Consider the following 60,948-nt stretch of genomic DNA (forward strand, 5'->3'; position numbering starts at 1 on the left):
GGTTGTACTTGGAAATTTTTTCGTGGGGTTGATTTTTGACATTTTTTTTACATGCCTGAGGCTGTTGCAAAAAAAATAAATAAAAAAGTTTTCTCTCCTGTGTGACGTTGAGTTGAGTAGTACCAATAAATGAGCCTTTGGCGACCTTTAGTGGACGGAAGAGGAAGTGCACCCACTGAATTTAAATGACCGCTAGATGTCGCTCTATGTGCCTAAAACAAGTCATACTGTCTAAAACAGTACAACACACACACTGACTATTTGGCTGTTATTGCTTGATTCCAAAATGGAATCCCGAATAAATCTCCACACAACATCTCATAATGACAAAAATAAAATTATTTTGAGTTGAGGATTTTTTTTGCAATTTTGTAAAAAAAGAAGAAGAAATCATATGCAGTAAGTAAATCATCGCAGAATAAAATCTGAATGAGAAATGGAATAATCTAGTGATTGTCCAATCCATTTATCCGATTAAACAGTTGTGTTCTTCTTGATTTAATATAATGGTAAAAAAATATATACAAGTAAAATTACTATCTTCGTATACTGTATGTATGCATTTAACATGGTTGTGTTTTATTAAATAATTGATTAATTAATACTAATTGGGTTAAGTATGTAAAAATTAGAATTAATTATTACAAAATAATATTTTACATAATTTAAATACAATTTAACGTCACAAATGGCCAATGACCACAAAATTTAACTAAGCCCTGTCCTAAACGTTTTTTTGTTTTTTTTAAACAACCATTGAGTAATCAAAGGTGCATGAGAAAGATCTGCAAGTTACAGAAATCAACCATCAGGCACACGGCTAATTGTGTGTTTTTCCACACCCTTTCTGAAACTTATCCTGATAAAAGAGAAAAAATAAAACAATTTCTTAACCCTCATCTGCCACTCATCTCCGCCAGGATCTTATTTTACGAAGCCCTTTTTGATCCCATCGCTTCTCTCCAAAATGCTAATTTGGTGCAGAAAACTGGAGATATTTTTATCTTAAAAGCATTCCAAATTGACATGCTGTTTCTTTGAAACAGAAAACTGCTGTCAAAATGAAGCGTTATGGCGAAAAAACAAAAAACAAACTCAACCTCACAGTGCCGGTGGAGAAAAACAAAACGAGTGAGAACCGGCACTTCCTGCTGGCCCTGTTTAGGAGGAGACGCTTTGACATAAATGACACGGCATGTTTTGCTGTTGGCGAACTCATTACTACGACAACAACATCATGTCATGTGGCATTAATAAACACAGGTGTGATTAATCGGTTTCGGCCTCCCACCAAAAATTGTGTTCAACAAAAAACACTGTAATATTGTACTTTCTAAAAACATGTTTAAACAGAAAGTAAATTAAACATTTTTTTTGCTACAATTTAATAGACCTTGTGCTGATCCTTATGGGGGCAGTATCACACAAATATACAGGAATGAGATAATTATAATTGCTCAGTAAACTGCAGTAATATTAGTGGAGCTTTACAGAGGATAAAGAATATGTGACTGTGGGTTTTGTTGTCTTATCTATCTACATGTCTCATTAATTTCTGCACTTTTATTAAAAAAATATTGATTTTATCCCACTCTTGCACATTTTATGATCTTAATTTGTTAATTATTTTACAAACCTTTTTTTTTTCCAACAAAAGGGACACTTTAAATATATATATATTTTTTTACTTACTTTCACATTGTCGGTCAAAACTTCTTCTTTTTTTGGGGGGTCTTATTTCTGTGGAAGTTGACGCACGCTAACAGTGGGGAAACATTTTCAAATCTCATTTGGTATCAGAAGAAATAAAGCATGCACAAAAAAACATGCAGATACTGGTAACATGTTTAAAAAAAAAAAAGGGTATTTGCTTTTTCTGTAATTGAAGGCTGAAAAAATTATATCGCCCAGCAAACTTATTTTCTCTTTCGTCTTTTTTTTTTTTTACAGAGCAGCATAAAGTTTTCCTTTATTCCCAAGGGGAAGCATGTCAGCTGCTTCCTTATGCAAATGAGAACAAATCCATCAAAATAGAAAATGAAAAACAGAATTTGATTTAAGGTAATACCGCCCAGCCTTAGTAGAAAGCAGAACTTTGGAAACTACCAACCAACGACAAGAGATTGCACAAGAAAAAAGGAAAAGAAGAAAAAGACAAGCAATGAGGAGAAGACGGTAAGTAGAAAGTTTATTTAAAGTGAAACGCGGAAGCCGAACAGCATTCCGTCATTTTTTCCGTGAGTGAAGGACACAAAGGAGTAACAGGAGTGGAGGAACATGCGAAAGGAAAAACAACACGTGGCAATAACAATCACAAAATGAAAGCTCAGTGTGTCGAGTGCAGACAATAGACGGATTAGTGACTTTATGTCATAAAGTGTGCGCGTTGCATGCTGCTCTGCTTGTCACGTCAATTTTACAACAATTCACAACATTTCTCTATCTTTTCGGTTGCAAATTTTGTCTTTGGAGGTGGCATCCGAGCTGTAAATATACAAATGACATATTCATGTCATTTTCAGCTTATTGTTACAAAATCAATAAAAAAGAAAAAAACTAATATTACTAATTGACTACACTTTTTGGCTAGTGAGTTTGTATGGGAACCCTAATACATCAAAGTTTCAAATGTTGATATTGTGCAATAATTCATAAGGACAATAAAAAAAAGAAAAAAAAAGAAAAATTGAATTACCTCAAACGCAACACTGACATTGCCTCACTGCCCCGCCGCGTCTGTGCTGTCCTTTGTGTTGCGTCTGTGGACGGTTGTCTTCATAAATCCGAAAAGGTCTGACTTGATGGAATCCCAGTCCTTTAGAGCCTTGAAAAAGAATACTGACAGATGCATAAAGGCTTTAAATAAATATAAGAACACATTTTTTCTCTCTCGGTTTGTTTTGCAATCATTACATTATTATCAAGTCATTTATTTTATATGTTTTTAATTATTTTAATCTTATTAAAAAAAAGTGTCCTGTACACCAAATGCAATGTTATTAGTAGGAGATTCAGTCAGGAGTTTGACATTTGAAAAGCCTTCAAGAAATTAGTATGCAATTATTTAAAAAATAATCGACATGCATTTGTGGGTCAAATATGATTCTATTAGAACAACACTTTTTGGGAGCGCCATGCGAGGCGTCAGACAGAGAGAAGTGGCCACAGAGTTCATAGTGTCATTAGCAGAGATACTGGAGGAGTCACTGAAAGGCAAAAAAGTGGTTGTGTAAAGCGTAAAGCACATTTTAGGGTTCATCAGCAAATTTCCCACAAAAGCCCAACTATTTTCAACTGTTGTTGCAACTTTCAGCTTGTCCCACTAGTGAACTCTAGTTGACTAGAGTCATCTGCATGAAAGGAAGTTCAGCAGCATGTCCCACTCACTCCTACAAGTGCCCTATTTTTTTTTTGTCAAAAAAATTGTGACACATTTTAAAAATGCATAGGTCCATCTTTGCACCCAGTTAGTGCAAACAAACTTTGGCTAGCTGCCATTTGGTTTTGAGTCCAGCCAAATATGGAAGTCTCCACACACTCTTATTTATATCCGCCATAGGGTGCAGGTGTCCCTCAGGGCACAAATTCACGCCTCCACTCTCATTCCCTCCCCCTCCCCTCAAAATTCAGCAAAGCAAATCTTTGTCCCCGGGCTACACGGAACTCTCGTCCGGCCTGGGCATCAGCTGAGTGCATTTGCGCTTCTCCAAGATCCTGTTGAGCTCGTCGGTGAAGGTGGAGCAGAGCGGTGCGGCGCTCTCCGCGTCGCTCTGGGTGAGCAGTACGTAGCTGTTGCCGTTCATCCGGCGCAGGACGCTGGGCAGGGTGGCCGAAAACCCGTTGGGGAAGTTGTACTCCGGCGTGGTGGGTAGGGGAGGGGCCGGCGGCGGGTTGGGCGACGTGTAAGCCTCGCCTGGGACGATTTGCAGAGAGCCTCCGTCGCGGATGTCGCTGTTCGGCGGCTTGGCGATGCCGTTGTGGACGCCGTGTCCGTTACTTGAGATGGTCTTCAGCTCCAAGTGGGCGGAGTTTCGCTTCTGCTTCCTGTGGGGTCTCTTGCCGCCCGGGTAGGTGGCGGCCGCTGTTGATAGTGAGTACTTCCCTCGGGTGCCCAACCGCAGGCAGAAGCCCAGGTAGAACAGCACCACTGAGAGAACCACACACAGGCTTCCTAGGATGGTGATGAGGGACAGATACAGGGCTTCCATGTTTTTGGCGGACAGAAACTCTGAGCGCGGCATCTGAGGCGCCGGTGCCGGTGCCCCCTCGGAGGGAGTGGGCGACGGCGAGACAGTGAAGCGGCGGCGAGGGTCTTCCGTGGGCGGAAGGGGCGGCTGGGGAGCAACTGTGACGTTGTAGGTAACCACTGCGACCTGGATGTGGTTCTCCACGGCGTAACAGGTGTAAAGGCCGCTCTGGTCCAGGCGGGCACGGATGATGAGCAGGCCGTCTGTGCCGGTGCGGAAGCCCGAGCTGAGACCGTAGCCGTGCAGCTCCTGGCCATCTAGCGTCCACAGCGGCGTGGCCAGGTTGGAGCTGAGCTCGCACTGCAGGAGCACATCGTCGCTCACTCGTACGGAGCGGCTGCTCGTGGACACGTCTGGAAGAGTGAGAAAAGTCAAATTTGAGACCATGTAGTTTGGTTTTCATTAGTAGTTAGTTTTTATTTAATTTTGACTTCTTTTTGTTACATTTACAGTGTAATTAGTTTTTAGAACAGGTTAAATATTTAGAAAGTGCTTCATTTAAAAAATAAAAAAAAGTTTTAGTATACTAAACTATAATCCCTGAACGACGGTTCAACCTTACCTCTGTACAGCTGTACAGTAATATAAAAATACATTTAAAAAAAACACACAAAGTATGTAAGACCCGAAATATGTATAGTAAAATTTGCATTTTGTACCTCATTAAAAACAAATTGAGCAAAACAGAGAATCAACCGCCGAGAGGGTCCTAAAAAGCTTCACTGGTCTGGAATCTGGACGCATGCATCGCTTCTTATGCAGCTAGCTAGTACCGAGCTTCAGCTAGCTACTAGTGCGGCTAAACACGTAGCGGAGTCGCTCCTAAGCCTGTCATGACTGCGTCCGTGGTGACGAATATGTTACATTTCTGACAAGTATCATTCTCATAAAAGGAATGACAAGGTAAGACACCATGCTAATTGCTAAGCTAACTATAACAAGGAAAGACGCCATGCTAATTGCTAAGCTAACTATGACAAAGAAAGACGCCATGCTAATTGCTATGCTAACCTAAAAATGATATATGTAACAGTTTAACACGGGAATAAAGTGATTGGGTAATTGAGAACACTTTTCACAGACGTCTGGCTGGAACTGTTACAACCGAGAACATTCACACATTGAAGAGCAAAATAGAAGGGAGATTAGTAAGCGTCTGGACTTTGGAGAGAAAATCATACATGCTAACTAGAATCGGAAACTGGAAATGGTGTATGTCAGCCGGCTTAAAAATACATTATAATATAGTTTTAAAAAATTATAATTATAAAATTTTTGGTTGTTTTTACAATAGAATCCTGAGTTAACCAAAACATCCCACTGAGAAATACTAAGCAGTCTCATTTTGATTGATTTATTTATTTCAGTTATTTCGTTAACAATAACAAACACCAAAAATTGTGATTCATACATAGCTTCACAGTTCAATCTGACAAATACATGAGCTCCTGCACTCTTCATGTTCATGTTTTCTTTTTTACCAAGAGGTAGGACAAGATGCCATTTAAAAATATCAGTGTAGACAATGTCCTCTGTGTCCTATTTCATAAAACAGTTCCTTGACATCTAACGCATGTTACATATCAAAGGCTTGTCCAAAGTTTTACATTTGTATTACTTTCAGCCATCTTATCACCTAGCACAGCCCAAAACAAGGAGCTGCCACATTTGATCAGATTGAAACTGCGAGGAAGAAGGCAGCATTCGCCTGCCATGAATATCAAGCAGATCTCTCTCAGAATGGGATTAAAAGAACAGAGGGGCGAGCGTGTGCATAATCAACTTTCAAACGGGGTCTCCACGCCCAACTAGGCATCTTTCTTTTTTGTCTGACTTTTTAATTTCACTTTCATCACTGGTAGAGCAAACCTTTTGGAGAATTTTACGTACCGGCTTGAGTGTTGTCACACCCTCTGCTCCCTTGCTGGATGTCCTGAATTAACGTGGATCTGCGGGGCAAAGGTGAGAAAGCGACACATGAGCGCAAAGCATAAACATGTTTGATGTTCCTCGCTTCAACATTGAACATTCTGTGCGGTTTTGTATTTGGGATACAGTCAAAACGTTTTCATGTGTACAAATAGAAATAAAGATGGTTTGTTTGAGTTAAAATATTGAACTTCGGAATTCAGCTGTTTATATAACATAGGTTCCTGATTGTGTACATGCTGGCAGCTGCATGGAGTTAGTGCTTATTAAATTTTCAACATTCTAAAACTACACTCTAAAAAGAGAATTGTTGAACCAATTTAAGATTACAAATTTAATTGTTGACCAAACTTAAAAAAAATGGCTTCAATTGGTAACACACAAATTAAGTTCATCCAAAGTGAGTATATTACGTTTAATAAATTCATAATTAATTAAATGTATTATATTCACTCTGGATTAACTTAATTCAATCGTACTTAATTTGTGCGTTACCAATTGAAGCAATTTTTTTTTTTTAATTGGTCAACAATTCAATTTGTAATTTTAAATTGGTTCAACAATTCTCTTTTTAAAGTGTACCGAATGCAGAAGATTTAATTTCAAATCGCTACTGCTAGTACCTGTGGCTGAAAAATGAAACTGCATTTTCCCTTCATATAACACAACGCGCACATGACGTCACATCCGCAGACAGAGGGCGGTGTAATTCAAACTCGAATCCTGTCTGAAAACTATTGGCCAGAGGCTTGCAGGACTTCCCATTATGACCAGCTAATGTGTTAATCTACTACAAATGTCATTTCATAAATAAAAAGGCTATTGTGTTTTGGGTAAAGTTGTGCAGCTTTAATAACCAACATTTAAGTGGCAAGAGTTAACCATTTCAAACCATAGTGTGGTGAGCAAAAGTGTACCCACTTGTTGGAAAGGTGGCTTGGAGTACACAGCTGCACACTGTGTTTACTTTCAGCTCATGCTTGTTTCTGCCAACAGAGCGATTGCGTAATACTTCTTGGAAGGGACACTGTGACAGGGCACAGCGTTGTTTGAGGTTCGTCAAAAGGCGGTCGGCAGCTTTTTGATCACCTGATAGCAGGCACACGAAAGCGTACGCGCACATTCGCCTATCCACGTATGTTTACTGTGTTCCTATTCTCATTAAATGCCAGACGGATGCGCCCTCACTTTGGCTAAAATGGAAGGTGGTCCTTTTGTGAAATGCTCCTCGTTCGCTCGCTCGGTGACAGAAAGAAAACGCACTTGTCTGTGTACACCACGACGTCCACGCACTGGTGTCCGCTCCAGGCGCAGTGAGGGTCCCTGGCGAAGATGCAGTCGTAGCAGGAAGCGTACCTACGGCAGTTGAACATGGGCAGCTGCACCACGCCCGACGCAGAGCCCACGTACACGCTCACCTGTGTTGCACGAACGAGAAATAATAAACACTGTGACAAGCATTGGGACGCGTATGTGTGTGTGTACGTGCAGATCAGACACACTACATGTGTAAGCGAGATGAGCACGCGGTCCACAGGCTGCGGTTCCTCAAAGAGCTGCAGCTCCTCGATGATGTGCAGCTGACCCTCCACGTGGACGGCCTTGTGCAACCAGCCCTCATCTGCGCAGAACAGAGTGAGGCTAAATTATGCGCTCAAACTGTGCAACGTACATCCTCTGAAGCTGTCACAATTTATATTTATCAAATATATATATATATATAATATATATTTGATTATCCCATGAAAAAAATATTAGTGAATTGAAGAAGTAAATTTTGCAAGGAGATATTTTGACTACATTTTAAAAGTTTATTAAAATAAATAAATAAATAAGTTCCATGAAATATTAATAAATATTTCTCACTAAGAAATTGTAAATACATTTTGCAAGAAGAGATATTGGCTACATTTTACAAGTTTATAAAAAAAAAAAGTCCCATGAATTTTTTTTTAAAATATTTTTCACAGAGATTTTGACTAATATTTACAAGTTTATTTAAAAATAAAAAATAAAGTCACTCAAGGGTTAAGGAACAAACAAAGCACTTCAGGTTGGGAGACAGCCAATCTACCCTTTGAGCCAAGCCGCTCCTACTGTGTGTTGGTATATTGTTCGTGCCAGCTGGAATCTTTGTACCTCCTTTTGGATAGTACCAAACAGTGGGAGTGGCATAATTCGGGTGGTAGAGGGGCAGTCTCCAAAGCTGAAGGTTGTGAGTTTTTTATTTTTTATTTAAAGGAAACTTGACTCATTGAGCCATTTTCAGCAATAAGAAGATAATATTTTGTCAATAATTAACGTGATAACTTCATTATTTTTATGAACAATTAATTCCTTTAAAAACACATTTTCCCACTTGCTGTCGAGCTGAGGAAATAGGTAACAACCAATCAAAAAACAGGTGAGATGTGATTAGTCGTTACCTATTTACTCAGCACAGGTGAGGTCATCTTCAGTAAACAGCAAGTGGAACAATTTGTTTTTAAAGGTGTTAATTGTACATGTAAAATAATGATGTTAACAAATTCATTCTGGACAAAATATTAACTTTTTACTGCTGAAAATGGCTCAATGAGTCAAGTATTCCTTTAATAAATTAGTAAAATGTACTAAAAAAATTCCTTCTAAAATTTTTTGTACTAGATTTTTGTCATGGGATAGACCAATTCTCTCATACACAGTAAAAATACTTTGAGTAAAAAGTACTAATATTTTAATATTTTACTCACTTCCAAGTGTAAATTTTACTCTGCGTAGAGTGGGGCTGAATAGACTTTGTTTATAGTAATACATACTCTACAAAATTTACATTGTATATAAACCAATCCCATCATACTCACCACAAACACTTATTAATGTACAGCATTGAAATAGCAAACGCAGACAAACTGATAATTTTAGGCTGGGAATTATATACATTTCAGAGGAGGGCATCCATTATTCAAATGTTTCCTCATTTGCATGAACTCCACAAATAACCAGGGTTGACTGTGAATGAGATAACTGTTGTAAAATGAAAAGCTGCTTCCCACTGGTACCCACCTGTTCCCATGTATAATACATGATATTCTTGCCCATCCAAGCCTTGGACCGCGTTCACAGCCATGTGTGTGTAGTCTGTGGTCCTCCTGAACAACAGGGGGCGGCGGTCGAACGCCTGGACCTGCTGGGACATCAGCGGGTGCCTTCGGACAAAGTTGAGCACGTCATCGGGCAGGGAGGTGGACACGTTGATGCCCCTGGCCCTCGTGGCGTCTGTGATACACTGAAGGGCCAAAATGGGGCGAATAAAGTCTTCAGTTAACAGAGAGGTAAAGGTGGCAAAAGTACATATTTTAACTGGTTTCAGTGTGTTTTTGTCATTTAAAAAGGGAAGTCAACCCCCCCCAAAAAAATTCTTGACAGTAATATGTTCTAGGCAGCGCCACTAGTTTAAATCTGGTGTTCTGGTTAATATTGCCGTTTTTATCAATATAAGAAAGCGGCCATTTTGCCACTTGCTGTGGAGTGAAAACAACAAACTGATATGAATATATGACCATACACGCCATGCAAGCCGTTGAAGCGACAGGGCGGCCATCTTGCTCCTCCCATCTCGCGAGCAAACTACTGTATAACTATACGGCATACGTACAAATTAGACATATACAGCTCGTAGGCAGTTAGTATAGGGCCGGGGGCGGGGTTTGTGACGGGGTGGTCACTATTTTTTAACAAGTAAAAAAAAAAAAAAAGTGGACGGTATGTGCTGCTTTGAAGACCCCCTTTTTCTATTATCACTTAGTTCCTTAGACCCTAATATTATATTTGGCAGGCATCATTTGTTTTTACAATTACAGTTATAATTCTTTGATAAAAAATATTTACTAAGCTACTAAATTATTTACTAAAAAAAGTTTCCTCCTGTAAACATCATTAAGCATATAATTTAAACATGTATTTAAGGCAAGTTGTAAAATGTCTGAAGTTCTCTCGTTCATGTTTAACAAATTAAAACATCATAAATCATGCTGTTTCTACTAAGTACTGTCCCAAATGTTCTTCAATTTTGATATTGTAAATGTATATGATTGTATACCGAGAAACGTTTCTTGGGAGGAGCAATATGGCGGCCTCGCAGCTTCAAAAGTCTTGGCCTATCGCCTATCCGGTCATATATATAGATCAGTGAAATGACATCACAGTTACTCTGGTAACAACCAATCATTGCTCAGTTTCAGAAAACAGGTGAGCTGTGATTCGTCGTTGCCTGAGCAACAACGATGTCATCTTCAGTCAACAGCAAGTGGCAAAATGGCCGCCCCCTGAGATAAAAATGGCTGGATTTTGCTGTATAACTCATATTCCACAAATGTAATATTAATCAGAATGTCATGTTTTGACTAGTGAGATCACATATAAGATATTATTGTCAAGAAATGTTTAAGGTTGACGTCCCCTTTATGTAGTGAATCCCAACAGTTGGTTTCATTAAATAGCAATTGTACTTTTCCGCCACTGTAAAAAAAAATAATAATAAAAAAATAAATAAAAAGGATGGTTAGAAGTATGAGGCAGTGTCAAGAGGCTTAAAGAATGTTCAAGCATGCAAAGAAACGTCAACCCCATTTAGCCAGTCAGCTCTAAACACCTGATTGAACATCCAAGGGTCCTTTTCTCAAATGAGTGCGGCTGACTCATGTAAGCGGCTTTCCCGCTCCCTTGACCGTCTGCCGCTCTGCGTTTAATAGCAAAATTAAGTGTTCAAGTGACAGCGCGGCAGATAATGTTAAGGGAGCCCAAGCCCGGGCTATCGCGCTACTAAGACATCGCCGCAGTTAATTGCAGGGGAAATAGGTTTCAGTGGTATAAGCCGGTTGGGATTTGGAGTCTCGTCTTCCTCATTTTACAGACTCGTTATCAGCCTCTATCTGCTAATCTGCCTCCTTTTTGGATCTCTGCTAAGGATCACTTACATTTGATCTCCGTTGAGAGGCAGGAGCTTCATTTAGCTTCTTATGCCTTATGAGGTGAATGCAAGCCACACTGTGACGAGAGTTCGCGGGGGGGGGGGGGGGGGGGGGGAAGGGATGTTAAAATAGCTGCATGGCAAGTTTGGTAAAGGTGGGATAGATAATTCGGTGAGGTGTATAAAAGGGGAAGTCAACATTCAGCATTTCTTGACAATAATAAACAGAAACGTGACATTCTGATTAATTTTACATTTGTGGAATATGATTTATGTGGCAAAATCCAGCCATTTTTCTCTATCTCAGGGGGCGACCATTTTGCCACTTGCTGTTGACTGAAGATGACAACGGCCAATCATGGCTCACCTGTTTTTTGAAGCTGAGCTGTGATTGGTTGCTACCTGAGACTTGAGCAATTGTGATGTCATTTTCACTTGACAGTTAGTGTCAAAATGGCCGCTTTCTGATATTGATAATAACTGCTGGATTTTACTGCTTAACCCCTAGGCGGTGTTGTGACCCGTTTTGGGCTTTTTGATGGTTTTGACCAGGCCATTTCAAATATGTTAACACATATTTTCTTAACAGAATATTAATCAAAATACCATATTTAGACTAGGGGGCTCCATAGAACATATTATTGTAAAAAAAAATTGGGGGGGTGGACTTCCCCTTTAAATGGAAGAGCTCGTAGATTGGTGCATCGAAAGGCAAGGTGCCACTTAACGTGTGTGCGCGCGCGTGTGTGTGTTTACCGTTCCAGGTCGCGGGTCAGGAATTTTTCCACTGTACTCCTTCCAGTTAGAGCCAGAGTCCTGCGTCTCCATGTAAGGCCCTCGGAAGGCCTCTTGGATGTCAGACAGCGAGAAGCGACACAACGCAGACGCCTTTATGTTTTTCCTAAAAAAATAAAATAAATAAATATTAAAAAACAGAAACAAACACGCACACACGCGGTGAGTGAGAGCAGAGTACACAGTGTGAGAGGCAACAGCGATAAACCCGGCGTTACCATGGCGACCGCAGTAGAAGTACAGTAGATCAGTGGCGCACCTAGTTTAAAAAGATGAAAATAACAAGATAAATGGGAAGAGGGAAGAGGAGGGAAGGCACAGGAGGACTTCTGGCAGAGATTTAAGGAGCAGATTAGAGAGTAGGAGGACGGACGTGTAGAAAATGTGAGATGTGAGAAGCAGGAGTTGAGAATGAGGAAACGCAGCACAGTAAAACAGTTCTACACGTTCTCGAAAATTTGTTGTATCATAAGTGATCATTTGAGAAATATAACACACAAACTCCATTTTGAAAAACGCTTTGGCAACCGTGGCAGTTGGCAGATTGTACAAAAAATATCAAAGCGCTTGTTTGAAGCTCCCAGTTGAAGTTTATTTTGTACTATATAGCTAAACACACAACAAAGACTAAGTCTGTTAGCTTAATGCTAACATATGGTATGGACGGGTTAATGAAATTAGTGTCAATTTTACGATAAACAATGTGGTAATTCTGTTTATTTACGTTAATACTGTATGTTTTTATGACGTGCAATACTGTAGAGAACTTATTTTGACATATAAAAATAACTTTGCAAATTTTGACTGTTTTTGGAGACACTGATGCAGATTAATGACATTTCCATTTGTTTTAATAAAATAACTTATTATAAGGGTTTACTCTACAGTAGGAACTCTGATTTCACCCTAGACAGTTCCTCCTTTGAAACATATTCAAATCTGCATTTTTAATCTATTCCCCGCCACATTTTCCTTTCGCTCCCATCTTGGCCGTCTCATCCCACCTTTCATCTCGCTCCGACTGCCTTAAAATATCGATCTCCGACTTTCATCACCCTCTTTCCCCCTCCCCGCTACTCACCAGCCCAGGCCGAAGATGGCATAGAAGAGCGTGTCCCGCGTCGCGTCTCCGGGTACGGTGAAGACACTGCGCAGCTCGCTGAAGTGGAAGTCGTACTCGGGCAGGGAGCACGTGAGCCGGGCCTTGAGGAAGGACGTCCAGCGCTTTTGGAGAGTGAGGAGGCCACCTCGGTCTCCCTGAGGGTTAGATACAAGAAAAAAAAATGATGCTCGGCTCAAGTTGGCACATGGGAGGAAACCCTGAAAGAGAGCAACAGATGGCATGTAAAAGCAAACTGCAAAAACTTGTGACCTGTTACATCCCTGCTTGACACTCAAACATAAATTAATATGTTAAGTATTTTAAGAAAATTGTTCTATATGTTACAGCTTGAAAAAATTTAACATGACTTGTTTTTAGTCTAAAAATATTATTTTCAAGACCGCTGTGGTTGATATGGGCCTAGTATTATTTTTTTATTTGTCAAAATCTTACAGATAAATTTAAGTAAAATTTTCTTGTTCTGTTGGCAGATCATTTTGCCTATTTAAAGTAATAATTTTCTTATTTTACTATATTTTTTTCTCAAATTTTCTACTGTCCTTTTTGCAAATGCTATGGTCACCTGTGGGGTAAGATGACCAACTTAAAGCTTGAAAGGAGTCACACTGAGGTCATTTTAAGGGCCTCGAGACATTTTTAACGCATGAGAAGATTCAAAAATCTGCTACACTAATTGAGAAGTCCACAACTGGACTCTTGAGGAACTTTCACCTTTAAATCCAAAAGGCTGAGTTTAAGCCAGCCCTTCCTGAACACAGTCCACGTTTCATTCAATTTTATTCCCTGTGTAATACTTTCATCCACATAAAAAAGAAAGAAAGAAAAAAAACGCATTAATAAAGTTTCAACGAAGACAGCGATGAATCCATCAGACATTTATCCTCTCCTCTTCTAATCATCCCCAGGGCTTTGCGACAAATGCCTTCCATCACGCATTAGGTTAAAGCCTCCTCGGGTATCATTAGCCAAATCTTGGCTCACCTTGCAAATCCGAGCCACTCGCGCCACCCTGCTGTGGCCGCCCGAGGTGGCGCTGTGCTCCTGGCCGCCCTCGGTGAAGAAGTAGTAGATCTTGTCGTCGTCGCCCGCCATGCTGCTGCTCGAGCTCTCCCTCACCAGCGCTGAGCCCACAAAGTTGGCCTCTGGAAGAAGGATGGACAAATGTAGACTTCAGGACAAAAGCAACCAGTAAAAAAAACCAAATAATTTGTACTCTCAATTATATACAATACTCGTTTTGTTCATTTCAACGGGCAAACGGGCCCCTATTGGAAAACGGCAGTTGTTTGTTGACGTTCAACATTCACAGAAATATTTCAAGCCTAACTTAAAATGTATGTATTTTTTTTACATACCTACAAATAAACCTTATATAATACATATTCATTAGTCTAATAAAGCCCAATTATTTAAAATGCATAATCCTCAGGTTTATGTATTAAAAATTAGTAAAGTATAATTACTCTATATTAATAATAATGAGAGTATTTATTTAAAATACATAAAGTATATTGTTTGAATTACCTAATACCTCTACACGATAAACATACTGCTATGTGAAAAACACTTATGTTAAAATTTTTGGGTTGTTTTTGGGATGAAACTGAATGCAGACATCCCCAAAACATAAAAAAAAAAAAAAGTTATACTTTATTAATGCTAAATGCATAAACCTGAGGAATATGAATTTCTAATAAATAGGCTGTTAGACTAATGAATATATATCATATTAGTTTTATTTGGTAGGTTTGTGTTAAAATTATCACCCAAAAAAAAAAAGTACATGGGAATTTGTTTTGTAAAAAAACAACAACATAAATCTTAAATTAGGCTTGAAATATTTCTGTGAGTGAACCATCATCTGCTCCAGTCAACCCGATTACAATTTCAGCTGTGTTTTATTCTTAGGTACAACTCATTCATCTGTTTTTGTTGCTCTATAAATAAATCTGAGTTGGGTTGAAGGGATGGGACAAGCTTCATTTAAAGGCCATTGCACTGTCTAATATAAAAGTACCTCTTTGCTGCCATCTTGTGGCATTTATAAGTAAGTATACTTTTTGTTTTTGTGGGGCTTCCATTTTTTGCAGATTTTTGCAATGGTCCCTTATACCCTATGCCCTGCAAATAGATGAAAACAATGTACCATCAGAACGACATATTTCCATAGCTTTGCTAACGTTGTACACAAACCAAAAATGCTTAATTAGCTAACGATAACAACTAAAAAAAAAAGAAAAGAAATTCATAGGGTTTGTTTTCCCTCCCCCGGCTCATGTTGGTCCGTTTTACGTCGTGTCATTATCAGCACAGGTTGAAAAAAGTAACAAGGCTCTTTATCAAAGTACGGTGCACGTTTTCAAATGTGAGGCGTAGAAGTAGAAAGTTTCCAGCAAAGTAAATACTCAAGTAAAGTACAGTAACAAAGTAAAGTATCAGTAGTACAGGACAGATTTTTATTCCTCGTTGAGAATGAGACCCAATTATATCTGGAGCTCATGTTTATGCATGTTCTCAGCAAAGTCACTGACGCTAACATGAGAGGCTCGTTCAGATCCCGCTTGTTAGAAAACAAGCATTAAGATGCAGAGCTCGATAACTAGATTTCACTCAGCGGGCTTGGCAAATATCCAATAAAACAGAGACAAGCACTGCAAGCTTTTCAGGCTTTTTTTTACCCCAATTCTCACACAAACACAAAAATCTGATTTATCTTGCCACATGTAGAGACGGTTATCTTAGGGGTGGGCAAGCGTTTGTAGTCAAGGGCCACGTTTGATATGTAAACTGAATAGATGGGTCAGGTCATTTGAAGATGAGTTAAAAAAAAGAAAGAAAAAAGAACAGTGTCTTCTAAGGTACTAAAATGTGGTCCAAGCAGGGTTTGAACCCAGGTACTCCGTGGTGGAAGGAAATTGCTCTAACCACCGAGTATACTTGTTTGAAATCATGGCGTATTAATTTTGAAAAGTGTCATCTGATGCTAAAAGCTAGGCATGCATTTAATCATTTCAGTGAAATTATAATAATTAATTTCTTGATATGGTAGTCAGTTGGTATACTTAGCATAATGGGCATGAATATATTTGCAATGCTTCAGCATTCCCACAATCAAATTATAATTAATTAACCAACCAATTATTTTGTAAAATAAATTAAAATATGGTAAATGTGTATTGAAAAGTATTCATTTTAATGATAACACAGTTACTCATTTTTTTAAAATGTTATTTATTAATTTGGAAAGTTAAAACTGTTGATTTGATGATGGTTATTTTTTTATTTACATTATGTAATTATAAAGAAAATTATTTAATGTGATAAATCAATACAAATATGCATCACTGCACTATACAATTGCTGGTTTAAAAAAAAAAAGAAGAAGAGTTTTAATGTGACTTCTCACCATTCAACCATCGCGTGGGAGCATCCTCCGTCTTCAGAGTGGGAGAATTGCGCCGGATATCCGGGAAACTTCGAAACTCATATTGGGAAGCGGTGAACAGCTCCTGGTCTGAGAGAAAACCAAAGTCATCTCGGGAATTTGCCGTTCTTTTTGGAGGTGGCTGGTATCTGAAGGGAGCCCCTACCAACAATGAGACCGGTGTACCCCGTTGTCGGGTTGTAGGGACATTTGTCTCGGCCCTCTTCGGGCGAAGACATCACAAATTTCTCAGCATCCTGTAAAAAAAAAAACAAAAAAAAAAAAAAAAACAAGACATAGATGGAATTTAAAATACTAGAATACAGTATTTAGATTTATTATTAATTTAATTTACTTAAATGTATTAAAACACACGATATACACATATTTGAAGACACAATAAGCAAATTGGAAGACTTAATCTGTTTAGAAAAAGTGCTGTGGAATGGATTATGTGTTTCCAGCTCACGCATTAATTCTCCCTGAAAGCTTTGTGTTGGCATAACAACCACACACCTGGGCCGGTGGCCTTGTCGGTCTAAAGGCTTGAATACAGCACAGACACGCGTCAATGTAGCCTTGTGAACCTCAAGGTTGGAATATCAGAACGTTCAAATAAATGCAATCAGTAGAATACTAAAGAGAAATCTTGTGACGGTGTTGTAGTGGTTAGCGCGTCTGCCTCACTGCTCCGAGGTTCAGGGTTCAAATCGGAGTACATCTATGGCTTGCGAAACGAAGCAAAATATTTAACCAAGCGAGGGCTCATGACTCGAAAAATTCATAGATGTGTACTACTGTACCCTGATAAGTAAATCAGTGACATTTGTATGTAAATGCAACATGAAAGCAGGCCCGCACTCGGGTTGAACATACTATATATGCACAAAGAGGACTGAAGGCGTTAGTTCCGCACATGTAGAGGTGCGTGGAGTTGAACCTCTGCAGGAAGCGGATGTGATTAAAACACTCCGTCTGGTGGAAGAGGAAGAGGAGATAAAAAAAAAATAAAAATAAAAGATTTAGTAAGGATATAAATACAAAAGGAAAGAGGGAAAAGTTAAACGTCCACCTTGTTGTCTTTTCCCTTGAGAAGACACTGGAGCTTTTGCTCGGGGGAGGCCTCCCAATCAATCTGACGTAACAAAACGCAGACACAAGAGCAGGTTACAAAGCACTGACTATTGTTGTATGATTGATCACATTTTTTTTGTCCTTCAGTTAGGAATTTCCAGAGTACAGTGATTAGCATGCATATTACGAGCTCACAATCAAATAATTATTGCATGATGACCTCAAAGACTGCTTTTCAGTCTCCCGATGCCAACATTTTGGTTATTTTTTAGCACCTATACTATAAGTCTTGTTAGAGAATGAATAGCATGATCAGTAGGATATCGAGTGCATCCGGAAATAAAGTAGAATACTATTTTTTATTATTATTTATTTTACACATTTTATTACAGTCTTAAGTCATTTCTCCCCTCTAAAAGTTATTTATGGTGAAAATACTACAACATTTGAACACAGCCACACGCCCAGTTTGTAACTGTACCTAAGTAAATAATTCTAAGTAAACAAAAGACATGTCAGGAAAAGCCTACTAGATCATCTGAACTTTAGTTGGGTTTCATCAGTGGCCCTTTAAATGGTGGCAGGTGTGCTGAATCCCATTTAACTAATTTCCTCCCCAAAACGTATTAATACGTTCTATTTTAAATGTTTTAAGTGGCCCAAAGACGTATTTATATGTTTTTAATGGGTTTTTTTTTTAATGCTAGCGCATGCAGCCTCTGAACTGAAGAGAACGCTTGAATCAATGGTTGTTATTACAAAAACAGCCAGCAAGTGGCAGCAGAGTATAAGAGATCAACCAGGCTATGTTGCAAACAAGCTCATTTCCCCACAATTCTAAACAGATCTGTGAATAATGAATCCATGTTTTTTTTAGCAAAAGAACACAATATTTTGTGGGCCTTGCAAAATCAGTCAAAAGCCAGTAAAACAGCCGGGAGCGAAGGGGGTTGCTACAGTGAAAATGACCGGGAATGAATGAATATGAGTTTCAATGTGATTTGGTAATTCCGAACACAGTCACATTCCCAGTTTGTAACTGATACTAAGTAAATAATGCCATGCAAAATGACGCTGGGATTTTTGCCAAAGGTGCATCAACAAAGTATTGAGCAAAATAGGGAAGGACTGAGTTTTTTCCAGATGCACGTTATACTGGAAAGACTGGTTGAGGCACTGCAGCTAACTACCATGCTATTTGATGCTAAAACACAGGGGCCTGATTTACTATGATTCCAAATAGCAAGGGATAAATTGCACATTAATTCACTCACGCTAACAAATTGTTGACTGTTGGCAACAGGTTTTAAGTGGCCGGCATATATAAAAAAGCATTTAGCACTTTAGGTTGTTGTATTAGTTTTCACAAAACAAGTGTGTGATGGAATTGGAAGTGACAGTGGAAGACAAAAAAACCCATCATTATTGAGTTACATAATATTTAAATATTATTAATTTAGTTTTTATTTTATGAATTCAGTTCGTTCTAATTTGGTTTTAGAACAGGGCTGAGTTAGTTTTTGTTCTTCCAAAAAATGCTTCATTTTAGTTTTGTTTTTATATAAGGAGTATTTGTTAAGTGCAGCATTGCAAGCAGGTCACAAAAGGTATTATGTAATGAAGTAAACTACAATTCCCAACGACTGCGTGACCTTCTTTCTTCTGTACATCCGTACAGAAATACTGAAATAAATACATTTGAAGTCAACCCCGAAAGCTCATGTATGAAATTACCGGTAATTGACAATGACAAAAATTAGGGCAATTTTTCCAAAAATCCTTTTCATTACGTTTCATGAAAGTAAAATGCAATTTTAAGCATTCTTGTTTTTAGTTTATTTTGTTAACAAAAATATTTTGTTCATTTCCATTAACTAATTTGTCCAAAGACTGCATTTTATGGATAGAATACTGCTCCGCCAAACTTGTGTCAAAATGTTCTGATGTAGAGTTGAAAATCTTTTTTTCATGGGATGACTCCTTCTTGTGATTGGCTCCAAGTGAGCCCTTAAAGCACCCAGAAACTCCAAAATTGCATTACTGAATAGACGATATGTCATAGTCTTTTTTTTTCTGGCATTTCAAAAATGCTTGCACCAGCATCCACAAGCCTTCGGTACGTTTCTTCAAAAATGCAGTGAAATGCAAATAAAACCGAGGTCGACTAAAAAGACGCTTTCAGCACAAACAAACAAAACTCACAGTGAGCGCAGGCCTGGCAGAGATGTCAGCGGCGTCGAGAGCGAACGCGGCCCCTCGGGCCCCGATGTAGAGGCGCTGGCTGTCAGCCTCCAGCAACAAGGTGCTGTAGTTGACGGCCGAGGGGGAGCTGAAGCGCCTGCAGCCCTGCAGACCTGCGGGGGGCACAAGCGGCATCGGTTCACCATTGTGCGGAAACATCTGCAACGCAATCTCGTTCTTACGCTGCAGTCACACTTGTGGGAGATGCAGAGACATTTTCAACACAATGCAGTGGTATGAATCTGTTTCATGACCAAGCTTGTAACTAGAACAAACAAGGCAGCAACACATGTAGACAGACAATATAACAATACCTATAGACATTTTTTTTTTTTATCTTTTTGCCAAAAATGACCAACATTATTGCGTTAGCTGTAAAACTCTTCTTCATAAGGCACACACATTGGATGGAGTGGAACGATGTCGAGTGAATTGGAAGAAAAAAACTAAACAAAAATTAATGAATTATTTACATCCTATTTACTTATGACATTAGTGCTTGTTTAACAAAGTACATATTAAAGGCACAATTTTTCATATTAAAATGATTTTTTTTGCAGGAAGCTCGAACGCATTAATGGATTTTCCATTAGTTTGTAATAGGAAAAGGTCACAGAACAAATTAAATTAATATGTTAAGGCACCGGTGTACGTCAAGTAAATTTTCCTCATTGAAATCAATTGAAATGCCATTAATCTGTTCCATCCATCAAAAATAAATAACACTGTAAAAACTTGATAAAACATGTTAAAAATAAACTAGTAAAGACTTTTTTTATATAACAAAATGCAATTACTGCACATACTGTAGTATCTGCGTGTGCCTTTAAGAGGCGTGGCCTAGTGAGTGTGGTCAAGAGCTTTTTGTTCCAGTAACTAAATGGCTGAATGTTCATCAATGAGGGTATTACAGTAACTATACTGTTAAAAGAAAATATATAAACCATATATTAAAAAAGAAGAAAAAATGGTAGAGTGGACAATGTTTACTAATCCAAAAATTCACCATTTCGCAATCAATTAACTCAATTGCTCCCAAAAACGTATACATTTGTTCTATTTCAAGCGTTTAAGTGTCCCAAAGACGTATTTGTACGTTTTTTTTTTTTTTTTAATGCTAGAGCATACAGAAGAAGGCTTTGATGCAGCCTCTCCACTGCAAAGAACGGTTGAAGAAATGGTAGGTTTTACACAAGCAGATAGCAGCAGAGCAAACAAGATCAACCAGGGGCCATGTTGAAAAAAAGCTCATTTACTCACAGTTCTAAACAGATTTGTGAATAATGATGAAACTGAGCTATATTCTAATGCTAACTGCTGCAAAACGGAAACAGATAGATTTTTTTCCTGATGAAAGAAGCTACTCTAATTTTTCTTTTGGTAGGTTCCATGTTTTTATAGCAGTAGAACACAACATTCTGTGGGCCTTGCAAAAATCAGTCAAAATCCAGTAAAACAGCCGGGAGCGAAGGGGATTGCTTCAGTGAAAATGGAATGAATGAGTTAAAATAAACGGTCTTGAGCACATTGCATGAGGAAATGCAGTACTTAAAAATCAACACACGCTCATATTCATGCATGTCACTGAATATGTTTGCATACCGTGTGAGCATGCATTCAACCCTCTGCGACACATCTCAGCGTATAGAAATGCACCGTGGTGAGAAAGCCCTTTGATACTTTCCACTATATTGCTCTCGTTTCAATTTGAGCTGTAGCCGCAATGAAAAAGTCATCCTGGCTAGGATATAAGGGTGTATCTTCAATTCGTCATACTGCGTAGCTATAGTCCTCAACAGAAATGACAAAAAAAATGAAGCTTTTCAGCTGGCGGTTCCCTGCAGCCTATATGTGACATCAAATACCGCATATACTATAATGAGGTTGACTCTAAGCAAAGAGAGATGGCATACAGCAGGGGTGCTCGAGTTCGGTCTGCGAGAGCCCCTATCCGGCCTGTTTTCCATGTTTCTCTCCACTAACACACCTGATTCATGATCAGGATCGTTATCAGGCTTCTGCAACGCTTGCTGATTAGCGGATCATGAGATTCAGCTGTGCTGCAGGAGGGAAAGCTATCGAGGTCCGAACTTGAGCACCCCTGGCATACAGCATACTGCATGTGCTGCTCTCATGGTAAAAGCTCCTCACTTCGAGGTCCTGTGACGACACCCCGGGGCTTGCGTAAGCAAAAACGGAGCGTCTATCAGGGCGCCACTTGACTTGAGTAAACATGACACCGCAACCACCTCCGGGCGTTTTGTAACAGCAACATCCAACGGCCGTTGGGAGGGAGAATGTTTTACAGGATTAGACCCTTCTTTGGCGGGTTACGTTCCGGCCGGACCCACAACATGTGAAAAACAGTATGAAGCTGGCAGGTATCAACGAAGGTGTGCAATTTAGTGGCTTTTGGCTCGCCCTGTGCTCCTGATTTACATTTTAAATACCTCATCCATCCACTCATGAGGAAGCAATATGCACTTTCAAGTGTTTTATGGTCACGGAGTACAGTAAATCAGCTCCTGTGCCAGTTGAGATTCTTATCAGCTGGGGCAGTTCTTTCGATGAATGATCTCTCTGTGTGAAATGTGTTGTTTTAGCTTCCAAATCATCTTTCCACATTGAAACGAATGGAAATGCCATTAATCTGTACCACATGCCCCCCCCAAAAACATTGAAAAAATGTTTTAACCCCAAAAAGCAGCACTCTAAAATAGGGGTAGGAATCTTTGAAGGTCTCACGGTTCGATTCGATTTAGATTTTTGGGTGTGCGATTCGATTCAGAATCGATTTTCTGTTAAGAACGATTTTTGATTCAAAATGATTTGCTTGGCAATGATTTTTGCTTCAATTTATAGACGTTCAAGCAATCGTAATGATCCACTCCAGTCTGACTCGCTAATGCTAATTAGCGCGCTACTCGCGGCATTTTTATCACTCAAAAGAACGGCTCCACGCTGCAAAAAAACATATTCGCTAATTAACAGTGTTCCGTGAGACCACACTGCCAAATCGTGGCCAAATCGGGTACAACATGAAAAGCGCTCCCAATAAAAGGCGCACACAAACAAAGGGAAGACAGTATAAAATAATTAAAATAAAATAGATTTTGGGACATTTAAAATCGATTCTGAATCGTACTAAATGAGAATCGCGATTCTTATGAGAATCTATTTTTTGGCACACCCCTACTCTAAAATACTGTACTTGCCACGGTGAATGTATTCTTCACAGAGGATAAAGAATATATGCCTGTGAGTATTGTTATATTATCTGTTGCTCCACCGTTTGTGTTAAGAAAGCCACTCTGTAAATGGTTATAACAACGCGACAGCCCCTCTATAGCATTTTGCATTGCTTGCTAGCATTAAGCTAAATAGACTGTGATTGTTTGAAATGAGTACATTTGTGTTTAATACCTAGTTAGACAGTAAACTCTTAACTTTGTAACGGCTTGACTGGCCCTGCTTGAAAAGTAACTCGGGATTTGTTACATATGTTGCATATGACTTGCACATTTGTCACTTCCTCCCACCTCTGCAGACGCGCCGCGATTCATTCCTGCTGGCTGATTGTGCGCCGCCTCCCTCTCAGCGGGAGGAAGAGGAGTATTAGCGGATGGCTGCGTGGGATTTCCTGGACAATAACTTTGCCTACGTGAGTGCGCACACTATGAGCGGCTCACCGTGGGCGAACACAATGCTCCGCAGCCCAGACGATAACTGTAAGATTCCGCTGTGTGATCGCAGCATCATGGCACCTTATATTTTTCTGTCAGAAAATGCACAATGGGACTGATTTATATGGCTTTCAATGAAAATAGGTTTTTGGGCTAGTTATATATTTTTTTCCAAATTACTACAGTACTAGATTTATTGGCATATCAGATTATAGATTTTTTTTTTAACACACATTACAACATAAAACAAATACATCATATTTTTTGTTGTTGTAAACATTCAATGACCAGAAAATAAGTTACTTATATTATATGATGGACAGATTTATAGATTATTTAAAGGGGAAGTCAACCCAAAAAAAGACAATAGTGGGTTCTATGCAGCCCCACTAGTCTAAATACGGTATTCTGGTTAATATTGCATTCGTGGAATATGAGTTACGCACCAAAATCCAGATGTTTTTATCCATTTTAGGGGGCGGCCATTTTGCCACTTGCTGTCGACTGAAGATGACATCAACGTTGGTCATGTCTCAGGTAACTACCAATCACAGCGCAGCTTCACAAAACAGGTGAGCTGTGATTGGTCTTTGCCCGAGCCCTGAGCAACATTGATGTCATCTTCAGTCGACAGCAAGTGGCAAAATGGCCGCCCCCCGAGATGGACAAAAACGGCTGGGTTTTGCTTCATAACTCTTATTCCACAAATGTAATATTAATCAGAATGTCATGTTTAGGCTAATGAGGTCACATATAACATATTATTATCAAGAAATGTTTAAGGTTGATTTTTACTTAAAAAAAAGAAGTAATTGCAGCCTTAGCATTAAGCTAGCAGACTTTCAACAGTTAGCCGGTTTAGTTTGCTTCTTTATTTTAGTGTTGAACAAATCTGATGTTTTCATATTTATGGTGTGTTCGAAAACATATGTATGAAAACAGGATTTGGGTTAGCTAAAGCAAGTGTGCTGGGACAGCGATACGGGTGGGGGGTTGGGGGGGGGGTTACTTCGGTCGGGGTTACATTAACGTTATACGATGAGGGGATAACAAGCCGAGGCACGTAGGCGCTGCATACAAGATTCAGGGTGAAAGGGCACGTTTTGATTTGCTCTTCGGAGAGGAAAATAAGAGCCAGCAAGACAAGCCTACATCATTCCAAGGTACTTGAGGTGAAGGTTATAGCTGCACATCAAAATATGGCACATTTGTAGAATACTAAAATCATCACCAGATTTGCACTGGAATTCATCACAGGTGAAAATTATACCACTCGACCCTGTCATACAAACATTATTGGCGAGTTGTTTTTTTTGGCTCGATTTGCTATTTTTTCCTCAGCAATTTTGTTTGAATGACGCACGATGCGAAAACAGGTAATCTTGTCACCTGGCTGGGGGGTCTGCACCTTCATTAGGTTGCTAAGATACTAAGTGGCTGGATGACATGGATGCCGGCATTTACATATGAAAAGCTTTCACGCAGGAGCAAGGTCAATTAACTCGAGGAGGACTTTTTGACAGAAAAAGTGCGTGCCAATGAACAGAAAAGAGAGTTGGAGCACTGAGGCAGATTGTAGATTAGAGCGGCATTGTTGTAGCGAAGGTGAGTCATGTAGGAGGACCCGTGGGCAAGGCTGGAGCTCACGATGCGGGATTTCGATGCAGAGAGGAGCCAGGTATCTCGATTTACAATCGCGGTGTAAATTTACTGGAAAACTGAACATAAGAACAAAGAGAATTACATGCTGTGTATTGAACCAAACACACAACCTTGCCTCACTTAAGTCTGTTAGCCTAATGCTAACAGACAATGCAAAGCACCATAGATAGAGCTAACGAAACTAGCGTCAATGTTACAGTAGTTAGAAACCATAAACAAAAACTAAAACAATAACTAATATTAGTGCTGAGTGCTGTGACCTTCTTCTTAAATGTATTATGCACCGCATGTGATATACTGCCACCTAGTGGCCAAAGTGTGCACTCCAGAAGGACTAGCACAATGTTCACTGAATTAAAGCTTGAATCATGACGCAAAAACTGTCTAATTCTTTAAATTCATTTAAATTACTGTTTCATTTTGCACTGTACAATATTGAAGAGGGTTAGATAAAAATGTGTTGTTGTAATGGAGGCTACAACGGATAAATGGCATTTCCCATTCATTTCAATGGGGAAAGTTGATTTAAGATACAACTATTTAGAGTTGAGAGAATGAATTCAACTCAAAAGTCAAGGCACTACTGTATTAATATCAGAAGAACCCGGCAGACAACGAACAGATAAAATGTTGATGTTCGGCACAGGTGTAGCCAAAAGTCGAGCAGGACGGTCGTCATGGTAACGGCGCCTCCCTCAAAGAAGCCGGGTCTCTGCGGGGGATCTAGCGGGAGGACTTTGAGAAACGGAGCTCCGCGGGCGAGACGACAGACGGCGAGTGTTTGCAAGTCGATGGAACGACGCCGTTAGCACTAGCGGGAAGATGTCGGGATGGGGGGGGGCGGGAAACAAAGAGAGGAGCTGCGTCGGAGGAGCGTCGCGACCGGCGGCATACAATTCAAGGAAGTAAAGAAAGCTGACTACATGATGAAAAAGTAAAAGAGCCACAGAAAAAAAGACTTAAATCACATATTATTAGGAACATATATAAAACCATTTTTGTAATGCGTATTAACAGTTAGCGCAACAACATGGATGCTACCTAGCATTAGCATTAAGCTTAAGGCTAGGCTATGTGGTTGTTGTTTTTTTTAAACTACAAAATGTGTAATTGTTTTTATTTTATATTCAGTTTGACTGTCAACTTCCCCGGGGAGTGGCAATAAACTGTGCGCGTGTACTTAATTAACGTTGTGGTTGATGAGCACACCTTTGGTGACACGAGTGACACAAAACACGCTTACTGTTGCTCAAGACGGTGACGCGCGGAGTCACGTCGAGATCCAGCGGCGGTCTGAACGGGTAGGCGGCCGCCACGCACACACAGCAGCTAACCAGCAGCCGGAGCCGCAGTGATGAGGAGTGGCCCGCCTTCATCTCCGCGCACACACACACACTGTGAGCAGGGTGCACACACCAGCAAAAAAAGCTCACACAAACATATTCGCACACTGGCTGCCTGGTTCACTGCAAGGACCTGAAAGAAGAGAAAACAGTCAGCAGGGACAACAAAGAGACACTCAAACTGCACAGTTGAGGGCCTTCGGTGCATTAATAATAACTATACAAACAATAATAATATCGACATATACACACACAGTCAGGTCCAGAAACTGAGACATGGACACAATTTTCAATAAAAGTGGGCAAATTAACAATCACGGATATGTATCGTTACTTGAAATTGTCTCAAATCAATCAGAAAGCTTTCTGATGTCATCAAGGATCATAATTTTAAATCTGATTGGTTAATGAAACACTCTTATTGCTAAGAGAGTCCAAGTTACTCGTGCTTTTGATTCTGAAGGCCCTGGACAGATTAAATCGATATGACATCACATGAAGGCTGAAATTTGATTGGACAAAAAAAAATCATCCACATAAAAGCAGCGCAGCCATAAGAAATGTAAATGAAGACAAACAAATATCCGAATTTGGATTGTAAATGTAGGTTGTTGCTTCTGACACAAAACAGCTGAAATAAAAAGAACACAAAGTGCTTTCATTCACTCTGTGACTGCTGATCACGAAACGATCTTATCATAACACACGACTCCAAATATCACTCACCCAACACCGATGTGGAAAGACAGCACAGTTGAATTCACCCTTTAAAAACCTCGCAAAGTTTGATAAGGCATGAAAACAAACAAGTAGGAAATATGAGGAAATAAGGGAAACTGAGTCAAAATGAAACCCAATGCCACCAACCCATAAAAGGTCTACATTTTAGATACAGGAAACCATATTAAAAAAAAATTTTTTTTTCAGTTTACCACTCCAAAACACACTTTTTAAACACGTAAACGTATTTAAACACACATCCCAAAACGCAAATATAAATGTATACAATGTCTATGTTAGACATGCATGTGCCTTTAAGAGGCGGGGCCGTGTGCAGTAGTGTGCTAATGGTCAAATGACGTGGACCACTGTTAATAATAAGTCCTAAACCACAGGAAGAAAGAATAAGAAATCCTCCACAACCATCTGAAAATGATGAAAATATGCGTCGCCACTATTTGTTTGTCCCACAAAGTCACAGAGGTCCGTCTGGGCTTTTGACATTTGACAAGCACGCGGGCGTGCATGTGTAAATATTAAATGTGCTCCTTTGACTTTCCAAAAATACACACAACAGCAGAGCAGAATGGCGTACAACAAGTCTCGTGGTAGCCAATTAAAAAGTACTTCAGACAGTTTCTTCGCAATTGTTTTTAAGCTTGTACTATGACACCCCCACAATATCCCGCATTTCCAAGCTAATTATGTATTAGCATTAAGCTAGCATACTTTAGTTAGACAAAATGGATGGTGTGGTTGAACATTTTGGTGTTTAAATATACAATGTCAAATATTATTTTGTTTTACGCTTTGTTTTAAAGTAACAGTTGTTTTAAGATTTATGTTTACCGTAACATCTATGCTAATTTCCGTTAGCCCATGTATAGCGTTTCATATTACAGTAGCTATGCGTTGGGATTATGCTAGTAAATTCGCGTTAAAACGTAATTATATGGATTGGTTGAACATTCATGTTTGAATATTTGATTTTTTTTAATGTTAGATTTACACTAAACTTCAACTGCTTTGCTTCTTATTGACAATTTGCTTCAAGTCTTCTTTTAATTTCTCCAAAGTGGTGTTCTAATTGACAGTGTAGTCTAAATCTTAGTTTCAAACAAAAATTTCTGTCTTCTCGTGTCTTTTCAGACATGGCTTCCTGAGACTTTTTTCTAGGTCTGCCACTTTCACATTTCATGTGAGTGAAACTGGCTTTGAAGGCTGCATTTTAGAAAACAAATTCTGCAATGGAACCTAATAAATAACCAGATTCACCCAAAATTGTCTACTTCCAACCAAAATGGCAGACTTCCTGTGTGTTTTCAGACATTGCCTCATGAGACTTTTTTGTGTGACAACTAGGGCTGGGCCGATTATCGGCGCCGATATTCACCATTTTGACAAATATTGGCATCGGCCATTTTGAAGAATTATATGGCTGATAATAGATCCATTTAAAAAAAGTGTTTGGGGCGGAAAAAAATCAGGGAACTAATTATATCATTTTTCATAGATGCTTCTGACTCTGGGTACTCTCTGCACCTTCTGTCTTTGTTTGAAATTAAAACAAATTAATAAATTATAAAAATAAAAAAAATACTTCAGATATTTTGAAATTTAAAAACAACTGTAACAACAACAATAATTGGAAGCTATTCACAAAATTTTTATTTAACTTTTGTAGACATGCTACTTCCCCTGGAAGATTCCTGAACTTTCTGTTAGATTTGTGAAACTTTTTTTTTTAACTCCAATATTTTACGAACCCTAAACGTTTTTCAATAAACATATGCTTAAAATTTTAAACAAAATAAGAACTAGAGTTTGTATTTTTTACATTTTTGTTGCTAATATTTTCCCTTTTAGTGAAAATTAATATCGGCTACAAATATTGGTTATCGGCGTCCTTGACTATTAATAAGGTATCGGGGCCCTGAAAAAAAACACATGTGACAACTCGTGACTAATTTGTCATGTAAAATGTCATGTTGTTAGGCAAAATTGACTTTAAGAGCTGAACTTCAAAATGAATCTGTGAGTTACTTCCAGGCCTACCTACTTTAGCTATGTCCAAATTGACTGTAAACCGACTTTTTTGATGTACTTAAAAAAATAAAAAATAATACCTGTCTACCAGACGTCATTTTGCTATGTAAAAATGACTTTAGGGGCTAACTTTTCAAGATTCTGGAGATTCTACTGCCAAATCAATTTCGAAAACGTCCAAATTGACCCTAAACTGGCTGTCCTAAATCAAAATTGATTTTCAGCCGGGACTTACTGAGACTTTTCGTTCATCGTAACGACGTTCCAACTCTCTATATCTTAGCGTGTCGCAAATATACCGTCCATCGGGGCCACCGATTACTGCGATCGTGTGCTTCGCTCTTGTGACGGACTTCCATCCGCCCTGAGAGCTGTCAACGGCAATGAAAAGGTGCCAGTTTCCTTTTACCGGCTCGTCTAAGCTTCTTTTATCGTGATGCGGGGGAGGCGCGCCGGGGAGCCCTTTAGGAGTCATTCATCTGGCTCGTGCACACTCAAATGGCTGTCAAGGCCTCTCCATGCTTTCAGACGGCCGGTCCATCAGTCTGCCAAAACGGTGCTGATGTGGTCTGAAGAAAGGACGATGGGAGGCGTTCGCACAAGCACATAAAGAAAGCCCTACAGGTGATTATATCAGTCAAGTATGTTTTTTTCAACAGGTAGGCGTGGAAAAGGGTCTCGCCTAGCTTGTCTTTGAAATTCAAGCTTCTAGCTAACTGTAATGGCGAACAGACGCTAGTAATTATGGCCTGTCCTATTGTTTGTCAACCTGTTCTCCATTTTACAGTTTTACGCCTGATGAAACAAAACATTTGGTTTTGTCCGAGCAACCCTCAGTGTCTACAAAGCAGCTGAGAAACATGACAAGGCGACTTCATTAGCAGTCGTACAAAAAAAAAAAAAAAAGAGACTTGCCACTCTTTACTTATAGTATACAATGCACGAGTGTCTTTGTGAGACAAATGGTAGAAAAGATGACAGTCAAAGGCTTTGTGAGCTTTTAATAAGCCTCCTTGTTTGACTGTGCGTTTTTGTTTGTATCGTATTGAGTCTACTGCAGACTTTGCTTGCGCCGCAATGACAAAAGACAGCCCGCTCTCGGGGAGGAATCACTTTGCTTTCGCTTCAGTTTTGTAATCAGTCCGTCACCAAAAAATGGCCAAATGGTGCGCCTTTGTTTGGAGGAAGAGAACAAGGGCGCATGCAGCCGATATTCAATAGAAGAACGGAAACATTGTACCACGGACACACAGCACAAACGAGCTCATGTTGATCCACGGAGTTCATTCAACTGTGACGTTTCCACACTCGGTCCATTCTTAACGGTGGTGGGTTTCTCTGCTGGCTTAAATCCAATCGCAAGCACACAATTCTAATCATTTCTTCCATGTCGATGTAATAAGGTATCGCAACAGTCTATTTTCTTCCAATCGGATTCCATCTAATAATCTAATAATCCGCCCCAGGCCAGTGCCGACCTTTGTCACTTGAACTAGACTAGCAATGAGAGTTTATTTAACCAATCATATTACAAATTCATATTCACTGTGCTGTCCGCTGATTGGTTGGTCAGAGCAAAACTGCTCCGCTAGCAAAACAAATATGATGGATTTTATTTCTGAACTGCCGAAGGAAGACGGTGACAACCCACACAAACAAATCACGTTCAGTTAAGGTACAGTGGTGCTTTTAGATAAAAGTTGAATTTACTCACAATAAAACACAGTCTACATGTGTTACTTGAATGCTTGGGTTTAAAATATTATATACAGTACATAGATGCTATTCCTTAGCCCGTCTCTGGCTTGTCCCATTAATTCAACGGCTTGCTTACTTTGAATTGAGTTGATTTGAGTTCTCAAGTATGAGCTTGCATGTCAAATACAAAAAAAAATTTAAAAAAAATTAAACAAACAAATCCATTTAGAGAGGAACTTGAAGTAAACACTTTAGTGGACCAGAAAACGTATGTGTCTAACCGAATTTGGGCCCCCGGTCCTTGAGTTTGACACAAGCGCTTAAAAATGTTTTTTCTCTCCCACACACTCCGATGACATGTGGCACCGTGGCAGTAAGTCAATAAATGGTTTCAAAAATGATTAGATCACACACCGGTTGATTGATTTGTCAAATGTCACACAATATGAACACATTTTAAGCATGAAATGAGTGAAGGTGTTTGAAAGTCGGCGGTGTGGTGTTTAGTCTCACCTTAAGCCCGTAGAAATCGTGAGGGAAGGGGGGAAAGCAGCAAACGGGAAGTCTTCCTCGAGCAGTTAATTCCAAGTGGACTTTAGTCCCTTTTGACAGTCCTGCAGATCAACAGCCACCAAATGGGAACACTCAGCCCAGCCAAACCCGCACACGACGGTCACACTTGTACCTTCCATAAACCTCTTACCGGCTCCCCTTGTATATTCACTTTATCTGGTAAAAGCAGCTTTTTATGCCCGGCGAAGAGGCGTCGTTTACGATGTGACTGAGTGTGCTGCGGGGGGACTCGAGAAGGTGCCAAAAAAAAAAAAAAAAAGGTGCACTAGAGCAACCTGTCTGTTTCAATCTTAGTGAGAGGGGCAGCAGTGACGCCAGCAGGACACTTGCAGAACTGCAGGCAAAACACACAACTTTATTTATTGAGTTGCGGTTTTCACGTTTTTTTTTACACTTACCTACCAACAATAAAATGCCCACCAAAACGTGGCAAATGTTTTATTCAAGTTATATTATAAGTAAGTTAGTATATTTTAATATTTAATTATGCTTGGTTCTAACATGAACAACTCTTTGTGCTCTATGACAATTAAAAAACAGTGCTTATATAATCACTTGAATAAAATGCATTGTGAAAAAGTTAATCAAAAATTGTACCAAAAATAAAACCGTTCTAAAAGATTAAATGCAAATGTATTGTACCTAAAAAATAACTATAACCGAACTGTGCTTACCAAATGACCTGTGTTAAATATAAAAATAAAATAAAAAAAACTTTGTAACATCCACAGTTTGAACATTTAATTCAGTGATTCTTCAGACAGCATAACACTAGTGGGAGCCTGCTAAGTGCTGTTCTTAAAAAAACAACATAAAAATTAAAATTAAAAACATCTCAACTCAACTTTATTTATATAGAGCACTCTAAACAACCATCGCAGCATACAAAGTGTTGTAAAAGGAGTAAAAACTAGTCATACAGTAACAAAGACAATTATAACAATAAAATGGAGTTCGCAAAAGTAAAACGTTGCCAGAAAATAAAAGTAAAGCACATCAACAAAATATTTGTACTTCCTTATTTTCCATCAATGTGAATTATGAATGGTGACGCATGTGTTTTTATTTTGATTCATAATAATACATTTGTTTCAAGGATTTATGTCGAACAGTTATATAGTGCAACAGTGGCATCTGCTGGTGGCACTTTGACATGCACTTTAGCGATATGAAACGATCAGTATACAATAAACTTGGTTATGAACTGAAAGGAAACCAGTCAATGACTGGCGCCCACTCCAGGCTGGAAAAAAAAAAGAAAAGACAACGCATCCAAGCTTAATGGGAATCCACTGTATCGCATTCCACCTATGGCTCTTTTCGAGGCACAGACAGGAGAAATACTGCTTTGCTGATGAGGCAGGTCCAAGATCCAAATCACTTGAGGCTGTCTCCATACTTAATGAGCAAGGCTGGACGGAGCGGACATCTTATATGGGGCAAGGACAGGACTTTCTTTTTCATTAATCTGTTGGACAACTATAGATTGGATTGAAACTTGCATGAGAAGTCTGCCTGCGGGTCTTTCACATTGGCTATAAAATCCAAGCAATGTCTTTGGATCATGGAGCCACCCCCATTTTTTTGGTTTTGTTTTGAATAGAGAAAATATCATTCTATTATACTGTTCTTTGTGTATTCAGTTTGTGCATCAATTAATTGTGCTGCTCCTTCTGGTGTGCATGCTTTGGCCACAAGAGGGCAGTATACTACAGTCCTACAGACTAAATCATGACTACACTGGGATTCACTAATCTGCAATATTAATTTCGTATTTTTTATATAAAAATATATTTTATGTAAAAAAATACTTTCAATCGTATTTGAATAATTTAACAAAATAAAAATGTCCATGATACATTTAACTTCCCAAAACATTTTTCCATTAAAAAATTAAATGATAAAATTGTGATTGCATAACATTTACATTTTTTCTGAGTTTTCTGAGGGAAGCATATGGTCTCTGACAGCCCTACTCTAAAAATGTCCAGAGGTGTTAATGTGACTAAAGGGGAAACAGGAGGCCTGGCATGGTACAAAGTATTTTTATTATAAATGTTGAAAATACTACAGTACATTTGAGGTTATACTTCTTAGACAGCATACAGAAACACGGTAACAAAAATAAATATATCTGCACTGTGAGATATGCATGGATCTAAGTATGTGAGTTCCATTCTGTCAGATTTGACTGAGAACCAGTCGGTGAATTGGGAATACATGGGAAGTCATCATTATTACCTTAATAACTAGGTTTCGTGGTAGTCAGCTCAACTAGTCACTGCACATTACTTTATTAGCAGGAGAATGGCTGGAGTAACATTATACTAGGCATATCCTCTTGGGAGTCTTTTTATTTTATTTTACTCCTTTACAGAAGTAGTGGCATCTCAGCCAAAGCCCAATGGCTATGGAAAGCTGCTTGAGCATTTATTAAATATCCTTGATATCCAATCTTTGGGCTATTAATACAAAATTTGAAGGAAAACAGATCAATGCTCAAAAGCTGTGATATCCTTGATATCTAACGTCTCGTGCACTAGTAGATGGCGGCTACAGACGATTTACATTTACTTTTGAGGTCCATGCACAAGTATGCACTTTTCTCCCACTGGTAAGACAATTCAGTGTACTAGTAGAATGACTTTTGGCCTAGTAGTGCCTGGTTATCAAGCCTGGTTCTCAAACGGTTTTATGAAACGCTTCAGCATTTAATTGATATTTTTATAAATGCTCACATGGTCTTGATATCAAAGATATCCAATAAATGGCTTTCCATACTTAGTAACCTTTGTGTCAACTAGTGCACAGTTTTGCCTTGAAGTGGAGAGGACAAAGAGCATGTTAATACAAGTACCTTACATCAAATAAATGCTCTGGGCGAGGCTTTCCGGCATCATCGGCCACATCACCATTTATTTATTTTTTTTAGCTTAGCTGAGGAGACTAACAGCTCCAGTGCAGATACACAAATAGAGGCACAGTCCACTAGAAACAAGCCTCTGCTAAAGATTGTCACGTTAAGGGAGCATTTGACGCTAGTCAACTCATGAAAACCAGAAACCTAACAGACACGTAAAAATGTCAAATACTGCGTGTTCCGTTTACATCCACAGTTTCGGTCACTTTAGGAATTCAGACAATGAGTAATAAAAACAAACAAACAGTGGAACCAGGAGAAAAAAAAGCCATTAGTGTTGAGAAAAGTGCCACAGTTGGGCCACAAAGTGTTCATTAGTTGATCCTTCATTTTAGCGCAGGGATGGGGAACCCTGGTCAAAAAAGTCCTCGGAGGGCCTTATAAATTTATGAGCAAACACAACGTGTCGAACATTTCTCTCTGAGGTTTGATTTTCTGTATATGGCCCATATGGTGCTGCAGGCTCCCCACCTCTGCTTTTTTTGTGTTTCTTCATTGCAACAGTTTCCTTCTCTTCCCGGATTGTTGAAGTCAGTGTGTGTATATACGCTGTATGTACACGCTACTCACAAAAAGTTTGTTATATTGGGCTTTAGTGTGAAATTCCACCATCAACCTAAAATGTACTCTAACCCTTACAGGTGAATCGAATTGAACCTTCTCTAAACTTTAAAATGCACATGTCAAACTGTTCAATGTTTTAATACTTTTTGCACAACCTTGCATTAAGAAGCTGATGGTGTGAGTTATCCTGAAATTGTACCCAAAAGCCCAATATATCAACCAAGTAGTGTATATGTGTGTGTTAGTGTGCATGTTGAAATGTGCAGGAATCCTTAAGCGAGGCTTCTCTGTCGTGGCTTTATTCGCGGGTACAGCTGCAACAGGCAAAAAAAAAAAAGATGACAACCAAGCGTTAAAAATGCAAATGGTGGGTGCAAGAAGTGATGAACAAGACCTCTTTTTACAGTCTACTTTTGTCTTTGTGAATCCTGAACGATTAAAAAGCCAATATTGTAAACGACCAAATTTAATCTAAACTGGTTGTTTTGAATCAAAATAGCTGACATTTACAGTCTTTGACGCTATAGTTTAAGAATTTTTTTTCTGATTATATTCATGACAGCTATGCCGACTAAATGTCATGTTGCTCAGCAAAAAACTAGCTTTGGGGGCTCAATTTTTGTCTTACCCCTAGTAGGTTGCGGGGAATGTAGCCCTCTTCGTCTCCGAGGCGCGCCCACCACCACTCAATCTCGTCCTCGTCTTCCCTGCGGACGACCGTCATGCAGTCCCCCTCACGGAAAGACAGCTCGTCGGGATTCTCCCCCGTGAAGTCCCACAGGGCGTAGACCACGCCCCTGTTCATGATGCCCATCTTCTCTTGAACACCTAGACAAGAGGGACACACAAAAATGAGCAATTTGACGTATCAACCTATATCACATACATAATATATATATATATATATATATATTTAAAATAATTATCACACTGATATTTTCCATTAGCACGTCTATGCTGTTTTGCATTATATGTTAGCACAAAGCTATCACTTTTTATAAGGGTTTAGTTTAACATTTTGATGTGTAAAATTTAAATGTACAATGTTGATTTTCTTTGTTTGCATATGTTGCTTCTCATAAATTACTTTATGGCCTCTCGATATTGCGGGTGTGTCAACGAGGATTCACTGTAAAACAAAAGTCATTAACCAACTGACCGTAGAGGAACTGGGAGCACTGGGTGTAACCTTCCTCCATCTCCTCGCACTTGTCGGCTGCCGTCTGCATGTCGCTGTATGTCGTGTTGAAGACGGCTGCGGCCGACTCCACCAGAAACTTGCATACCTGAACGTTGTTACAGGAGGCGGCGCAGTGAAGAGGCGTCCTGAGGTCCAAGAAGAAGAGAGACTAAGTCAGAAATGGTATATTTTGCTTTTTCTCAAGCTTGATGCAATTTTTTTTTATTTCGCTTAAAGAAAAAGCAAGTGACAATGATAGTTTTGTTTTTCAAACCAGCCAACCTGACTCCAGTTTCTGATGTCAAGGCGCATTTTAACACAAAAGTAATATATAAAATCAGTTTATTATTAATATTATTTTTGAGAGAGCTCAGTATTGTTCCTTCGGTCATCTTATCGATTCAACATGTCTACTCTTTCTTAAAAGAAGAAGAAGAAGAAAAAACAAGTTTATTACATTAGGTTGTATTTTTGTATTTTACGTACACACAGTGCTATTTTTCTTTATTGAAAATATAATGAAAAAGCAGGAAATTAAATCAGGTCAAGGTACCACTTAATAATTTGTTCCTTCACAGATAATGTAAAAATGTGTCCTTACAACAAACAAGCATTACGACAAAATACGCAAGTTTTCTAAATTGTAAAAAAAAAATAGTCATTTTGGAGGTGGAATTCCATGTCATTGCTGAAAAAAAGGCATTTTCAAAGCTCGTTGGTATAAAGAGAATGTAAGCAAAACCCAGAAGGAAAAAAAGAAAACAAGAACATTTTGCTTTAAATAATCTGTCATTTGCTATTTCTCTAGGTGACGCGGGAAACATTGATTGAAACTGAAAATCAGATTTCGTCTTGACAAACTAACTCACCAGCCGTCACTGTCTGCAGCGTTGACGTTGACGCCATACTGGACGAGAAACTTGACAATCTCCGTGTGTCCGGCGCACACGGCGTTGTGTAGCGCGGTGATGCCTTCGTCGTTGGGCTGGCTGGGGTCCTCCACCTGAGCGTGGGTGCAGTGGGGTGGAAAATGTCAAGCCTGAATCCCAAACAGAAGGTGCGCATTATTGGTCTGAGCGTTTACCTCATAAATAATTCTCTGGACCAAATCGAACTCTCCCTCCAGAGAGGAGTCGAGCAGGAGGGCCAGTGGGTTGAACTTGACTCTCATGTTGTGGTCGATCCGTTCCGAGCCTTGTTTGCGCAGGTTGGTCCTTTTGCCCTTTAAGAAACAAAAACAGTGAGTGTCCTGCAAGGTGTCCGTTCTTTGCCGCGTTCGCGCTCACAACTGAGAGAAGAGGGCGGGATGTGATTCTGCACAATTAAGCCGAGCCTCAAGAAACAACTTTGCCTCTCTTAATTGGGCGTTATGCAACCTGAATAGCCGAAGAAAAGAGACGGCGGGGGTCAAGATAAATAGGCCACAGCATTGATTTCTAATTGGTTGCTTTTTGGGGTAAAACCTACACAAATCCTCCTCCGACGGTGGGGGTCACAAAGACGTGTAAACTGGTGTTTTAACTCTGTGTGGTTGAGGGAATATGGAGGCGTGTCGAAACCTGCGAGAAAAGTAGGCTGAAATTCTATTTAGCCTAAGTAGAATAAGGACCGTTTTTATCCAAGAAACAATAGCAGCGCTTGATGGGGATTATCTAATTATATAACATTGGCCCAGCTCATTCGTGTTGACTCAACGAATCTCGAGGAACCAACAAACGGGGCGTGATGTACAAAAACGTTGCGTATTGATTTAGTTTTCTCCTCTTTTTCAAGATAAGGGTGATGAGCCAGTGTTAGGTTTTCAAGAAAGTCTCGAATTGGGTTTTGAAGCCTTGGTCAGCGTTTCAAATGAGGATTTTAAGCCTGTGCCAGGGTTCCAATCAAGGGCTAGCATAATTTCTAATTAGGATTTCAAGCTAGGTTTAGGATTTCAAGCAAATAGTAGGGTTTCAAATTGAGCTACAAGTTTGAATCTGAGTTTGAAGCAAAACATTTGGGTTTTAAGTGCAGGTCTGCATGACACATTAGGGCATCAAATTGGGGTTTTAAGTCATGGTGAAAGTTTCGAATGAATATTTCATGCGCGAGTCAGGATTTCAAGCTGTTTTTGAGCCTGGCTCATATATTTATTTTCAAAATTAGGATTTCAAGCCAGGGTCTGAAAACAGTGTTAGGGTTTCAAATGAGCCTGAGTCAGTGTTTCAGGTAAAGGGTGTTTAAAAGTAATGTTTCAAGCCAGGGTTACAGTTTTAAATTGGGATTGAAGCCAAAGTCGGAGTCTCTAGCCTGTTTTAGTTAGTTGGACAGTTAGGGTTTCAAACAATGGGTAGGGTTTCAAGCCACCATGACATTTGGTCCTTACCGGTGGCAGAGCAACCTGACCGGTGATTTCAGGTGCTTTCATATTAAAGGTGTCCTCTCCCAGGCTGTCCTGCTCTGCTCCGCTGGGGTACGGAGGCGGTGGGTAAGGGGGAAACTCTTCCAGGAAGCCTTCCGGAGGCGGAGGGGGAAGTTTGGGGAGCAGGTCATCCAGACCAGCAGGGGGCGGCGGCGGGAAGAGCGCGTCTTCGGGGCGAGGTGCCGGGTGTGACGGAGGAGGAGGGGGGATGATGTGTTCTGTGTCGAGGATGGAGGGTGGCCTGGTTTGTTCAGCGGGTGCTGGAATGTGAACGTTACCAAATGGGAAATGGGGTCCTTCCAGAGATCGTCCCACATCCGATGGGTGGCTTTCTGTACCGCTCAAGGGGGCAGGAAGGTGTGGCCCCACTGGTAGCTCCGCCCCCTTTGCTGCTTCACCAGGAAAGGTGGGAGTGCTCGGTGTGATCACTGTGGTCTCCATGGCTGCCAGCGTGGTTTTTTGATAAAGGAGCTTCTGGATGTTGGGCCCCGCGGGTCCCTCCGGCTCCGTGATGGAGCTGCGCTTCTTCAGGGGCCTGGGGGCATTGTAGAGCTTCTTCCTCAGGGCCTCCAGGTCACCATCGCTCTGGTGCCGGTAGGGGTTGGAAATAAAAGGGAGTAGCTTGGTGGGGCTGAGGGGTCGCGGGATGCGCTCTGTTTCTGGTTGGGTGCCCTCGGATGGACTGGGACCCGTGTGACTTGCTCCGTTGTGGTCCACCTCAGATTCGGGTGCTGGGGAGCGACGTTCCAGGTAGGGGTTCTCTGGGTGCTGGGAGCCTCCACTGGGAATCACCGGCTTTCCATACACTACAATAAGACATTATGTTAATGGTAAGAAGCCATGGGAAATGTAAGTGCCCGAATGAATAACAAAATCACAAAATCCATTACAAAGTAAGTAATGTGAGCTTGTTTTTTTCTGTGACAGGCTTACTTACCACTGACGAAGCCGTTGGTGCGGCTCTGGGACCTGCCGAGGGCCCCCTGGATGCCAGATTGCTGGGTATACATGGAATAGATGGAGCTGGTGGCGAGGGTCTGCGGCTTGGAAGACGGCAGCTCCGGGGTGAAAGGCCGCACAGCGGCTGCAGGTGGAGGGTCCTGCTTCGGGGGCAGGGGGAGTGTCTGGCTCTGGGAGGGCGGGAGAGGGACGTGGCCGTGGCTGGGCTGGGGTTGACTGCTGTGTGGCTTAGCTTTTGGGAAGGTCCCCGTGTTGAGGCCCTGTTTGCCATACGGGATGACATTTGGGCCTTTTGGTTTTGTAGGCACAGGTGGTGGGACCTTGGCTGGAGCCTTGGGAGCAGACTACGATGGCAAGATGGTGAAACCCATTACATACACAAATCATTCATTTCTGCAAATGTTGCAATGATATTTGCTTTCTCACCTGAGCATCTCTGACCAAGTCATCACTGCTCTGGTTTTTGCGGAGTGAGGTGGCGGGAACCTCGGTTGGCTCAAACATGGAAAATGGACGCACCTTTCTATCCCTCCTGGGCTCGGTGTCATCTAATCACAAGAGCAGAAAAGACACTGACGTTTGCATGCGATTTAACTTATATGCAGTACGCGTCAAACAAAGCTGAAAGGAAGTCACCATTTTGTAGGCATATTGTACTATGGCTGGGCGATATGACCTTAGAATATAACTGTTGTTTTTACAAACACAGATTTCCAACTTTAATTGTTTTTTTCCCCTCCTTGGCTTATAGAAAACTGACACTATTCAAAACAAGATTTGCTTTGTCTTTTTCAATTTGTATTTGCGTTATTTGTCCTGATACCAAACACGCTTTGAGACCTTTTTTCTAGCAAAAAATTTATTGTTGCATACTTTTGCCCTGCCCTACCTTTTACAAATGGATATTGTTACCTTGGTCTTTATGGGAGTGAGACGTCATCCGTGGGAGTGTTGAAGAAGCTGGAACATGGCCGTTCGACTCCAGTTTTGATGACTGGTTCCCTGAAGGATACACATGAGCCCATGTATGAATAATAATTAGAGGCAGTTTTCTGGAGAAGGCACATTTATTCAGGATTTTCCCCATTGCAAAGAAATGTTTTACACGTCTTTTTTTTTTTTTTATACAAATTTTGTTAGCTTGTGGAATAAAGATTTATAAATATTTTTTAGGTTCGGATAATAAATAAGCTAAAAATATTCTTAGGTTTTTATTTTTTAATTATTTCAACTATGTGCCACTCGGACCGGCCACTGATCTCAACCACACACAACCTCACTTTAAGGCAGACATTAGTGGAGAGAAAAGCTTCAAAAGCACTCATCAAAAGAAAAACAAAAAAAAACTAAATGAAAAAAATAATAATAATAAAGTGAAAACACCAATCTTTTCTTCTTCAAAAATAGTAGCGATGAAAGCCAGTGTGAAGCACACACACACTTTTTCTACCTTTTCTCTTGGCTCGAAGTTCTTTAAGAGGCTCAAGTAAGAACATGGCTTCTGAGGAAGATGCATTCCAAAGGGAAAAAAAAAACAGTATGACTTTAGAGCTGGACATGTTAGCTGGTGCTTGAAAGGGCATAAAATGCTACAATAGTCACATGCAATAAATACGTTTTCAAATCCAAATCCACAGCTCGGTATATGAATGCAACATTCCTGCTTAAGGGAAGCTTGATATTAGTCCTGGATATGGAATCAATTTCCTTACCCTATTCAATGGAAAATTCTTACACACATTTTCAGCTTTACAGATGCCATGTCTGTCTATGTTGACAACACTTTTGGCGTCCATTGGAGGGCAGGCACAATTCGCAAAAATACAGCAATATATTTTAAATATGAAATGAATTGTCAGCCTACAAGACACTGAGGCTCTGATTCAAGAGCAAGTCAGCTTTTCCCCCCCAAAGAAATAACCGGGGATGGAGCAAACCGCATTTAATTGCTTTGTTTTACAAAGCTCAGCTCAACAAGTCACTGCAAAGCAAGTCAAGAAACAAAACAAAGCTGTTTTGAAAGCTAATGATGAACAGAAACAAACACGGCAAACCAGGAGGTTAACTCGCTACCTTCTGAGCTCAGAGTGACGTCACAAGCATCTGAAGTGTCACATCTCTCTGCTCCTGCTGGGGGCAGTGCAGTCTGGTTAAATGTCAAAAGTTGGTCTGTAGATTTGTCTATATATTCACGTGTCATTTTTGACTAGTTAATATAGTGCTGGGCAGGTTTTTGTACTAATGAGGCACATTCGATTTTAGGGTACGGCTTCTTGTCCGGAAATTACGGTAATGCAACAAATATCACAGAACTCTTGATAATGTTAACGCTCATTGGAACAGATTAAAGAACGGATGGAAAAGAGAAGGGGGGACACAGTGGTTTGGTCTTTAGATCTGCATCCACTCACCTGTTCCGGCCTTGCTCTGCAGATCGTGCGTCGGCAAGGTGGAGGTGCCGTCCGGGTAGGCTGGTTTTACAAGCAGCTCGTGTCTGCCCGAGCCACCGCGGGGCAGCGTGGACGACTGGATGTACGGGCCGACTGCTGCCACACGAGATGGACCGCCTGACTGTTGTTGACTTGCTGGGCCATCGGAAGGCACCTGGGGATAGGGAAATTTTTTTTTGATTACCATTTAATATTCGGATATCTTGTATGAAGTAGAGAATAGCCAAGGCAAAACTGGTTAAGACTCCAGCACATCAAATAGAATGACAATGGTTATTTATAATTACTATGTTTTGGGAAAACATGTGGAGCATGCTGAGGTTGACGCCAGTAAATACAAGAATGCAAACATTTTATGCTATGTATTGTTTAAATAAAAACAACAACAACAAGAAAAGTAAAGTCCATAGCTACGCTAGTTCACAAGCACCGAATCCCCCCCCGCTAATAAACGCCCTGTATTCACTGCTGTGCAAGTAAATAATGTATATTGTGAATATTTAGTTTACTTGAGTGAATGACTACAACAATGTCAAAATGTCAACATAGGTCCATGAAAAACTGGACACAGGTGGCTCCACTACACTTATCACGGTTCTGTTTAAGAGCCACTAAAACTTGTTCCAAGTCAAACTGCAGATATCAGAGGAAAACAAGGAAGAGACGATCCTGCGCCAACGCTAGTTTTGATTACCTGAGGATGTGTGTCTTTTGAAGCCCTCTCTTTACTCGGATAGCCATTCTTGGGAGAACAAAAGCAGAAACATGCAACAGCAGTTCACAATAAAAACAACAACAACAACACTGCCCCTCTTTTTAGTTCCTATGAAGTAATATACCACCCCTGCGCTTAGATTCTGCTGAACTAGCTGACTCACAAAGGAAGACCTGAGCTGTGTGTGTGTTATATGTCAGCCACACAGTGGTTGTTGAGCTGAGATGGAGGAGAGAGCAGCTTGGGATGGATAAAGTCTTTGTGCGGGTGTGAAAAAGGCCCGCTCATTGTGATTCCGGGCAGGGTGGGTGAATCACCTCCTTGCAAGAACCTTTTCTGGACCTCCCGTCTAAATGAGACACTAGTCCTACTTTATTGTGCATGCGAAAAAAGGGCCTTTTCAATGAAAAATATCCTTCAGAATGATGATAGAAAAGTGTATTTCAGTAGTTCAATTTAAAAATTGAAACATTTCTGAAAGATTCGTTGGATCAACATGACCCACTGAGGGTATTTACTCATGAATAAAAAGAAAGAATAAATAAAGGAATAAATACATAAAAAAAAAAAAAAAACACCATTACTAACTATTCAGTCAATAATAATAAAAACTAGATGGACTTATTTGCAAATGTACAAATTATTTTAAACATTAAAATTAAATACTGTATTTTTAAAAATCTAATTCAGAAAATGCCAATTTGGCCTGCAACTGAAGAGTTAATATCTACAAAATTCTTTGTGCCTCTACGTACTATAAAATAATCACATTAGTTAAGATTTCATGTAGAACAACTGACACAAATAAGGTAAAATATAACTCATAATTCTTAATGTATTAGCATATAGAAGAATCAAATCTCCAATCATGCCATTTTGGCAAAAATACAAACATTTTGTTCTGAAGACAAATTCTATTTCACACTTTCCTTAAACAAGGGCGTGGTGAACGTGTATTCCACATTATACATTTAATTAACATGTTAATTTCTCCATCAAGTCTTTCCTAGAATGTTTTTGTTTTCCTTTTTCAAAAAAAAAGATGGTTGCGTGCCCTTTAAGGAAAAATAGTCAATCTCGCCCTTTTCCTGTTGAGTAGATAACATCTCCCCTGACATTACGGTTTGTCTGCAATGTCAGCAGGGCACTTGTAAGTCCACTCGCATGTTGCGGAGTTGTTTCCCTCCAAATAACAGACAAGCAGAAGTAGAACACGAGTGGAACAAACAGCATAAGAGTCTCACGTAGAAAAAAGCAAGTAGTGTTTTGCGCTAATATCGCGGTTCGTCATTTAATACTGCTTTCAAACATTCACTTTATGAAGCGGTCCCTTCCCCTTTTGACTGAGTAATAGTCGTTCCCCCACATAGCAGAGAGAATATTGTGAATAGGAGTGCAGTACTGTTGTATCCCGTTTGTATGTGTTGCTGTTCCCTGTGTGTTAAAGTAGCAGTTTCAAGGTTTCAGGCTCTTTGATCGAAGATTTCAATGTCATTTTTACATTTAATTCCATCTTTTAATGTGTTTGTTTAACATGTCAGTTTTATAGTAAAGTACAACTAGGAGTGACAAACAGTTTGAAGCAAGCACCACCACTGTTACTGGCACATCTTAATAAGCCTTAGTTTAAATGTGTGTGATTTAATATGGTTTCTCTCTATCATGGATTTCCACCTATCACAGGTGGTTCTGGAACATAAATGGGCTTCACTGTACAGAATATCTCTGAGTGCAAGAGTGTCTGAGAGTTTAGTAAAAAAAAAAAAAAAGAAAAGAAAAGAAAAAAAGAGGCCACTAGAGAGTGCTATGATCAAGAGCATTCCTGTATGTGGTCAGCTAATGACCCCAATTAAAAATGGTTGAATAATGCATGTGATTCTTACAGGTACGTTCTCCTTCTGCTGCAGTGCCGCTTTCTTTTTCCACAGCCGATCACGGAGCTCGATGATCCTCTTGTCCATGGCAGCCGCCTCCATGTTGCGCTTGTTCAGGTTCTCACGCTGATGCTGCAGTTTGGAGTTTTGGTCCTGGTTGAGCTTGTTCCTCAGCTAAGACAAAAGAGTTCCATCAGACTTAAGTTACACTTAATGGATATGGCCTTAAAGTAAAATCTTTCTCCCCACAAAAATCTTATTTCCAATTTTTACTGTTTTTATTATTATTTTAAACAGCATTAATTTCATTAGTTTTATTTGTCTATGACTTGTATTAAGAGCTGGCATGTTTCATGTTTTAAATAGTATCTGTCAGTGTATGATGTCCTAAGCTAAGTGGCAGATTTTTTTTTTGTATGGCTTGGCTGGTCGACATTGTCTATTGCCATCTATCTCTCACATTCTTTTCTAACGGCGAATTCGCAAAAATAGATTCACCTCGGAAGCACATATCTGTGGTCAAAAAACAAAAATAATAATATATATATTTTTTTAATTGACCTGTCTATTCTATAAATTGCCCAGTCAAAGCTGTGGCTTTGTTTGCCTTTCCAAGTGCACACCTGTAGCTCTTTGCAGAGGCGGTCCAGTTCAGCCACGGAGCTCTGGTTGTCATGAAAGTTGTCTACTTTGCCACTTTTGAGCAAATCCAGCTGTCGGCTAAGCTCGTCCACCTTGGACGCGGCCATGACCAGCTCTCTCTGCTTCTGCTGGAAGAGGTTGTTCATCTGCTCGATTTCCTCCACTGCACAAAAACGGAAACCCCCAGCGGGTGAGGGAACAAATATAATTGCAATTGTATTCTAAATTCACATCCATCGTAGCATATTACATCATAACACATCTTGATGGTTTCAGAATCTTACCGAGTTTGCCGTTGCTGAGGCGTTTCTGCTCCACTTGGCCCTTGAGGGCTCGGACCTTCTTGAGGCGACCTTCCTGGTTCTCGATGTTGTCTCGCAGACGCTGCAGCTTCTCCTGCTCGGAGGCCTGCTGCTGATGGCGCTGCTCCTGTTGCTTCAAGTAGCGCAATCGCTGCTCCTGGTGGCACAGGTGGCAAAAGTACTCACACAATGTGCAAATGCGTACTCAAGTAGAAGTACAGATATTTGAATAAAAAAAGGCTCTGAAAAAAGGAGCATTGATTCAACTCTTGAAATTACCTAAAATAAAAATAAACTTTAGTACAAAGCTAAAATGAACGTTTACTGTCAATTACATGCCCATTTTGTTAACTTCTTCGCACACAAAATACTTATTGTGCTCGTAATGAGAATACATTACATCATTGGCGCGACTTTTATACTATCAAAAGAAAGTGTTCCCTTATGAAATGAGGAACAAATAAATGCTCAATTCACTTTATAGAGCACTTAAAAACAGGAGCTGAAACCAAATGCTGTACATAAGTAAAGATCAACTTTCTTCTTTTTTTAATTATGTATTTTTCTTTCAAAACATAAAACTAGTCAGTGACATCAAAACACTCCAGCAGCGACTCCGTTGTGTCTTTATGTTGGCTTCCTGCCGTTCCGCCATTGGCCTACTGGTGGTTTCAATCTATGTTTTTCAGATTACACGGATGTTTTAAACGCCAGGATCTGGTGGTTTTTAGGCTGGCATAAGACAACACATTCCACCCGAGTCCTTGCGGCTAGCAACATCAAACAATTAATTACTCAAGTAGCAATAACGCAGATTGTACACAAATTAAGAAGAGAGGAATGTTATTTACTAGCATCAAGGGGATGCTTTTGTATCATCCATTTTGACATGAACATGAGGAGGAACAGTTTGAGGCCATGTATGCCGATGGGTAATTCTTATTTGTTGTCATTTGCGAGTTCTGATGATTGCTTCAAGGTACATTTCTTGGCTTATGCACAGGTTTGCATAAATGGCGGATTGCGGAAAGAGATAATTGAAGATTTTATTAAAACCGCTTATCAGTCTATAATAGCGAAAGGGTGTAATTTGAAAAGGTGCAATACTTTCAAATCTTGATTTTATTTTACTGTGATTTGTCTGGGAGCATGAACAAGAGATCTGACACGTTTTATGAGAATTCATGAGGGCTCTGTCTTAGGCATCTAAAATTCTAAACAATTCACCTGCAGCGATTCATCCTACTTGCAAAGGAAAACCTCCTTATCTTAAAATTGTCATTCTTTTTTTAACCCCAGTCCTCCTTTAATCCTCCTTTCACTATTCTTCCATCCGCTTGCTGTTACTTTTATCACCACCGCCACTAAAGCTCTTCATCCTGCATATCCAATCATCTCTACCAGCCCCAGTCTGGACTTTGATCTTCCGACTCTTATGCTGGTTTGTACCTTGGAAGCGAGGAGTTGCTGTTGGGCTTCGATCTGCTGCTGCTGCCTGGCAGCCATCTCCTGTAGCTCGGCTAAAGTCATGTCCATCCTGGGAGCTGACACCTGAAAAAAATGATCCAAAAATACTGATTGCAAATAATGAACACATGGCCGACGTCGGGCGAAATCCTGATACCTCCAAAATCATCACTTTTCAGGATACCCCAAAAACATGATTTTCGTTTCATCTTATCAAATTGCATGTACATAGGAGGTTTTGGTCCAACACCAGCGATACATGATACCTTTTGAATTTTAGTGCAAAGCGGAAAGTGAAAGTCAATGACCAACAAAAGCAGTCCAATTTGTGAAAAAAAAGCCTTAAAAGTCAAAGGCTTGCATGTTAAAAATGTTGCTTACTGGTAAGTTATTATCATGGCAATGTTTGCACACATTTTAATATTGTTTTAAAGGGAAAAAAATGTTCTGGAATTAGAACAACTTGAAAGTCAAGCAGACTTTGGAGGTTAAGTACATGAACAAGCAAGTCTTTGTACACATGCCCCCATTTAAATTCTAATTTGCATTTATATTCGGGATTAATTAGTTCCCTCGGTGCACAGTATAGAGAAAGAAGATAGTGGGTCACATACTTTATGTTAACATGATGTAATTCAAAGACAATAGCAAGTCAGTGGTTTAATCAGACATTGAAGTCAATGTGGACTTAATGAGGGATGAACATGAGGGTTTAGTTGTTGTTTTTTTACCATCTAAAAAAAAGGTATATACCTACTCTTTTTTTTTTAATAACAATTATTTGATTACTTGTTAATTCTAGTCATAGCAGATCCTTCTTACTATCTTCAAACAAACTTTTTTTTTTTAAATAATTGGATTAATTATTCTTTAAAAAGTAAGATTAGTACTCACCCCATTCTCCATCCTTCTATCAGTAGGACCTTTCACCCCATTTCTCTTTGGTTCTAAACCTCTGGACCCCCCTAAGGAAACAACATGGTAGAACACCCAGTCAGACATGAGTATACAGAAAAGGTTTGTTTGTTTGTTTGTTTAATAACAGTAATTGTTCCCCTTTACAGGCAGCTCAGACAGTCGCTACAACAAAGGCGCATACGCACACATTATTCTGTTATCTCGCAGGTGCTGCAGTAGGAAGCAATACAAAAGGCTGGCTGCCGCTTTCCTTCTCCGGGAAACAACAGCATTCTTTGTGACTGGCAATCTCGGGATTTAACTTCATACATAACCAAGCGGCCGGTGGGAGGGCCCCCGCAAGGACGCATTCACCAACATGAGGGGTGGGTAGGCTATTAACCACCGGAACAGGTTGCTTACATTTTTACGACAAGGGAGGAGACCATGCAGGCTAGATCCTATAAAGCCCTTCCCAATGACCAAACCCCTTTAGCTTGCATAATGGCTTTGGATGACCCATGACATACTATTATGCGCGTTACTTTGGCAGTCAGGTAAACGTAAGGGCCAAATAAAACATGTTTTCTTTTTTTATCCTTAGTTATTTGCCTTCTTCATAATTCCTGCCTAATCAGATAAGTGATCCAAATCCATTATATCTAGGTTAGGAAAGATGACACAGACTACAACGACAAACCAAACAGAATTTCCTTTAAAATAAGAGGAATAGGCATCAAGGGACAGTGTCATAAATACAAGGCAGAGGTGAGCCAACTGTGGGAAAATAAGAGGGGCTAAGATAACAGGAAGAGAAAACAAGCGTCTAATCTCTAGCCCAGACTCAAGCGGTGAGGGGGCAAAAGGGGCTTAGTTACGCAACTAAGGGCTGAGAGGATCGCACACCACCAAAAATACTCAGGTTTTCTGTGTTCTTAAGGAAAACAGAAAGGTAACAAGCTTATGCCAATTTGACTGGGAGACCCTGCGTTCTAATCCCGCTCAGACGGTACAGCAACATAAGGTCTATAGTACGGCGGCGCCTTGGGATACTAGTGACCCGACTTCAGAGCCTTTGGGAATACAAACCATTCATTTGTATGTATTTTTTTATTTTTGACGTAACAAATGAATGGTGTCAGTGACAACAAGTTAAGTAATTTCAGTTTGGCAGATGGTGAGCAATTCTTTAGGGGGAAAAAAGGCTTTAAGTTGTTCAATGCCACTCCAAGTTGAAGTTGACTAAACATAAAACAATATATTTGATTTTTGAAAACTGTGGAAAAACACATGCAGATAGATAATATAAGAATTCTTAATTCGATATCCTCTGCAAAGAACGACAGACTATTACAGCTATTTACTGAGCTATTCTCGTATATCCATATTCCTATCATGCGGTGTCTATCCTGAAGCAAGATATTTTCAGGACACTTTACCAGATAAAAAGAGCAATTTTCCACTTCTGTGGAGTGAAGAAAAAGGGGGGTGCACACTTACCAGATTCCCTATTTGGGGCTCGGTTGTGACGCAGAAAGAAGCGCACCTCCGCTCTGTGTTGTCCTCTTCGTTGGAGCACATCCAGCATCCGCTCTCCATCCCCTACAGCTCGCTCTGCAACACGGAGGATAGTAACGTTTACTCGGGTCCAACATAACACAGTTATGGTGCCAGAATCAAAGCCATCGTTGCCTTCATCATATTGTTCAAATGACCTGAGAGAGAATATGACTGATGCTCTGTCAATTACTCTTGCAGATATCGAGCCAAATGATCAATTACCCATTCAGGAACAATTTATTCAAGCCGTTCCATATCATAACACTTTGCAGTCAAGCAGATGTCGAAAAAGGAGAGAATAGTCTGTATTGCGAAATGACTTTTTGAGCTGTCCCCCTTCACGCTTCTTGTGAAAGTCCTCAAACATGATAATTGGCACAGCATCGCCATGGAAACACAGACGCAACTACCTCCTTCAGCTCCAAATGCTTCTCAGGAATGGATAGATGCTAAATGAAGTCTGGGTGCTTGAATGTGTTGCAGAGATTATGGATTCCATTTGCATTTGAGAGCGTTAAGGGGTCTTCAGAATGAAATCGCTTTCGAGCCAAACACACAGCTAATATCCATTTTGTGTTTTTTTTCTCAGAAACAACATCAACAAGGTAACTCTGGTCGCTCACCGGATCCGCGCCACATTTCTGACAGGTGACAGTCGGCCTCCCCAGCCTCTTTGCACAAGTCCACCACGTCCCGACATAGCGTGTCCGGAGTGATGGGCACCTCAGTAAAATGTTGGTCATTGTTACTGAGGTAAACTGTCAGAAACATCTGAGGAGAGAGAAATGACATTAGAAAAATAAGTTCTTGAAAACTGTCAAGTCGAGGTACAACTATAAAAACACAAGATCCCGGTGTTCAATGTGGAAGCAAATAGAACATGATTCTCTTTAGTTGGCATCTTATTTCAGTGTATGTGTATATGAGTCTTGCATCACTTCTAGCAGTATCAGCAGGCCGGCCCGCATTCCTCTGTGTCAACACAGACATCAGAGGACAGCTTCCAAAATTCCATTTCACCCTGTGCCATGTACCTGCTAGCTAGTGTTGACACGACTGTGACGATTTCCCCGGCTTGGCTAAACCCTATCGTCTCGCTTCGGGATAGCTGGTTTTCTGCCTCAATATTGTAGGAAATTACGAGGAATTGCATGCATCAGTTAGGATTAGAAAGAGAAAAAAAAAGGATTAGGAAGAGACATGCTAACAAACTGCTCTATCATTACATCAGGGTGTTGGCCATGGTATGGAGAAAAAAAATATTTAAGAAGAAACTGGCATACAGTGAAGCCAAGCATATTTGCAGTTTAGCTTTGGTGAACTCTGGTGGCATGGAACCATGTTGTGGCTAATAAAAAAAAAAAAAGTACTTTGCTGCCATTGTGTGACATCCATAGGAAACTACAACCCTTTTTGGGTGGCCGTCAATTACTTGACGTATATTGCTATTCTGGCAGGGCTCATTTTGTGACCCTTGCGAATAGCGGCAGCCACATGCATGTTAAGACAAAGACTGATTTACCTGCTCTGGTAAATTTCCTTTACACTTGCCAAGTATCAATAAATGTACCCCATATACAGGGGTGTCTTGATAATACGAGTCAAAGGCAGTTAAGGACCATAAAAAGTGATCCATAACCCTACAATAGACCTACAGTGGGCACTAGATAAAAAAAATTATGGAATATATGTTTGACTAAAAGCATGGGAAGATGCATACACGCGCACAGTATAGTTATGCAAGTCCTGACAGACGCATATGTATGCACTCATATATTTCACACTACACTGCTTTTACACTCATTAATAAAAAATAAACCATGTACAGTATTTTCTTTATGTGTACATCACTTTGCACTTAAAAGCTTTGTGCATTTCTGGTAAGACTGCATTTAATAGTGGCGTGGCATGACAATAAAAAAGACTCTAATCTAATCTAGTCTAATCTAATGCCTAAGAGGCTTTTGGGCCGACACAGGAATATGCTCTCAGATGTAATCTGATCACACAGTAGGAATGGCAGCTTTGATAAGGCTCAAGTAAAAGCAGTGCAGTACCATACTGCATCAGGCACTGGTTTATAATATTGTACTGCCATGGATAAGTGGCCATCGTGTTACGTCGTTTTCCCTCAATCCCCAACCCCAGGTCGAGCTGTTAAATGGTTTCTATTCTTGGGATGCTGCGGCCCACAGGGGCCACAGTAGGAACACATCATGTCAGCCGGGTCACAGATACAAAGCGAGTATAGTATGCAAGGCAGCCGAAGCTATTAGCCAGAAACAAAAGTATCTGGGTTGTCTTTATACCGGGCGGCAAAAGAGGGCAATTGTGACACAGTTCTAAGTGGCTTTATCTTCCCCTTTTCATCTTCAAGTAGATCAGTGACGCCGGGGGAAGGAGTCACGTTTCCTTAGCAACATGCACAAGTTGTCTTGCACAGCAAAAGGTATGACACAACTAATGGCCTGCCCTATTAGGATTCAGATACCCATTGATAATGTGAATCGGCGCGTGAGTCATCGTCGAGAGAGTAATGCAGCTGGTGAGGAAGCTATAAACAGCTTTGTTCAAATGTCCTACTCCTGATTGCTCATCATCACCTTTGTGGCCAACCTGGTGAGTTAGTTATCATGACAAATGCTCTAACTTGTCTTTACTTGGGATTCCAGCAACAGCAGAGCAGCTGACATCATCAAAACTTCCCAGCAATGTAGGACATTCAAATGCCCCTGTTAATATTTGGAGAGTGGAGGAGAGACAACACAGCGAGGGGGGGGGGGGGGGGGGACAGTGGAAGGAGGTGGGAGGGGGGAAACGGTGCCTGCTGAAAAGCCAATTCCTCTTAGCGCTAAAGTTAATGTACCAGGGCAAAAATTATCTTGTACTGAGCAAGTAAATATTTGATGCAGTACACTGCAGGTATGTGCAGTATGTGAATAATCAAATAAGCCTGCACAAATATTCACATCTCTTTGTACATGGCTGTTGGCTTTTTCATGACTCAAAAATAAGGCCAATATCAACATTGGGGCTCAATACTCCAGTCAGTATTCCACAACATAAATAGTACTGAACGCCGTCAGAATGAGGCATCAACAAAGAATACTGTACTTTTTAACCAGATGGGACTGAGGGCAGAATTGAAACTGACTGCTGCAGCAAAGTGGAAAATGTGGACTTGTGGAGTTCAGTACTGCAGGATCCAGAGCCGAGCAACAGGTTAGCATAATATGTTAGCATGCGTGTTAGTTTGCCATTTCGGTGACAATAAATTTTTGTGACCAATAGGCCACCTGTACATTTGGAAGTCTGACTAATCGGGCAACAAGTTAGCCTAATATGTTAGCATGCGTGTGAGTTTGCCATTTCGGTGACTATAAATGTTTGTGACCAATAGGCAACCTGTACACTTGGAAGTCTGACTAATCAGGTAATCAAAAATAGGGGTGAACACAGGTAACCCGTGATAGTGTGTACCTTTCGTTTTTTGGGGGCCACGGTTGAGTACATTGTTGTCATGTAATGAGTAATATAACTTCATTTCAAGTTAACTGTCAACTCCTAATCCTTGTTAAATATTATCCAGCCGATTAAAAAGTGAATACAATCATGGTTTATGGCACGTTATTAAGAAGGCGTCTTTAATATTTTACTCTTGGCCTAACAATTTGCATGTTAACACAACATTTGTCTGAACATTATGTCCTTGTGTGTCAAAACAAACAGGAGAACTTACGAGAACTCAGTGCCTTAGGTAACCAAACGATTCAGTGCTGAGCCAAGGACAAGAGGCAAGTGCATCGACCTGAGGCCAAGCGAGAAGGAAATCTATCACTATAACTTTGATACGAGTTCTAACACAATCAAAGATGCAGAAACTCTTTCCGTGCATTTTGGACTGATATGACAGCTTCAAAATGACAAACTGGCAATTACAGTGAGCACATGTGGGCTTCAACTCAGCAGGGTTCACTGTAGATACTCTTAAAGCAGAGCCGTGATACGGCTGAGGCATTGGAACCACATCTCGGGGATTAAATTAATCTGCTATATATATATATAAAAAAAAAAATACAGCTTCTCACCAGGCTACTGGCTCAGTATTACAACGGTAAGCTTAAACTGGGCTTGTTGCAACTCTATAGGCAGCGACTGTGCCAACAGCTGACGAATCATTAATGTTGTTAATGTTGCAAGTGTCCATTCTCGGGAGGTTCTTACAAAGCAGTCTCAAGTAATTATTGTTTTGTCATCCAAAGTTAAATAGTCATTCATCAAGATCGTAAGAAACAAGGGGACTGTGAAGGCATGTCCATTATGCTAGCTAGGGTTAGTTTTAGGGAAACGTCTCTTTTACAGACATAAAAACAACCTCCCCAGATGAAAGGCAGCAAACATCAAACCCTCGACCATAAGGAGTGCTATAAGAAGACATCTAAGGGACAATAAAGCACCTGCAGCTGGCAGCACTTGCTCGATTTGCCATCTTGAAAAAGGGTTGACAAGGAATGGAGCTGACTATGAGGGATTGGAACAGAAAAAAACACTAACAGTTTCTCTTGGTTATAGAAAGAGAATCAATCCTTTGTGTCACCTAGTGTGCGTTGAAGCAAAGCGCCTACGCTTAAACAATGGCACACATTGTTTAAGCGTAGGTGCGAATAAAAACAAGTTTCTACCAAATATGGCAGTTGTGTTTGGTTCTGTACATTCTTTTTGGGGATATTGTTGTCAATATGGGTAAAAGGTGCAGGTATTATTTTTTTTGTAGGGTACATTATATTCGCTAACATTGATACGTGAACTTGTGTTGGTGATCATGGATGTGATGTAGTGGTACACCAGTTCTGCTTTGTAGTACTTGTAGCACTTTATCATAAGTATAAACTGTGGATATTCTGTTGTTTTAGGGACTGCCGTCATGGCTCGTCACTGCACCAAATCATTTCTACGTGCAGTTGTGCTCTGCTGTAACAATTAATCCGTGTGGAGAAAAAATCCATGCCAAGCTCGAGGCAGAGATTTCTATCTTTTCTGTAAACATTAAGTTATATGATTTACCGCTTTAGTTCTAAATGTGTGAATGAATGGTTGTGCGTGCCCTCCAATTGGATGGCACTGACAACCAGTCGAGGCTTTGGAATCTAAGAGGTTAATACAACTGCAGCTCAAAGTGAGCTGGGTTACAGAAAATATATCAAAAACAAAGAAAGAAAATGATTTTGATTAGCCTTGGATTATTTTGGTCACGGTTATATTGTAGCTGTCAATATAGTTTATTGTTACACGGTCACCTGTTCACGCAATGACGCGAAAGGTGCTCGGCCAAGTCTAGAAAAGGTTTATAAAATAAGCAAATTGGATGCAAAAACAATAGCTTTCCTCTTTGCGCTTTCACACAGGGATGTAAATATTCTGGATCTTGAGAGGATTAAAAAGGAACTTTTATTTCTTGTTTGCATACACCCAGCACGATATGGCTTCCTTGGAATTCATCAGCGGGTTACACGGTGTCACACTGCTATGATGGACATGCTATTTACTGGTGTGGGTTAAAATCAAGCCAGCATTCCAAAGCATACAGACAGAGGTAAACCAAACTCCACAACTTGGCAGAAGCAAGACTTTAGATAGCAATTTGGCCTTAAACGCATATGGAAGGCCTGCGGCAGATGCCACTGATTGCATGCCTAAAGAAACGGGACCCTTCGTAGCTCTGGGGTAGTTGTTTAGACTGTGAGAAGATCAGCGTTTCAAACGTCAACACTGCAGCCACAACCAATCACAGTCAGGGAGTGTAGCAGTCTCCCGTTGATTATTCAGATATGTGCAGCAGAAAAATGGGTGAACACGCGCAGTGCGCTTGGCGGATGATTTATGACTTACAGGTAGTGAATCAGCAGAGTTTGAAAGCCAATCAAAACTACAGTTCGAACAAAGGTGGGTTAAAAGCACCTGCACCAATCTCAATCCATGTTGTCAACCCTTGAAGCCCTCATTCTCCTTGTCAGGGTCAATTCGCCTCTGAAGACCATTGTTCTAACACGATTGGTCGCATATTGAGTTAAGAGCGATGAAACCTCTGACGGGCACTTTCCTATTTGCGGGGACGTCTCTGTAATTGAGTTACTCTGCACCAACAGGATAACTAGCGAATGTAAGGTCATCCTCTCACATTCCACATTGGTACTGGCTAGAGAAAAAAAACAACACTGTCAGAAAGGATTCCTTATCTCTTCATTTGGCATTTGGAAACTGGTCCATGTGAGATAAGCTATCCTGGCTGTCGATCTGTGCAGAGCAACATTTTTGTGCTCTCAATTAGTTCTTTGTATTCACATCTGTGGGACATAGGAAGAGAACGTAGGCTTTTCACTCTTGTGTCAGGAGAGACATTGATTCATGCGGCTGTGCATTTTCCATCTTATCGGGTTCAAGGACGTTCTCAACTGACTGAAGGATGAGAGGCAGACTACACCCTGGACTGGTCGCCAGCCAATCTCAGGCGATTCTGGCAGCTGTAGAAATTATGAAAGTCTTGTGCCAGCTACAGGAACGACAAAAGTCAGATCTGTGAACTACTAGTTAGCTGCACTAGTAGTCCATCAGTCCATGTGGAAAACTGTTCAGAGTGAAGTTTCGAGGCAGAGATTTTGCTTCAACTTTTTTGTAATCAAATTATTATTATTATTATTCTATTAATACTTTCAAACCTTTATTGACTATCATAGTCAGGCTTGACACCTCAAGACTAAATCCCTTGGACAAACAACACCCAATCGAATGCCATATCCTTGACGATTCCTCCGGAGGGTAATCTTAGCGGGCTCGTCGTCGCACACTTTTGCTTCTAGCTGAGGTAAGCAAATTAATCAAGTAGCTAACAATGTCACCTCCGAATGTGATTACTGCCCAGTGGTGAGACACTGCAGCAGTATTTCCCTCGGTGGCCATCGCAGCTGTCTCTGCCACAGCTTTCAGCGTTGACACAGCTCCAATATGTCATCATGAGTCCTTCAAAAAAGCCAAGGCGGCAGAAACCACACAGATGGACTTTTTGTCCCTGCCCAAATGGACTTTTTGTCTTAGGTGAGACCACCTCTTTCTGCACTTAATCAGCACCCCGGGTCTACATTTAACCTAACGGGATGGGCAGAGTGTGTTTTCTAAACTACCTTGCTGACTGAAGCCTAACAGACATTCATATTACAGGAAACTGTTACAGCATGGTGCTCAACCTGAAGCGCTACACATCACAACAAAAAATAAGTTACTTATAGACAAGTGACATTACAAGGCAAGCAATTCTGTCAGAAATGTAACAAGAGAGGCAAAAAACAGCAACAGAATATACACTACCGTTCAAGCACTGACACACAACATGGTGTCCAGGCTCGTACAGTCGTACACCGCCTTAAGACATGAACACAGACCACAAGTGGTGAGTTACCTCCATGTTCCTTGTGTTTCCTCGTACAGAGCCACCACAATGTCCACTGGAATTGTACCACTTGGATGCTAAATTCTGTACTACAAGCAGTCGGACACGCACGAGCTGCTTGTCGAAGCCTGCGCATTGCTGTACTGTGAGAAGAAGACCACGGTAGTCAGCACTAAGAAGACATATTGACAACCACCATAAGCATAATTTCGCCTTGCAAATCGATAGTCACTCTAACAACTCTTGCTTTGTAGGTAAAAGTTTAAACATCGCTGTTGACGACGTGCTTACGTAACAGCCACAGGGCACAGACACAAAGCCTACAGCGGCTGCACAGAAAGCATGCTCGGGTTTCTGTTGACACACATGCGCACGCACGCACACACATTTTCCAAACAATGTAACATATTGGAGACATGTGTTGTGGTTTTGCAGTAAAAAAAAGAAGAACAAATACGTACAAATGTGTGTTCAGAGAGAGAGGCCTATCTGCTCTTAATCTACACAGTAAGCTTCTTTTTTCATGGGAGAAGACTGAGGAAGAGGTTGGTGACTGCGAACGTCACACGTACCCAAAAATATGCAAAATTCACTCAGAATCTTCTCATTATCTTACTGTATGTAATACAATGAATATTGACATTAACGAATGAGCCTATTGACAACAGTCACTTTATTCGAGAGAATATTGACATTAATCGCCCACAGCCAACTTACCAAGGTAAAATGTTGCTGTCGCGTGTGAATTTGGTTGTTACCTGACAGCGGCGTGCCAACAATGTCAGCGCTTTCGAAGGAGCTGCTCTGTACCGTTTCACACGGACATCCTAACGCTGCTGTTGAACTATTCAACATTCTCGGTGTTTAGCTGTACTACCACCAAAAAGTAAGGTACCGTTAGTTTGGTGCAGAAAGAAACAACTCACCATTAGGCAGAGTCGCAGACTATAAAAACACATTTTCTTTATGATGTCAAAATTGTGAGAAATAGAGTGAACTTATGGGAGGTCAACCGGTGTCCTGAAATGGACTGTGCTCAACCTTAGGAGGTTTCACTATCCAATCATCGATCTCAGGGAGGTTTGAATGGAGCGGGACAGTAAATCATAAATCAAGAGGCACGTGAATTATATTGTGCAGTAAAGTGTCAGCACAGTCACATACAATCTGCTCTCTACATTGCACAGCTGAAGAGTCTCTACAGCTCATTGTGTTCACTAAAGAAGTCCCTCCCCCTCTATTTACAATCCTGGGAAGCAATTACAACACTGCATTCTCTTCCGCCTCCAGTCCCCTGGCCTGTACAAGCAGGACCATGGGTTACGGCTGTCATTTCGGGACAATACCTCGCATCAGAGATGGCGTACACATGCTGTTTTGTTTTTTTTATCAGGCAAAACCCAGGGGCTGTATCTCATTCAAACACTCGCATATAAATTCAACTAGTGACAGCTTCAAGGCAAATGTGCTCGATAATGAAAGTAATCTTGAAAGGATGCCGATATTTACAGCTGTCCACACGCCGATAAACGCCATCACGGGGAGTAGCGGGCGGAGGTCGCACGCCAAGAGGAAGTCATCTAAAAGGCAACCTAGTAGCCGCCGCTGAGGTGATTCATTCACTGATTGAGCCGTCTTACTAGAAGCACCAGTCTGAGCGGAAGGGAAGAGAATCCTTCAGAATGCAACACGAGTTTGTACAAGGCATTTGTGTACGGTGAAGCCTCGCAATTTTCCTGAGGGTTAGGGACTGACGTGAGCTACAAAAATTTGTGAATAATTATTTTCCAGCTCACAAGCAAAAAAAAAAAAAAAAAAGCGTTTTGAAATGTCTACATTAATCGATTACACTCCAAATTATGATTCGAAAACACTTAAGCATGAGTTTAAATATCCTGAATACAAACACACACATGCTTTAAACACACTTACATTTTTATCACAATGTATTTTAACAAAACAAAAACGAATTACAAGCATAAAACGTATAGGCAACATAGTGTAGTGCCTGCGTACATGCAGCGCCATGGATGGCGTGTGACAAGTCTGCATTGAGTGTTTGGGCATCGTGAGCTGTGGCTGACAGCAGTTTATGCATGACAGCGTTTTACAGTCCTAACGACCCTTTAAAAACAAAACAAAAAAGACTGAAAATGCATTGACTGTAGCTCTCCTTTCCCACGTGAGGGCATTACACTAAGTAAGTATACTATAAAAGCTGGCCGAGCACCCCAGCTGCCTATGCGGAGAGCGTCCATCTCTGGCCGGTAAGAAGATAGATTCGTACCTCGCTAACCTTGGTTGCATCAGCGTGAATGCTGACTAAAGCTTGGTTAATTGCTGCCCCGACAGCGGCAGTAGTGTTAGCCAGTTAGCCGCTGCTTGCCAATGAAGTCCAACAAAACTTTAGCGTTGCTAAATGTCTGAAAACTAAGACCAATCACCACCAAAATTCATTAGTATAAACTATTGTCCTCTTTCACCTGTAACGATAAAAAAATAATCAGCACAGTATTTTAATATTTGTGAAGGCAATAATGGCTTTTCCTCAAAGGGGCTCACATTATGACAATAAAATCCCAAATACTGTGCCAGTCACTTTTATATTTTAACAAGTTCAAGAGGCGTAATATAAATTTTGGTGGTGATTGGGTCACCGTTTTTAGGCTACAAAACGTGACAAACTAAGCCAGGAAACAATATTACAATGCTTTCCGCCTTAATATAGTCAGCCTGATGTGTCAATCAAACAGTCTCATCCCAATTGTGGGGCGTTGCAACATGTACTATAAGTCGTCACAAAAAACCCTTAAATAAATATTTTTGCAATTTTAGTGCTGACATCATTTTTACATAGTGACCTATTATATAAGTGCAGATATTCAGCCCAATCAAGTGTCTTTTTAATGCAATTTCAATTCATTGCGATGGGGAACTGATGATTTGAGATACTACTCTTAAATTGAGGAGCGAATTGAATTCGTATCTCAAAGCACCATTGTATTTTATTGTACAAAAAAAACATTACATAAGTGACAAGCTGTGCGCTTCCCACCCATAATATAAACATGAACCATGTCCCAAGAAGAGTGTCAACACTACCATGCGTCATGAAGCAAACACAGAACGTCATGTCGCTTTTACAGTACATACATACACAAACAAACAGTGAACATTAAAGTCACAACGATAGCCATAGTAACGACTGCACATTCGCCATGTCAAATTGGGGAAACGGTGTGTGTGATTTGAGCATTAAAATTGGATTATAAACATAATGGCAAAAGGGTGTAGGTAGAAAAAATGTTTTACTCACCGGCATCATTTTAGCTTCGTACCGCATTTAGCTAAGCATGAATCCACACCACTGGCAGTTTCGACGAAAGCGGAGCGACTTTAATCCCCGGCACAGTCCGTGAAGCCGCTTTGGGCAAGGAGACTTTCTCCTCTCCGTAACCCCCGCCGTCCTGTCATTAAAGAAGAAGAAAAAATGTTTCGAATTTTCATCGGAAAACCTACACGTCTACTGCCGACCTGTTGCAACTAATAACATGGCCTCCTCCGCTACGAAGTTTCGACTAAACAACTTTACACACATTCGTTACCACTCGAGCTCGGTGAACGCCTTAAAAAAAAAAACAGTTCCCTCAACTTGGTGACACACAGCGTCTTTATATAAGCATATTCGGTAGTATTGAGCGTGTTTTAGGTAAGACTTACCCGTGAAAAGACGATGGGAAAGAGCCACAAACTCCGTATTGGTAAGGCGGTGCTCGCTAGCTCGCAACCGAGCCCAGAATGACGTGCCAGGAGGAGGAGGGGAGGAGGAAGAAGAGGAGGAGAAAGAGGAGACTGTGGAATCCAAGCCCGGCCCACCTGGCCGAGCGGTGCACAGTCAAAACATATATTTGAAATTTAGTTGTACAGAAGTGTATTGCATTCACTTGAAAAAAATCTCCCCCCAAAAAACAGTGGGGTGGGGGGTAGCTTTGTTTTATTTAGTTTTATTTTTTATTTTATGATTTTCTGAATATTTTGTTTTTGTTTTACATAGTATTTTTTTTCT

At 40.3% G+C, this 60,948-nt stretch overlaps 2 protein-coding genes and 1 long non-coding RNA gene across 6 annotated transcripts; 1 reads left to right on the plus strand and 2 right to left on the minus strand.

Moving 5' to 3' along the window:
• Nucleotides 1-2,928: 2,928 nt before the first annotated feature.
• LOC147163604 (semaphorin-4G-like) lies at nucleotides 2,929-31,761 on the minus strand. Of its 3 annotated transcripts, XM_086093162.1 has the most exons (16): nucleotides 31,640-31,761; nucleotides 31,450-31,550; nucleotides 26,373-26,605; nucleotides 19,746-19,897; nucleotides 17,542-17,604; nucleotides 17,346-17,444; nucleotides 16,636-16,726; nucleotides 16,452-16,559; nucleotides 14,027-14,187; nucleotides 13,004-13,179; nucleotides 11,884-12,028; nucleotides 9,222-9,444; nucleotides 7,682-7,797; nucleotides 7,440-7,594; nucleotides 6,138-6,196; nucleotides 2,929-4,600 (listed from the first exon to the last, which is right to left on the minus strand). In XM_086093162.1, exons 3-16 carry the CDS (start codon nucleotides 26,503-26,505, stop codon nucleotides 3,654-3,656), a joined length of 2,628 nt encoding a protein of 875 aa, XP_085949288.1. In that variant the 5' UTR covers nucleotides 26,506-26,605; nucleotides 31,450-31,550; nucleotides 31,640-31,761; the 3' UTR covers nucleotides 2,929-3,653. The 3 variants fall into 3 exon arrangements, with proteins under 3 accessions (XP_085949288.1, XP_085949287.1, XP_085949290.1); XM_086093161.1 differs by having other exon boundaries at nucleotides 31,450-31,754; XM_086093164.1 differs by lacking the exons at nucleotides 31,450-31,550; nucleotides 31,640-31,761 and adding an exon at nucleotides 30,479-30,632.
• Nucleotides 4,979-7,636, plus strand: LOC147163605 (uncharacterized). The gene is made up of 4 exons (XR_015096902.1): nucleotides 4,979-5,150; nucleotides 6,110-6,209; nucleotides 7,173-7,230; nucleotides 7,349-7,636. It is a non-coding gene; the product is annotated as an uncharacterized LOC147163605 (long non-coding RNA).
• Nucleotides 31,762-33,538: 1,777 nt separating the features above from the next.
• Nucleotides 33,539-60,686, minus strand: tp53bp2a (tumor protein p53 binding protein, 2a). Of its 2 annotated transcripts, XM_086092905.1 has the most exons (20): nucleotides 60,603-60,686; nucleotides 60,199-60,349; nucleotides 50,062-50,209; nucleotides 49,379-49,492; nucleotides 47,876-47,946; nucleotides 46,964-47,065; nucleotides 45,497-45,671; nucleotides 45,194-45,375; nucleotides 44,580-44,744; nucleotides 42,676-42,723; nucleotides 41,943-42,135; nucleotides 40,444-40,533; nucleotides 39,958-40,079; nucleotides 39,509-39,875; nucleotides 38,536-39,377; nucleotides 37,258-37,395; nucleotides 37,043-37,176; nucleotides 36,153-36,319; nucleotides 35,622-35,821; nucleotides 33,539-35,307 (listed from the first exon to the last, which is right to left on the minus strand). In XM_086092905.1, exons 2-20 carry the CDS (start codon nucleotides 60,223-60,225, stop codon nucleotides 35,266-35,268), a joined length of 3,327 nt encoding a protein of 1,108 aa, XP_085949031.1. In that variant the 5' UTR covers nucleotides 60,226-60,349; nucleotides 60,603-60,686; the 3' UTR covers nucleotides 33,539-35,265. The 2 variants fall into 2 exon arrangements, with proteins under 2 accessions (XP_085949031.1, XP_085949033.1); XM_086092907.1 differs by lacking the exon at nucleotides 42,676-42,723.
• Between the last annotated feature and the right edge of the window lie 262 nt (nucleotides 60,687-60,948).

The sequence above is a fragment of the Leptonotus elevatus genome, chromosome 13 (assembly GCF_054856555.1).
Source record: "Leptonotus elevatus isolate MCC_2025b chromosome 13, RoL_Lele_1.0, whole genome shotgun sequence".
Classification (NCBI taxonomy): domain Eukaryota; kingdom Metazoa; phylum Chordata; class Actinopteri; order Syngnathiformes; family Syngnathidae; genus Leptonotus; species Leptonotus elevatus.

Coding starts and splice junctions, on each gene's coding strand:
- LOC147163604 (XM_086093162.1), bottom strand. CDS start 26,505: ATGAAGGCGGGCCACTCCTCATCACTGCGGCTCCGGCTGCTGGTTAGC. Junction 16,727..17,345: donor GTCCTCTTTGTGCATATATA/GTATGTTCAACC, acceptor TTTTTTTTACAG/GATGCTGAGAAATTTGTGAT. Junction 14,188..16,451: donor TCCCACGCGATGGTTGAATG/GTGAGAAGTCAC, acceptor TCCTTCTTCCAG/AGGCCAACTTTGTGGGCTCA.
- tp53bp2a (XM_086092905.1), bottom strand. CDS start 60,225: ATGCGGTACGAAGCTAAAATGATGCCG. Junction 40,534..41,942: donor GCAGAGCAAGGCCGGAACAG/GTGAGTGGATGC, acceptor TGTATCCTTCAG/GGAACCAGTCATCAAAACTG. Junction 39,378..39,508: donor CACCAACGGCTTCGTCAGTG/GTAAGTAAGCCT, acceptor GTCTTATTGTAG/TGTATGGAAAGCCGGTGATT.